The sequence below is a fragment of the Bos javanicus genome, chromosome 27 (genome assembly GCF_032452875.1).
Source record: "Bos javanicus breed banteng chromosome 27, ARS-OSU_banteng_1.0, whole genome shotgun sequence".
Classification (NCBI taxonomy): Eukaryota; Metazoa; Chordata; class Mammalia; order Artiodactyla; family Bovidae; genus Bos; species Bos javanicus.
In genome coordinates, this window is record NC_083894.1 from 13,861,467 (window position 1) to 13,933,555 (window position 72,089).

Below are 72,089 nucleotides of genomic sequence, written 5' to 3' on the forward strand. Positions count from 1 at the left end.
TATCTTATTTTACGCACTAAAAAATATTGCTCTGAAAAGGGACCCATAGATGGCCAAAGGGGTCCTTGGCCCCCAAAAGTTTAAGAATCCCTTCATTAAAACTTCCCACATGTTTCTGGTGACAGCACGTTGCAGTGGCCACACTGGAGAAATGGAACAGGGTCAGGCTGAGGACACCCCCAGACTTGCTGACCAGCCTCTGGGCCTTAGTGAAGGAGCAGCCTCCAGCAGTTACAGAACAGACCAGCCTCAAAGCTGGCGACTAAGCCACAGCCCCACCATGTTCCAACACAGGCTGGGGTCCTGGAATCCCAGCCCCCCACATTTCTCATGAAAATCTCAACCACACAGAACTACACTGTGTTCTAACCCAGCCAGTCCCATTCCACAGCCTCGCTTCAGCTTTGGCCGGGTTCAACCTCTGAGATAATCAGGAACAACGCACACACACTTCAGTCTTCACTTGCGCCAGAAAATAAACCATAAATAAGAGCCTCCGGAAGTCAGAAAGCCTGGACCTATCAAAATCATTCTGTACAGCCAGCAGCATGAATTACCTATGAACACAGAGTAATTTTATTCCCACTATTTCCCCCCAGAGGAAACAAGGGAAGCTCATTTTTCTTGGACAAGGGGGAGCAGGGGAAGTCGTTTTTCTCTGAAGGTCATGGGAAGTGATGGAAAGACCATGAACTTGAAGGTCAGGGCTGGGTTTGAATTCCGGCCCAGGGAGAGTTAATAAACCTTTCCACACCCCATTCTCCCTGTCTATAAAATGCTGCTGACCCACCAGAGGTAGCAGGATGGAAAAGTTCACCATGGAAAAGTGCTCTTCCGTTCCTTCATGATAAAATAGAGGAATCCTTCCCCAGGAAAGCAGCAGGAGGTGTTGTCTCAAGAGAACAGACCACAGAACTAATAAAATCAGATGCTTATTAGCGTGGGCTTCCCTGGGGACTAAGATGGTAAAGACCCTGCCTGCAATGTGGGAGACCCAGGTTCTATCCCTGGGTCAGGAAGATGCCCTGGAGAAGGAACTGGTAACCCACTCCAGTCTTCTTGCCTGGGAAATCCCATGGATGGGAGGAGCCTAGTGGGCTGCAGTCCATAGGGTCGCAAAGAGTTGGACATGCCTAAGCAACTAACACATGACATACACATGCTTGTTAGCAGCAAAGTCCATTTTGTATTTCAACAAACTTGAAATTCCCTGTCAGTGCTACATGCCTCTTTGTTCTATCAGAAACCTTCCAGGTTTTTGGTCCAGAATCAGTCACACACACCTTGGTGAGCACCTAAGACTTGCTCACACCACCAAGCAGAACGTCTGTTCCATAGGGGGTCTGCGCTGGGCTTCAGAGTCCAGGGTCCCCCAGGACTGCCCAGGATTTGCAGCAGGGAGTATAGAGGATCTCAGAGCTCTTACAGTGGGGCTTAAGAGGTCTGAGATTCACTGACTGGGGACTAGAAGAGTCCCCCCTCGAAATTATCACAATCTTATTAGCTTTTGGTCTCTACTGGCAAATAATGGTATGTTTTAAATTAGCCATATGGAGAAGCCAGCCATTGGTTCTTCATACCTGGCATTTATTTAAGTGGTCTTCTGACGTGAAGTGAAGTGAAGTTGCTCAGTCATGTCCAACTCTTTGTGATCCCAGGGACTGGAGCCTACCAGGCTCCTCCATCCATGGGATTTTCCAGGCAAGAATACTGGAATGGGTTGTCATTTCCTTCTCCAGGAGATCTTCCCGACCCAGGGATTGAACCTGGGTCTCCTGCATTGTAGGCAGATGCTTTACCATCTGAGCCACCAGGAAAGCCACCAGGTCTTCTGAAGGGAACAGTATAACCCCCTCGCTCTTCTTTTGTTAAAAAATTATTTTTTGGCCACACGGAGAAGCATGCAGGATCTTAGTTCCCTGATCAGGGATGAAAGCTGCTTCCCCTACAGTGGAAGTACAGTCTCAACTGCTGGACCGCCAGGGAAATCCCCCCTCACTCTTCCTGATAGGACTGCCCACTTGAATGGCTTCCCACTGCCTCTGGCAACAGCGAGGACTGTTGACCCAAAGTAGACCATATTAATCCTTTTCAGAGCCTCAGACCCTGATGCTGGGGTCCTGAGCAGGTGGTTGTTGCGACCCCTGGACTGCAGCACGCCAGGCTTCTCTGTCCTTCACCATCTCCTGGAGCTTGCTCAAACTCACATCCATTGAGTCGGTGATGCCATCCAACCATGATCCTGTCTTCCCCTTCTCCTCCTGCCTTCAATCTTTCCCAGCATCAGAGTCTTTTCTAATGACTTGGTTCTTCACATCAAGTGACCAAAGTATTGTTACTTCAGCTTCAGCATCAGCACTTCTAATGAATAGTCAGGATTGATTTCCTTTAGGATGGACTGGTTGGATTTCCTTGCAGTCCAAGGGACTCTCAAGAATCTTCTCCAACACCACAGTTCAAAAGCATCAATTCTTAGGCGCTCAGCCTTCTTTATGGTCCAACTCTCACATCGACACATGACTACTGGAAAAACCATAGCTTTGACTATACTGACCTTTGTTGGCAAAGTAACGTCTCTGCTTTTTAATACACTGTCTAGGTTGGTTATCAGAGAAGGCAATGGCACCTGACTCCAGTACTCTTGCCTGGAAAATCCCATGGACGGAGGAGCCTGGTGGGCTGCAATGGGGTCGCTAAGAGTCAGACACGACTGAGCAACTTCACTTTCCCTTTTCACTTTCATGCATTGGAGAAGGAAATGGCAACCCACTCCAGTGTTCTTGCCTGGAGAATCCCAGGGACATCGGAGCCTGGTGGGCTGCTGTCTATGGGGTCGCACAGAGTCGGACACGACTGAAGTGATGCAGCAGCAAAGGTTGGTTATAGCTTTTCTTCCAAAGAGCAAGTGTCGTTTAATTTCGTGGCTGCAGTCGCCACCTGCAGTGATTTTGGAACCCAAGAAAATCAAGTCTCTCTCTGTTTCCATTGTTTCCCCATCTATTTGCCATGAAGTGATGGGACCAGATGCCATGATCTTAGTTTTCTGAATGTTGAGTTTTAAGCCAGCTTTTCCACACCCTCCTCTTTCACTTTCATCAAGAGGCTCTTGAGTTCCTCTTTGCTTTCTGCCATAAGGTGGTGTCATCTGCATATCTGAGGTTATTGATATTTCTCCCAGCAATCTTGATTGTAGCTTGTGCTTCGTCCAGCCCAGCATTTCACATGATGTACTCTGCATAGAAGTTAAGTAACCAGGATGACAATATACAGCCTTGACATACTGCTTTCCCAATTTTGAACCAGTCCATTGTTCATGTCTGGTTCTAACTGTTGCTTCTTGACCTGCATACAGGTATAAAAGGAAGCAGGAGTAGGTTATGTCTATTCCTTTTTTTTTTACAGATTGTTTTTAATGTGGATCATTTTTTAAGTCTTTATCAAATTTGTTACAGCATTGTTTCTGTTTTATGTTTTGGCTTTTTGGCCTCGAGGCATGTGGGATCTTAGCTTCCTGACCTGAGGTCGAACTCACGTCCTCTGCAATGGAAAGCGAAGTCTTAACCACTGGACCATTAGGGAAGTCCCCTCAATTCCTGAGTGGTTCTGGGATCCCTCTACTTTGACTCTGATTTGCTCTGTATCCTCACAACAAAGCCCCGCAACAAGTCAGACTTATTTCTTATGGCATCTGCAACAGACTCCTAATGAATACCCAACGCAGAAACAGTTCTAACAGATCTTCTAACCTCTGCATTCAAGTTGTACGGCCTCTCTGTCCTGCATACATAGCTCAGATTTGTTTTCTTTCTGATTTAGCCTCGGTGGCTATAGTTCAGGTTCCTACCATTGTTTGCCTGAACTTCACTCGACCCCTTACCACCTACCTTCCAGTCCCCATGGAAACTTTTCTAAAATGCAAATGGGGTTTTAAAAAATCACAGTGCCACCATTGATGCAGTGAAATTATGCACTCACATATTGCTGGTGGGGTTATAATTTTTACAATCTTTTTGAAAGGTAATTTGGCCATATGTGTTGAGAGTCATTAAAAAAAAATACAGCCTTTGACCCAGCACTGTGACTTACAAGAATCATTTTCCTAAAGAAGCAATCAGAGATACACAGAAAGATTTATGCATGGAATGTTCTCTGAATCACTCACTCATTCACTTATTCCACGAATCTTGATGCTTACTATATGCTAGGCACCACTATTATCACTTTCTGAAAATGAAGTATTGAGGGGATAAAATAATTGTCGAGTTAGAGGGATTAATTAAGTAAATTTAGTAATGAAATTAATATGATAGGATACTATGTAGTCATTAAATACCACGGTTTTAAAAGAATGGTTAACAACATGGAGAAATCCACATTAAGGGGGAAAAGCCAGTTTCGAAGCAGTACATAAAGTATAACCCCAATTTTGCAAGGAGAAATACACACACTCCCACTAAAATGGTGACAGTGGCTGTCTCTAGGAAATGAGATTATGAGTGATTCTTGTTTTTAGCTCATGTTTGTATATATTCCCAATTTTTAACAATAAACCAGGGAAATGGTTACTTAAAAATTACTTAAATTTTTTTAAAATTACTTAAAAAGCAATAAGCAAATATGATCATGCCTCCATTCTACATAAAACCCATCAAGAGTTCTTCCTCACTCGCAGAACAAATGCTCCAGCATCAGTTCCCTCCAGCCTCTCCAAACCCTGCCCCTCCCCACATCCTGTAGCTCATCAACCACACAAAACTGCTGTTCTAGAGAACACCGTGATCTTTCATTCCCTAAGACCCCTCTCCACCAGCTGTCCCTCTTCCTGTGCTGACTCTCTCTGTCTTGGTTAATTCATCAAATACTTACGGGGCTATTCGACAAGACTTCTGTGCCAGCATGGATGCAAGAGTGAAGACTGTAGAGAAAGTCCCGGGGACTCATGGAGTTCATCTTCTAGTGGAGGAAGGCAGGTGATTAACACACACCCAGTACACCAGGTGGTGTATTAGCTTCCTATTGCTGCTGCTGCTGCTGCTGCTAAGTTGCTTCAGTCGTGTCCGACTCTGTGCAACCCCATAGACGGCAGCTTACTAGGCTCCCCCGTTCCTGGGATTCTCCAGGCAAGAACACCAGAGTGGGTTGCCATTTATTGCTGCTGTAACAAATTCCTACACAATGAGTGGCTTGAACCAACACAAATATATTCAATGTATTCTCCTACAGTTCTGCAGGTCAGAAATCCAGAATGAGATCTTCAGGACTAAAACCGAGGTGTCAACAAGACTGGCTCCTTTCGGAGGCTCCAGGAAGAATTCATGTTGTTGCCTTTTTCAGCATCTAATTGTGATTCGTGGCTTCCCACGGTCTAGAAGCTTCCTCCATCTTCAAGGTGAGGTGAGGAGTATCTTCTCTCCTCCGACCTCCTACCTTCCTCTTAGAAGGACTCGTGATTCCATCAGGTCCCACTGGATAAAGCAGGATAATCTCCCCTATCTCAGGATCTTTAACATAATCATATCTACCCTTTTGCCATGTAAGCTAAGAGATTCACAACTTCCGAGGATGAGAATGTGGGTATTTGAGGGGGACCAGTATTCAGCCTGATGGCATGTGGTGTGTTGTATGTATGGAGTGCTGTGGGAAAAGAAATAAAACAGGTCGAGGCTGCTGTGAATGAATGGGAGTGAGTTTGCTCTTAATATGGGGGAGTCAGAAAAACAATGTGGGGGAGTCAGGTGATGTTTGAGCAGAGACCTTAGATCTGCCTTGGCATTCCTGTGGCTGTCCTGGCAAAAAGATTTCTTTTTCCAAGAACGAGGTCAAGTTCTCCTCCTCTGGGAAACCTTAGAAAGTCTATCCACCACCTCCCCTGGCCAAGCGACTTTCTGTATATCTCATACCATAGGGAAAAAAAATCCTATTCAGTCTTTTTGTTTTGTTTTGTTTTTTGCTTACAGTGGGCTTTGCCTAATAGTTTATGAGCTTCTAGAGGGCAGAGGCAATGTATTGTGACCTCCCCCCAACCCTCCTCAGCACGGTCGTGGCACAAGTGTCCGGGCAATACTTGCTCACTGGGCTTGGGATCCAATGTGAACTCAAATCCCTCTCCTGCATGGCAGTTACATGACAACAGGCAAGTTTTTAAATCTCCCCACGGCTATTTTCTCATTTGTGAATGAGATGATGCTGATGATATCAGCTGCTTCCCAGGAGTAACTTGGGAATCCAAGGAGGACCAAAGTATGTAACAGCTTCTAGCAACTGGCTGAAGGGTTTTTATTAAATTATATGAAGTTGTGTTCTGATACTGAGGGTGAAGGGCAGTTAATAGAAAAACCATTTGGTTTTTCCAGTGGTCATGTATGGATGTGAGAGTTGGACTGTGAAGAAAGCTGAGCACTGAAGAATTGATGCTTTTGAACTGTGGTGTTGCAGAAGACTCTTGAGAGTCCCTTGTACTGCAGGGAGGTCCAACCAGTCCATCCTAAAGGAGATCAGCCCTGGGTGTTCTCTGGAAGGACTCATGTTAAAGCTGAAACTCCAGTACTTTGGCCACCTCATGCGAAGAGTTGACTCATTGGAAAAGACCCTGATGCTGGGAGGGATTGGGGGCAGGGGGAGAAGGGGACGACAGAGGATGAGATGGCTGGATGGCATCACTGACTCAATGCACATGAGTTTGGGTAAACTCCAGGAGTTGGTGATAGACAGGGAGGACTGGCGTGCTGAGATTCATGGGGTCGCAAAGAGTTGGACATGACTGAGCGACTGAACTGAACTGAACTGACCGAAAGGTTGAAAACTTGTCATGAGTCACAAACTTTTTAAAGAAAATTCTGCTATCATATTTTTTAAAATTTTTATTTATCAGGCTATGCCGGGTCTTAGTTATGGCACATGGGATCCTTAGTTGCGGCATGCAGGATCTAGTTCCCTGACCAGGGATGGAACCTGGGCCCCCTTCATTGGGAGCATGGAGTCTTAACCACTGGACCCCCAGACAAGACCCTAGTCACTGAAACTGAAGCCGAGGACCTGAGTTGAGTGTCTACTGGGTGTAGTCACCGCCTACCCTTGCTGAGGTTTCCAGCCTGTGAGGAGCAGGAATCTTGTCTAACAAATGTTGCATCTTTCACAGGGCCTAGAACATATATGTTTGGAGAAGGCAATGGCATCCCACTCCAGTACTTTTGCCTGGAAAATCCCATGGATGGAGGAGCCTGGTAGGCTGCAGTCCATGGGGTCGCTAAGAGTTGGACACGACTGAGCAACTTCCCTTTCGATTTTCACTTTCATGCATTGGAGAAGGAAATGGCAACCCACTCCAGTGTTCTTGCCTGAAGAGTCCCAGGGACGGGGGAGCCTGGTGGCCTGCCATCTCTGGGGTCACACAGAGTCGGACAGGACTGAAGTGACTTAGCAGCAGCAGCAGTAGCAGAACATATATGTTTAGCTCATCAAGGATGCACCGAGCATCTTCTATGTGTGAGGAACAGTGCCGGATGCCAGGGGTACACAGTTGACCAGAGAGACCCATGTTGTAGCTTCACAGAGGCCACACGAACTAAATAGAGGAGAAGTGATCAGACTCTGAGGCTAGTGAGACCCACAGGGCTGGAACAGGGCTGTGTTTCGGGTGGTTTGGGGATGTTGTTGGCCTCAGAAAATACCAAGCCCCAGACCGTCTGCCTTTCGGCTTTGGTATGATTTTGAAAGAAGACAGTCCTTTCTTAAGATACCCCTGATTTTCCATGCAGGCTTCTGTTGACAGCAACACAGCTTCTCATCCGTGAAATTCGCTAATGCACAACTCCACTCTGATGCTTTTGTAAGGCATTTGATGACATCCGTGCAGCTCTGTTAAAGAAGACGCTTACAGCTAGGAGGAAACAACAACAGCAGCCCAGGAACAGAGCCGTGTGTGCTCTCGGGAAATTTTCATTTTCTCCTCGCTTAGAATCGTTAACCATCACGCTTGGCGTTTCCCTGGCTCGAAGATGCGTTTCTGAAACGCCCTCTCTCGGCCCCGAGGTGGATGTTGACAGGGTGGCTGCCTGCTTTCTCTGCCCTGCCAGCCAGGCGGGAGGCCCCTTCTTCCGCCCTCTGGGGAAGGTGCCCGCGAGAAAGCCTCAGTGGACGCGGGTGCTCACGGAGCCCCACGTCACTGGCGCTGGTTCTCCGGCCACCGAGTGCTCCCTGCCCTTCCCTGCAGAGGTGACGGCAGCGGCTCCGCGTCCGGGTCAAGCGGCCAAAGTGACGAACGTGGACGCCAGGGGCACACGTGGACAGGTCCGCGCCCTGGCCCGTCCCTGGTCCTGCCCAGAAGGGGCTGGGGAGAGGGGGCGCTATTTCAACCTGCCTGATGCTCTTGAACTCAGATTTTCCCCCTTACTCTCCAACCTCAGGCCTCCCACGCGCTGTGTCCTCTTTCCCTAAATCAGCATCTTTTCTCCGAGTCACTGCTTAGATTTTCCTTCCTGCCCATGTGTCCTGGACACGGTAGGGGTTCAAGAACGACAGGAAAGGGCGACGTGGCCATGGGGTCCGGGAGGACCCGATTTGGCCCATTTCGAAATGTAAATTTGCTTTTAAGTCATAAAAGGGCTATAAAAACCTTACGCTAAATAAGGAAACCTATCCCATTCGGGGGCCTAATTCCGGCCCCGTTCTGCCCGGCTTGCCTCCCTCATTATGCTTGTATAATACAGGATAGTTTCTATTCAGCCTTCCCTTCCTGTTTTTACACTTATTCCTGCTTCACTGACTTTATTATCGGCAGAATTTTGCAGCGTTTTTTTTTTTTTTTTTAACACAGCCATAAATACTATTCAATTCAACAAATGCATACAAATGGTTTCCATTAGAATTTTAATCTACTCTCAGAATGAAAGAAAAGCTTAATATAAATCTTTTTAAATTACCAGAACATACACGCAGACAGGGACAGCTCAAGACGACGCACAAGGGGTCGCACCCCGCTGTCCTCACTCATAAATTAATTGAGGTCTCTCGTGGTCCATCAACAAACGGTGCATCCCAGAAAGATCATATCTGTCAAGATTTCAGATTGGTTTCCCCCAGACTTTGTAAAAGTCACAGCTTACAATACCTTCATTATGCCGATGAGAATGGCTGTCTCCCCAACTGGAAAGAAATAAGTGTTTTTGTTCTGTTGGACCAAGATTTACAGAAAGCAATTTCCCTCCATGCAGGAGATATGACAAACCTGCTGGAGAAAAAAAAATGTCATTTCACAACTTCTTTCATTTCATCACCTTTTTAAAAAAAAAAAAAACGGCGAGATGTAGATTCTGTCCCCGGTGCGAATGGGCTGCCATGACATTTAATGGCAGAGTGAGAGGAAGTCACCGCTGAGTGGAGGTGCTGACGGACAACCTCCGAGAGGTGGTCTGGAAATGCCCCAGTGTCTGCCGGCCCCAGGGAGCGAAAACCTGGGCCCCCGAAGCCCTGGGACCAACTTGACTTGAGAACTCCCTCAAGCCCTGACAGCCTTCGGCCGACTGCTGAGCTGGCCTGTGTCCCTCCTGCCAGCGGAGCCCTGGCACAGCCGCTCTGTCCTTGGGCAACGGCTGGGCGGGCTCAGGAGGACGACTGAAGGGCAGAGTGTGGGCTTAGGTTGCTTTTTTTTTTTTTTTCCATCTCCTCATGTCACAACCTAAAGCCGTTCTAGCAGAGCTTCTGCATATTAAATTGCCTTTTAGCAACTGGGAAGAGGGTGGCCGTGATCTGCGGAGAAGCGACTCCTCATGTCAATGGACGCCGGGGCTGACACTCCTCCCTGGAGGAGAAAGGGCAAGACGATCCCGGAGACCAGGGGTCAGCACACCCCGGGAAACGTCACTCCGTACAGCCACTTCCCTCTCCTGGGGTCAAGAGCCACCGTTCGGGGCTCCTCGCCACGGGACCCCCATCCCAGGCCTGTCACTGCCTGTTCTCTGGGCCGCGGGGGCAACAGGGCTGAGGGACCCCGGGGAAGGGCACACGCAAGGGCTCTGGGCCTGGGGCTTCTCTGAGCTTTGGGTACCAGACAGAGAGCAAGTGACGGAAAGCCGCTCGGTTGTGCCCTTCTCTTTGCTGGCCTCCATGGAATTCTCCAGGCCAGAATACTGGGCAGCCTTTCCCTTCCCCAGGGGATCTCCCCAACCCAGGGATCAAACCCAGGTCTCCCGCACTGCAGGCAGATTCTTTACCAGCTGAGCCACAAGGGAAGCCCTTTGGCTTGGGTACCAGACAAAGAGCAAAGACAAAATTAAATCTCTCCTCTTCCCAGGAGGCACTCCTGGCCCCGGGCAGCCAGCCGCCCTGGAGACGAGGGCTTCCCACCTGGGCGGCCACTCAGCTGCTCCTGGCGGGCAGGGCAGGGCCGCTGGACTGCCTAGTGCGGCTTCGTGTCTCTGGGGTGGTGAGGGGTTTTGCAAATCTTGCTACAAATGACGATTTCTATCCACATAAAGTGCCATAATAGCCTCTTCGCTTATACTGAGTGGCACTGGCTGTTCAAGTGCTTATTTCTTGATTCTTAGCCCATTTGCTTTCCATTAGCAGTAATCCCGAGCCTACGAAACTCCAATTACTGAGTGATAATAGAAATTCGGCTCTGCCTCGAATTCTTGAGAACACGTGGTCCAGAGCAAGCCCAGGTTCCCCCACACAGTTGTGTTAAAATTGCATTTATGTCACAAGGGCTAGAAGTCTGCCCAAGCCTGGGGTGAAAGGGTCGTTCCCGGGGATGGTGCTCTGCATTTCAGGGTCCTAGGGAGCTGGGTGAAGCGGGATCGTCCTCCTGAGAGAGTCTGAGACCCTCAGGCGGAGAAATCCAGACATAAAACGGGAAGCTGAGTATGTGCTTCCTTGGATTCTTGAGTTGAGAGTAAGGATGGCTGGGCACCAAGTGCCTGCTGAGAGATGCAAGGTGGTGCTGGTGGTGGGGGAGGGGGGGCAGCTCAGAAGTTCACCCCAAACAATGAGCACATTCACGATGTGGCCCTGGTGAGCACTCTGGGGGTGTGGCAGCTGTTTTGCTTTTATTTTTCATCATGGTAAAACACAAGTACCATAAAACTGACCATCTTGATCTGGCTAAGTGCACAGTTCAGTAGGGTGAAGTATGTTCACACGGGTATGCAGCCAGCGTGCTCCAGAACTTTTTCATCTTGCAAAACCCAGACTCTGTGTCCACTGAACAACCTCCCCACACTCTGGGCCCTCAGCCCCTGAGTATATATGCGCTTAGTCACTCAGTCGTGTACCAACTCAGTCATGTCCCATGGACTGCAGCCCACCAGGTAGGTTCCTCTGTCCATGGGGATTCTCCAGGCAAGAATACTGGAGTGGGTTGCCATGGCCTCCTCCAGGGGAATCTTCCCAACCCAGGGATCGAACCCAGGTCTCGCACATTGCAGACAGATTCTTTACCATCTGAGCCTCCAACCACCATTCTATTTTCTGTCTCTATTTTAACTACCCTGCATAGTTAAATTCTCTCCCCCTACAACATACACACACATACACAACTCAGCTATTATCGTGCATTAGTGTGACATTCGCTATAAATGATAATCCAATATTGATAAATGATTATGAATTAATGTCTACAGTTTTTACATTTGGGAAGCCTGCATTCTCATCCAGAGAAGGCAATGGCAACCCACTCCAGTACTCTTGCCTGGAAAATCCCATGGACGGAGGAGCCTGGTAGGCTGCAGTCCATGGGGTCCCTGGGAGTCAGACACGACTGAGCGACTTCACTTTCACGCATTGGAGACGGAAATGGCAACCCACTCCAGTGTTCTTGCCTGGAGAATCCCAGGGAAGGGGGAGCCTGGTGGACTGCCGTCTATGGGGTCGCACAGAGTCGGACACGACTGAAGCGACTTAGCAGCAGCAGCAGCAGCAGCAGCAGCAGCAGCAGCAGCAGCATTCTCATCCCCGGTGTCTACCTCTAAAGCTGCAGAAGCCCGGGTAGGTGGACGGCTGGAGAACAGATGACTGTAAACACTCACTGATGTTCTTTAGCAACAACTATGGGAGGCTGCTCACCCACAGGAGGCGGATTCACAGGGCGCTCTGGGGATCCAAGCACACGGGCAGTGCGCTGGCGTTTCAAGAGTCTGAGCTCTTCCCTTGGAAAGCCTCTGCGGCTCCTGCGAGAGTGGAAGGGTGCCAACCGCAGCCCGAGGACACTTAACAACTCACTTGGCTCGTGAGCAATGTCGCGGCCGTGTCCAAGAGAGGACAGGCTGGACGAGAGAGCGGGAGCAGGCAGGGCGCCCGCTCCCAGACAATGAGGCTCGCAAGGGTTCCTGACTGAGCGGGAGTCTAAATTGAAACATCATCCCGGCTCAGCGGTGTGATCGCGCGGAAGCAAGTTGGAAAAGCACCAGACGGCGCGGACCAGGGCTGCCTGCGCACGAGGCTCCGGCTGGCGTCCTAATTGGGCCAAAGCACGTCCACTATTCAGAAGCACCAAGTTTACGCGCATCACCGCGGGAGACTGAGTCAACCAATCCTTGACTCAACTAAAGTAGGTTCCCCAGGCAGCATGGAGGGGTCGGGGACTGACTGTCCTGATACAGCGTCCAGGCTACAGAGACCGGAGCTCACGCCCCGGCCTCCACGTCTGCGGCTCCTCCCCGCCTACGACCCAACAGACCAAAACCCAAAGGTTTCTTGGTGGGAGAGACGCACCCGGTGGAACCCTAATCGTGCCAGGCACCTATTACTCAGTGAGAACACACGGTGATGCTTTTAAATCAGGGTGCTGTTGCTGTTGGGTGAAGAGCTCCCTGGGTTTTTGGGGGGTGTGGTAGGGGGGCAGGCACATGTCACAGTGCTGCTCTACACCTCTGAATTTCACAAGCTGGACCTGCATTGTGGAACTTTCCCTCCAGATAGCTGCTTAATCTAAGCATGCAGTAAAGACTGACGCTCATATTTGGCAGGGAAGCGCTGGATTTATTTACAGGTGCTGATTTTTCTTTTTAATTGGAGAATAATTGCTTTACAAGGTTGTGTCTCTTGTTGTTTAGTCCCTCAGTCGTGTCTGACTCTTTTGCAACCCCACAGACTGTAGCCCGCTGGGCTCGGCTGTCCATGGAATTCCCCTGGCAAGAGTACTGGAATGGGTAGCCATTTCCTTCTCCAGGGGATCTTCCCGACCCAGGGATCAAACACGCCTCCTGCATTTGCAGGCTGATGCTTTATCACTGAGCCACCCGGCGAGCCCTGTGTTAATTTATGGGTGCATTTTTGTCGAGCATGTTTCTGAAGCCAGTTTGCACCTTCCTCCTGTTTGTCCTTGGTGTGATGTGGGGTCAGCCTGAGCATCACCCCGGATACAGTGGAAAAGAGAGGTGAGAGGACACAGCAAGCTTCCATGGCATTAGTCCGTGATATTTGTGAGCCACATGAAAACTGTCCTTTCGCCCCACCAGGCTTCAATCTTAGAAGCCAACTGGTAGAGGTACTGCAATCGGCTTCATCTTCCCCTCCATTTCTGGCTCACAAAACAAATCCAGGTCACAACACACGCAGAGAGCCTGCTCACAGTATGGAGTGTCTCCTAAACAATACTTTCCTGATTCATTTTATTAAGAAAATTAAATCGCTGATCCATATGAACTCTCATTAATAGATATTAAATGCTGCTTATTATCAGAATGCTAATAAATCATCGGGTTTTTAAAAAATTAACCACCCAATGGCTAACAAATTAAATGTAAATAATTAAGTCTGATATTCCTAGAGAGGGATCACAGGGGGTGGTACATTAGAGACCCTGCTTTTATTTTGCTTGGTTTTAAACAAAAGGAGCCCTTGCTGGCTGCTGGCTGGCGCCTCCCTGGCCCCGATCCAAAAGGCGGGGAGCATCTGCAAGGCAGCTGACCAGCCGAGGGGGGCAGTTTGGAGGTGGCCCGGCTACCTGGGCCTCAGGACCGAGTCCATGACCTTGGCCTCATTAGTCCTGGCTCTAACCAGCCATGACTGTCAGTGCCGGCCAACATGTGCTATTCAAGAGGTGATGCCCTGTCACTGATCCCCTCCTCAAGGGCTGCTGCAGGTAATTAAAAGCACCAGCTCCACCAAGAAGATGGCCAGCCAGCCTGATCAGGGGTTAGACAGAACCACGTGTCCTCACTCAGTGAAAAGGAAGTGAGAATCAAGCTTCCAGAAGGTGGTTCCGGTCGTCCCTAGAACTCAGGGCATCAAGGAAAATGAAAAGATAAAAGTTTCAGCCGAAGAACTGATGCTTTTGAACTGTGATGCTGGAGAAGCCTCTTGAGAGTCCCTTGGACGGCAAGAAGATCCATCCAGTCCATCCTAAAGGAGATCAACCCTGAATATTCATTGGAAGGACTGACGCTGAAGCTGAAGCTCCAATACTTTGGCCACCTTATTCAAAGAAGCGACTCGTTAGAAAAGACCCTGATGCTGGGAAAGATTGAAGGCGGGAGGAGAAGGGGACAACAGAGGACGAGATGGTTGGATGGCATCACCAGCTCGATGCACATGAGTTTGAGCAAACTCCAGGAGTTGGGGAAGGACAGAGAAGCCTGGCATGCTGCAGTCCATGGGGTCACAAAGAGTTGGACATGACTGAGCTACTGAACACAACAAAAACTTGTTATCTGGCACTGTGAGTCTGACAACTTCCCAATACTTAGAGGATCTTTCTCATGAGATCAGTTGTAATATTTACAAAGTTGATTCTGGATACTGTATCATAGAGACAACACATGGAAGATCTTCATAACTCAGTGAACCAGCATTTTCCCAGTGACCAAGGCATGTTATAACAGCACACATGAGTAAAACATCAATTCAAAGCACCAGACAGACCCATGGATTTCAATGTAAGATGACAGGAAATGTTCAGTTATGATTTCATATTTTACACAGAAGCTATGCTTTAAGAAACTATCACTCATCAAGTTACAGTGTGGTATCAAAGAAGAGTATTGGTAGTTTTTTTAAAAAGGCAACTAAAAGAGTCTTCCTTTTTCTTTTTTTAATTAAAAAAAAAAAATTTGGCCTCACTGTGCAACGGGATCTTTGTTCCCTAACCAGGGATCAAACCCATGCTCCCTGCTTTGGAAGTGCAGTCTTAAGCCCTGGACCACCAGGGAAGTCTGCCTGCCCTTTTCTAACTAACTACCTGCAGGTAGCCTGATTTCCTGCATACATTTCCACCAAAGTAAAGTATCACAGCAAATAAAGAGCACTCACAGAACTGACAATCCATTTCCTATTAAGCCAGATATTTAAAAGAGTTGCAAAAATATATTTTTTAAAAGAGTTGCAAAAATGTAAGACCATGTTAAGTCTTTTCACAAAATACTTTTTGTTGTTCTGGAAAAGAGTTATTTTCACAAAAGTATGTTATTTATGTTAGCATGTAAAGAGATCGTTGTTATTTTAAATGAATTAAAACATTCTTAAAATTTGTTTTAATTTCTGATGTGGTATCATTATATTTCTAAAGGATCAACGGTAATAACAAAACAGGAGTGGAAAGACCCAGACAGACTCCCTTTATTTTAAATGAATTAAAACATTTAAAAAATTTGTTTTAATTTTTAATGTGGTATCATTATATTTCTAAAGGATCAATGGCAATAACAAAACAGGAATGGAAGTACCCAGACAGCCTCCCTTGGTGCTAAGGGAGCCCTGAGTCATACTTGTGGCCGGTGAGACAGAAGGGAGTATCTGCTGGGAGCTTCAGGGGAAGTTTCTGCTTTCCTGATAAAAAGGACAGGCAAGAGGGGAGAAGTCTCTTGTTCACTCCCCCTCCCATATTCTCATTTTGTACTTAATGGGGATGCTTGGAGCTTGACGAAACAAGGTTTAGGACATAATGCTAAAGTTAGCCAAGTAAAAAATAAAGAAGAAAGCCCAGATCTTTGAGCAGCTGAATCCACTCCAGCAGATACAGTTATAACGTGAGAAAAATAAATTTGTTTAAGCCATTGAGAGTCGGGTGTCTGTCCCTTATAGCTTCGTATATTACTGATGCCTGCTTATTCAGGAAAAATGAGAGAAAGCCAGGAGAATAAACACAAAAGGCTGCATGCCATGCATCAGTGTGCAGAGGAAGCCATTCAATACCAAAACACCCATCTCAAACCTGAACCGAATGGCATTTTTAACAATACCAAAGATGTAACAGTCTTCATCAACAAAAGGTAAAATAAAGCATCCCTCAACAGTAAGGATCCTATAGTGATTTAAGACCCAATAAGGTCAAGGCATCCTCTAATCAGATGGGTTTACATGGAAACATCATCTCTGAGGTCCTGCCAAAAGCATACATTACTGCCAGCTTCCTAATCCAAAACCATATATAAGAACGCTTTAACTGAAACACAGAAGTTAAAAATAAGACATTTAAATTGTTATCTCCCTTCTCTCTCAAAGACAAATGTGCCCATTAACCCTGGACGCTAACAGGAAGATTTCTTTCTCTTGCATTCTGTGTGATCATATTTTTTCAAGATGTTCACGAGGAAATCAGCGTGGCAAAACTAATTTAGGAAGTCGGCTTCTGATCAGCTTCTTCACTGAATTAAAGTGCAACCAGTGTCGTAACTTTTAAATGGAAATGTTAAACATGTATTAAATACATGTGTCAGGTAGGATGCAACAATGTAGATGGGCCTCGAGGCAGTGGACACAAAGAAACAAGACATGCTCTGGTGGAGTTAATCATCTAGTTAGAACAGGAAGAGATCACTGTGAAAAGTTAAATGAAATGTCTCAATAACAGTTCCAGACAGTAGAAGAGATGTCATAAAACAGTGCACCATTCACTGCCAAAAAGATTGTTGCTGACAATAAGTGCTGTAGGATTGCAAAGAAGACACAGATCGCTCCCAGCTGGGGAAAGCCAGGTGAGACTTTACAGACAGCGCAGGATTCCTGTGCATCTTGAAAGAGACATAGAAAGTTGTGTGTGGGCAGAGGATGCACAATAAGAGCCTCTTAGAAAGGCTGGTTTAGGGTGGTCCGGTGGTTAAGACAGAAAAGGCAGAGGAACCAGAGATCAAATTGCCAACATCTGCTGGATCATCAAAAAAGCAAGAGAGTTCCAGAAAAACATCTATTTCTGCTTTACTGACTATGCCAAAGCCTTTGACACAATAAACTTTATTTATTAAAAAACAGCATATTGTGGATCACAATAAACTGGGAAATTCTGAAAGAGATGGAAATACCAGACCACCTGACCTGCCTCTTGAGAAACCTATATGTAGATCAGGAAGCAACAGTTAGAACTGGACATGGAACAACAGACTGGTTCCAAATAGGAAAAGGAGTATGTCAAGGCTGTATATTGTCACCCTGTTTATTTAACTTACATGCAGAGTACATGATGAGAAACGCTGGACTGGAAGAAGCACAAGCTGGAATCAAGATTGCTGGGAGAAATATCGATAACCTCAGATATGCAGATGACACCACCCTTATGGCAGAAAGTGAAGAGGAACTAAAAAGCCTCTTGATGAAAGTGAAAGAGAAGAGTGAAAAAGTTGGCTTAAAGCTCAACATTCAGAGAACTAAGATCATGGCATCCGGTCCCATCACTTCATGGGAAATAGGTGGAGAAACAGTGGAAACAGTGTCAGACTTTATTTTCTGGGGCTCCAAAATCACTGCAGATGGTGACTGCAGCCCTGAAATTAAAAGACACTTACTCCTTGGAAGGAAAGTTATGACCAACCTAGATAGCATATTCAAAAGCAGAGACATTACTTTGCCAACAAAGGTCTGTCTAGTCAAGGCTATGGTTTTTCCAGTGGTCATATATGGATGTGAGAGTTGGACTGTGAAGAAAGCTGAGCCCCGAAGAATTGATGCCTTTGAACTGTGGTATTGGAGAAGGCTCTTGAGAGTCCCTTGGACTGCAAGAAGATCCAACCAGTCCATCCTAAAGGAGATCAGTCCTGGATGTTCATTGGAAGGACTGATGCTGAGGCTGAAACTCTAGTACTTTGGCCACCTCATGCGAAGAGTTGACTCACTGGAAAAGACTCTGATGCTGGGAGGGATTGGGGGCAGGAGGAGAAGGGGATGACAGAGAATGAGATGACTGGATGGCATCACCGACTCGATGAACATGAGTTTGGGTGGACTCCAGGAGTTGGTAATCGACAGGGAGGCCTGGCGTGCTGTGATTCATGGGGTCGCAAAGAGTCAGACACGACTGAGCGACTGAACTGAACTGTGGTTAAAACTTAGAGCTTCCCCTGCGGAGAGCCTTGGGTTCGATCCCTGGTCACAGAATTAAGATCCAGCATGCCTCACAATGTGGCCAAAAAAAAGCTGGCCTATAGAAAAAAAAAAAATATATATATATATATAAGGAATATTCCAGGACATCTGGGCGACCTGTGTAGGAAGGGAGGCAGTCCAGGACCCATGTGGACAATGCCAGGTTGTAGAGGAACATTAGACGTTCAAAAGAAGATGGCAGAAAAGGTAGGAACAATCTAAGAGTCCATCAACAGACCCAGAGAAACACAGTGTGGTGTGCGATGGAGATATTATTCAGCTTTCAAGAGGAAGGGAGTTCTGACACATTCTGCAGTATGGATAAACCTTGGATACTACGCTCGGTGAAATAAGCCAGTCACGAGGAAGAAATTCTGTATGATCCCACTTCTAGGAGGTTACCTGGTTGCCACAGGCTGAGGGGAGAGGGGAATGGGGAGTTAGTATTCAGTGGACACGGGAGTTTCAGATTTTTTTATTACCTGTATTTTATTTGGCTGCACCGGGTCTTAGCTGCAGCACCAGGGATCTTCCATCTTCTCTGCAGTGTGTGGGATCTAGTTCCTTGACCAGGGATCGATCCCAGGTCCCGTGCATTGGGAGTGCAGAGTCTCAGCCCCTGGACCACCAGGGAAGTCCCGAGTTTCTGTTTTGTAAATAAAAAGGCTTCTGGGGCTGGATGGTGGTGACGGGCGCTTAAAAAATGTGAATGTTTTTAGTTATCACTGAACTGTATGCTTGAAAATGGTTAAGATGGTCAATTTTATGTTACGTATATTTTACATTGTAAAATGTATTTAAAAACGGAAAAGAGTAGCAGCTGGCAAGTAATGATATAGCCTGGGCTTCAGGAGGGAGTACAGGGTAGGTAGGAAGAATTTACTTGGCTGCTGGCCTCCAAAAATAAGAGCAGCATCTTTTTCAGGGTCCAGGCCTGGAGCTGTGGTTTCCACCTAGTAATCCCCTTGCTGAGAGGGAGCAGGTGGTGTACAGAACTCTGCTCCAATTTTCTTTGGAAATACTGAACGCAATTTAAATTAATGAAGGACCTTAAAACTCTTTTAAAATATCTGACTTTGGAAGTGCAGTTAGAGCCAGGAACCTGCAGACACTTGTGACCCCGGCCGTCTCCCCACTGGCCTTACTCACATGGATGTGGACACTTCAGACAGTTTTATCCCGAAAAAATAAACTGCAGGTCACGTTCACATGGCTCTGGCAGGTGGAGAGTGTTCTTTAGCCTGAGCTCGGCAGAGCTGGGCTTTCTCTAACAAGTCTATACCTTCTCTGACTCTAAAGGAGGAAGCACTGGAGAACCCACTGAGTACTTGGTTGCCTGCTCAGTTACATCAACTCTTTTGAGACCCCGTGGACTGCAGCCCGCCAGTCTCCTCTGCCCATGGGATTTCCCAGGCAAGAATACTGGAATGGGTAGCCATGCCCTTCTCCAGGGGATCTTCCTGACCCAGGGATTGAACCTGAGTCTCCTGCATTGAGGAGTCTCCTGCATTCTTTACAATTGAGCGACCTGGTAAGCCCTGATATTTGGTTAGGCACTCAATAACGATTTGGAGATTGATCTAGTCTCACAAATCAATGGCTTTTAGCCCCCTCCAAAAATTCTGCAGATCGTGATTGCATGAAATTAAAATTAAATGAATTTCATTGCCATGAAATTAAAAGATGCTTACTCCTTGGAAGGAAAGTTATGACCAACCTAGATAGCATATTAAAAAGCAGAGACATTACTTTGCCAACAAAGGTCCGTCTAGTCAAGGCTATGGTTTTTCCAGTGGTCACGTATGGATGTGAGAGTTGGACTGTGAAGAAAGCTGAGTGTCTAAGAATTGATGTTTTTGAACTGTGGCGTTGAAGACTCTTGAGAGTCCCTTGGACTGCAAGAAGATCCAACCAGTCCATCCTAAAGGAGATCAGTCCTGGGTGTTCATTGGAAGGACTGATGCTGAAGCTGAAATTCCAATGCTTTGGCCACCTGATGTGAAGAGCTGACTCATTGGAAAGGACCCTGATGCTGGGTAAGATTGAGGGCAGGAGGAGAAGGGGACGACAGAGGATGAGATGGTTGGATGGCATCACCAACTCGATGGACATGGGTTTGGGTGGATTCCAGGAGTTGGTGATGGACAGGAAGGCCTGGCGTGCTGAGGTTCATGGGGTCACAAAGAGTCGGACATGACTGAGTGACTGAACTGAACAATTCTGAAAAATGGAACCAGCTCCAAGTCTTTCCAGAACTCTTGGGCACCCTTCATGGGATAAATGTGATCCCAACTCCAAAAGACTGTGGCCCAGAGTTGCTTTGCCAGCTTCTGCCAATGCTAAGCTCTCATCACCATGGTTCCCAGAACTGAGCAGAGCACAGACCTTCTCATTGAGAGCCTGGTCCTCCCACAGAGCTTAAAGGCCACTCTCCTGACCGATGACTCGCAGAATCTACCACTTTCAGAGTAACCTTAGTTTAAAACAACAACAAGTGAACTATGAGTGTGAAAACGTCTCACCAGCATCACCAAGAGGAAAACTACCTGCCTGCACTCTCGGGCGCTCCTATTACAAGTCAATTCTCCAATCTAAATATTTTTAATCCTCAGGTGGATATGGATATTAGACCAAAAGTTCTCCTCGGGACTTCCCTGGTGGTCCAGTGGTTAAGACTCCCTGCTTCCACTGTAAAAGGTGCAGGTTTGATTCCTGGTCGGGGAACTAAGATCCTGCATGCTGCATGGCTTGGCAAAAAAAAAAAAAAAAAATTAAATGCAAGAAATAAGCATATTCAAAACCCCACACAAAAACCCCCCAAACCCCTGCTTCCTCTAGAGGCACATAGGAAATGTAGATACTGGTCATACAAGCCTACATTTTTATTCAAGCTCTTCTCAATCTTTCTTTTTATGCTTGTTTCCTTATTTTGCTTCATTTTTAATTAAGGAGGAAATGGCTAATATCTCTGATCACTTCCATTGCTGGATCTTGTTGGGCTTCATAAGTCTCTAAGGACAGACTCTTTGAAAAAGGAAGAGAGAGCACAAAATGTGTCAGGGAAATGGAGTTCCTATCATTTCACTGAGAAATTTTGCCTTTTAAATGGAGTTCTCCTACCAACGGTTCCGTGAAAGATGGTTTCCCTATTGTCATTTATTACCCATGACAGGCAGCAACACTGCCTCCGAATCAGCCTCCATTCACAATTATCCAGCCTAGCCTGCAAGGCAAGAGAAGGCTCGAAACGCCTTCCTTCTGGAGCGCCGTTCCCAAAGGCAACAGTTCAAAGCAAACCTCTATTACCTGGAACACTGATATCTACCAAGTTCTCTGGACAGAAGATTCCACTGCTCCTACAGTGATATGGGAAACTAACACAGGAATTATGTGCACTCCAGTCACCAGGAAGTTCAGCAACGTGGCTATACATGGACACTTTATATCCCCACCCATGGGCGATCACCACCACAAACACAACCCAGCAGACTATCAAAAAACGTGCTTCCTTTCTAGCAAGGATCCTCCCTGTTAACCTCCTCCCAGGAAGGCAATGAAAAAAAAATTATTTTCACTAAAAATAAAATGGGACAAAATATGACAATATCAAAATTAAGTAAATTAAATGCACTACAGTCATTCCTTGGTATCCTAGGGGATTGGTCCCAGGACCCCCGTGGATACCCAAATCCATAGGTGCTCAAGTCCCTTAAATAAAATGGCACAGTATTTGCATATAACCCATGAATATCCTCTGCATAGTTTAAGTCCTCTCTAGATCACTTATCATACCTAAGTAAATAGTTGTAAATACAATATAAACCTACATCTAGGCAAGACCTCAGGGGTATTTAGGGTTTGTCCCACACCACTGCAATAAAGCAAGTATCACAATAAATCAAGTCATGTGCATTTTTTGGTTTCCAAAAGTCATGTTTACACTACACTACAGTCTATTAAGTGTGCAACAGCATTATGCCAAAAAATGCATATACCTTAATCAAAAAATACTTAACTGCTAAAAATGCTAACCATCATCAGAATCTTCAGTGTTATATTCTTTTTGCAACAGTAACCTCAAAGATCACAGATCCCCATAATAAACATTAATAAAGAAGCTTAATATATTGTGAGAATTATCAAAACGTGACACAGAAATATGAAGTGAGCAGATGCCATTGAAAAAATGCTGCTGATAGACTTGCTCCAACAAGGGTTGCCACAAACCTTCCATATGTAAGAAACGCAGTATCTGCAGAACACGGTAAATAGACATCTGCCTGGAAATAAATGGACATGGTAAATTCAAGTTTTGCTTTTAAGAACTTTCTGGGGTTTTTTTTTCTCGAACATTTTTGATCTGAGGTTGGTTAAACCTGCATATGTGGAATCCAGGATCACCGAGGGCTGACTGGACAGGATACTAACCCCTAGGCGTATTCGCAGATGTGATGTAACAATGACAAGTGCGAACATGCTGTTGCTTCACTCGTGCCTGACTCTCTGACTCTATGGACTGTAGCCCGCCAGGCTCCTCTGTCCATGAGATTCTCCAGGCAAGAATACTGGAGTGGGTTGCCCTGCCCTCCTCCAGGGGATCCTCCCAACCCAGGGATCGAACCCACATCTCTTACATCTCCTTGCATTGACAGGCGGGTTCTTTACCACTGGCACCATCCCTGCCAGAATGGCTCACAACTCATTTACAGCAACATAAAAATATTAACCTATATTGTCCATCTTTATCTATACTGATTTTTTTTGTCTACCTACTTTTTGTTCTGTGCATTTTACAGCAGAGGGTGGGGGGTTTGAAGGAGATAATAGAGAAAAAAAACTGAGGAGAGTAAAGGATGTTTAGAGAAAGAATGCGATAGGAGAACAGCAGGAAAAGCCAGACTGGAGACTGGAGGATTCTGGGAGGGAGGAGGGCCTGGGACCAGTCAGGTTGCTGAGATGACCTGTCGGACAGCCACACCTGAGATGGGAGCAGGGCGTGCTGGGGAGACAGAGGGGGAAGACAGCCTTCCTGCATATCTCGTTTCTAGTCCATGGAGACGTATCACCCATCAGCCCCGGGGAAGGCACACAGCATCGGTGCCTCAATCTGTTCTCTGAGCATTAAAATACATGCAGTGTCTCTGAAAAAGGAAATGGCAACCCACTCCAGTATTCTTGCCTGGAGAATCCCAGGGACAGAGAAGCAGGCTCCTCTGTCCATGGGGTAGCAAGAGTTGGACATGACTTAGAGACTAAACCACCACCACCACCTCCTGTGGGAGTTTTCTCCCAAGAGTTTCCTGGGGTTCAGATAATGCATTATGGTCAGGTTTTTATGTTGTCTGCCAGGTTATGCTAGATGGAAAAAAATAAAATAAAATACATGCAGTGTGCTTCAGAGACAACCCGGAGATGACAGAAACAGAGTCGATCACATCATTATAATATAAAAATGAACATACCTCAGCGTGGCGGATTCTAATACGATTTTAATAATGTTGGCAAGGAGCCAAATTACAAATGCCCCAGAATCTGGAGTGCAGAACCTCAGAGACAAAATAAAAACTCATAAAAAGAGGAGAGTCTTTTTAAACGGTCATAATCTTTAGGATAAAGAAACCATTTTCTCAACGAAGGTACTGAGCGCATTTAATAAGAATTAAATGAGATTAAAGACAAGGTGTGCTGTGACCCATTCCCCAAACGGCGGTGATTAGGAAGGTGAGATTCATGTCGATGATGAAGGCAGGGCGCCAGGCGCACATGGGAGCTCGCATCACCAACAGACCTGGACGAAACGGAAACCTGCTCCCATTTCACTGATAGGCAAGAAGAGGGCAGCCTTGGAAATGGTCCCTGGTGGCACGTGGGGCGGCAGGTGCATGCCCACCCTTCCACCCATACAACCCACCACCCAGCAGGGTGTGGACCTGGGGCGAGGCAGGGAGACAGGCTGCCTCCTCCGGGAGCAACTCGTTACTCAGAGATGCTAAGGTAAGAGCTCCGCATCCCCCACAAACCAAGAGTGAGAAGCTGGAACAACAGGGGTCCCCAGCCCCTAGAAGGACAGGGCGCCACCACCCCAGGGGTGGCAGGACCGCAGAAGTGGAAAAAGAACCCCCTGCCTCAGCGACACTCATCACCCGTCAGGATGAAGGTGCACCCTCTGCAGGATTTCTGGGTGGGTGGGGGCGTCCCCTCAACTCTCCAGAGCAAATGCCTAAATGCTACTGTCCTATGGGTCTCTCTCTTCTCCCCGAGGCCAGATGTTCAGTGCAGGGTGTCTGCTCATCCTGGAAGGAACACAACCACAATTATGTTTGTTGCCAACACACGTGGTGTTGAAGAGTGGCTGTGAAACAGTGGATGACACACGGCTGACCCCCTTCTGCAGAGCCACCGGTGAACCAGGAGACTGGAGACCGGAGGAGACCGGAGACCGGAGACCGGAGGGGGCGACGCCTTTACTTTAAACCCTAAATCAAGAGTTTCAACAGATGCAGATTCCATGAGACTGGAGAGGGAGTCGGGAAGACTTGAGGTTTTATACTCTTTAGATGTCGACTTTGGCCATCCCGGCTATTAAAAAGTTATGTGTAACTTCAAGATGAGACACATTAGCAGCTTCTTAGAAGAGGATAATCCCAGTCTTCGGGAGATTTAATGAGATGGCGCTCACTGCGGCTTCTGACTTGGTCTGCTGTTAATTGAATCAAAGTCAATGACAATCTGGCTGCACTTTGGTGTGAATTTCCTAAAGTTAAGAAACAAAACATAGAAAGACATTATCCAGTGAGGAGTTAGAGCCATTTGTTTACTTTGGCTTAACCTACATTTTCTGCAGGGAGGGAAAAAAAAAATTCCCTGGGATTCACTTGATATTTTGTCTCTATAGGAGCCAATTAGAGTGCACCATACTGAGAGAAACAGGGACAGGAAAAGACTAAAGACAAAAAAAGAGGCATGGGGTGGCTTGGTTTGAGTGTTCGTCAGCTGGCTGAGTTCATGAATTACTGGGGAATCAGAGGATTTCTAACAACTTAGCTGCACGGCATGACATCCGATGACTAGTTTCCCCACCAGATTTATCTTATTGCTTAGGAAATTTCTGCAGCCAACCTGCAATTGCTCTAAAGCAAAAAAAAAAAAAAAAAAAGTACATTTTCTTTTGCTCTTGTGCATAGCCAAAGTCAGCCAGCTCTAATGAAGAGTCATTTTAAAAATCATGTTCTATAAATGCAGAAGTAAAATAAACTCAAGATTTTTTTTTTTTACTCATTAATGTATCTTCTCAAAAAGGTAAAAAGAACATACTTGAGGACTAAACATATTCTTTAAAAAATCAGTAAACAGTAAATATCTAATTATTGTTGTTTAGTCACTAAGTCGTATCTGATTCTTTTGCAATCCCATGGACTATAGCCGGCCAGGCTCCTCTGTCCAAGGAATTCTCCAGGCAAGAATACTGAAGAGGGTTGCCATTTACTTCTCCAGGGGATGTTCTCAACCCAGGGATCAAACCTGTGTCTCCCACATTGGCAGGCAGATTCTTTGCTGCTGCTGCTGCTTATTTAGGTGCTTCAGCCATGTCCTACCATGCGACCCCATGGACTATAGCCCGCCAGGTTCCTCTGTCCATGGCATTCTCCAGGCAAGATACTGGAGTGGGCTGCCATGCCCTCCTCCAGGGGATCTTCCCAACCCAGACAGACTCTTTACGACTTGTAAATAATTTGTTTCTCATAAGGCACAATAGTCCAAGAGATTCATTACATAACCTACATCCCTAAAAAATCCAAAAAGTTAGCCATGTTACCAATTGTAAGGACCCCAGCTGTGGACCACAGATACTCTAAAGGAACATCTTCAGGAGTTTTCAGTCTAAAAGAAGTTTCTACCAGAAACCAAAGGTGGTTGGACTGACTTGCCAGTAACATGTACCTCCCGATATGTGCATAGCAAAGAAAAGCACACAAATCTCAACAACTTTAAATCCCAACTTAAACTATTCCTGTAAAAAGAAGTCCCAGCGTTCCAACCTAGCAGGTTACTTGCACCTTAAATTTTTTTTATGCCAGAGTTGTTATGTTACATCTGCAAAATTTAGAAAGGTTTAATGTTAATATAATAAAATGTGTGAATTTTAAAATTTGTCACTACCAGAATAATTAGTTCAAGCCCTGGGAAGCCATTAATATTAAAGTGTAATCATTACACCGTCTTCCAATACTTCTGTCACCACCCATTAAAATCAACCCTGAGGATAATCTTTAGAGCCGAAACTCATCATATTTAGAAAGGTGCTTCCTGTATCCAGACAAAACTCTAACCCCCAAAAGATACACATACCCCTATGTTCACAGCAGGACTATTCACAGCAGGCAGCACATGGAAGCAGCCTAAATGTGCATCGACAGGTGAATGAATAGAGAAGATGGGGTAGACATACACAGTGGAGTACTACTCGGCCATAGAAAAGAATGAAATGATGCCACATGGATGTAACCAGAGATGATCAAACTGTGTGCAGCAAGTCAGAAAAGAGAAAGACAAATACCACATGGTATCCCTTCTATGTGCAACCTAAAATATGACACAGGTATCTATGAAAGAGAAACAGATTCACAAACATATAGAACAGTCTTGTGGTTGCCAAGGGTGATGGCACTGGGGGAGAGATGGAGTGGGAGGCTGGGGTTCGCAGATGTAAGCTTTCATGAATGGAATGGATAAACAACAAGGTCCTACTGTGTAGCACAGAGAACCATAGTGAGTATCCTATGATAAACCATAAAGGAATATTAAAAAAAAAATGTGTGTGTGTGTGTGTATATATATATATATATATATATATATGTATAACTGAATCACTTGGCTGTACAGCAGAAATTAGCACAGCATTGTAAGTCAACTACGCTTCAATTAAAAAAAAATAAAAGAGGCTCCCAAGTGTGGCAGTCAGGCCTCCCAGGCAGAAATCAAAGAGCAGACAAGGTCAAACGTGCAGTCTTCATCAGGCTTTTCCCAAGGCCTTCTCCCCCAGTGGTTCCCACTCACCTGAAGGAGACCCCGGCCATTTCAAACAGGAGCCTCGCAGCTGTTGTCTCATTGCTGTCGTGGTATTTATCAGACATGAAGATAACTTCTTTTATACCTTAAAAGGCAACGATGGAAGAAATCTCATTATGGGCACGCAGAGACACTGCAACAGGCATGCAGACAGGAGCCCCGGGCGAGTCTGACGGGTCACGCTTCCTGAGTGCACCAGCACACGCCGTCCAGTTACTGACACCTGTGTCTGCTGCTGTCAGATACAGCAGTGGACGGATGATATGTCATCTGCCCTCCAGTCTTTATGGATTTTTTTTTTAATAAATGCAAAGTGAAAACATGTCAAATAGTCAAGCCTTGATCCGATTAACAAATTTTCTTTACTGCAGGCAATCGAATATTCTTTTTTTCACAAGGCAATGACTCCTTAACTCAAGAAGCTAGTGGGGGTGGTACAGAAGGCTGGCACCATCAAAGATGTGGACCAGCGTACTGCCAAGTAAAGACTCTGCAGACCAGTTCAAGCCAGCAGACCAGTCCAAGACAAAGGGCCCATCTGGTTTCCTTCCCTGTCTCACTGGGCGGTTCGAGCATGAGGGCCAAGAGTCTGGAGGGCATGTGACATGTCACCCACTCCTCCACCAGCCTTGGAAGCTGCTCTTCCACGCACCCGCCGTCACCTCTGTGCTTGAGGATGGCAAGGAAAACTCGCAGAGGATGGTGTGCCGCCAATGAGGAAGCCCACAATGTTCCTTAATGGAGACTCTCGATCCTGAACCCCCCAGATCCCTTCTGCTCAGAGATCCATGGGCTTGTGATAAACAGCCCCGTTAAAGCACACATCTGGCTAACATGATAAGTCTTTAAATCTCAAGCCGAGAGCTTTATGGAGATAAAGTGTAACTGAATCTGAGATGTGACAGTTTGAAAAAGGTGAAATATTCAGCACACAATGGTGCAGATTTATGGTAACCGTAATGTGAGAAAAACCTGAAGTCGGACCATTTGAGCCTTAACGACGTTTATATGTAGAAAGATGTTTACATCCCAAGTATCTACCATATATTAGAGACAAATTAAAATTTCATATAGAGACTCCCAGCTGACCTTATTTCTGACAGAAGTTCACTTCTCTCCCTCCCCCCTAATCTATGCACAATATGTCAGAAAATGGTAACTTGACAGTAATTATACGCAACGCCTGTGTTGTTTTTTTGGCAGCTTGCAGTTTAAGAAGTTGCAAACTAAATTAAAAACATGCTAAGAATCACAGAGGATGCAATTAGTCTTAGAATACCTGGCACTGTTCAAAAATAAAACACAGGAAATACCTTGCAAAGTTGATAGTGCAATTAATTTAGATCTAAACAATAGCGATTTAAGATCAAACACATCTGCATTGAGCAGGCAGAGATGCAGACGCGACAAATGGGACGGCCCGGGTCCTACCTGCCTGGATGATGAGCTTAGCACATTCATTACACGGGAACAAGGCGACGTACATGGTACAGCCTTTCACGTCTGCTGAGTTTTTGTTCATAATGGCATTCAGCTCGGCGTGGCACACTGCAGATTTGAAAGAGAAAGAAAACCTTAAGACTGCAAGCTCGTGAAGAATTTGCTGATAGTGTTGAGGCATTCCGCTTGCCCCTCTGAAATCACACAGACGATAGACTCGATTTTTCAAAAATTGATTAGAGATGGAAACTACTGAAAAACAAGCGCTGCCTGGACTGACGGGTTGGCGATGAGCAGCGAAACTGTTGACCGCAGCAGCCCTGGGCCTGTCGGCACCTAGAGCAGCCAGGAGGGGCTGAGGTCAAGTGTCTTCGCCCACCCCACGCAGAGCAAGAGTTCACGGCTCCACGAGACCCTGGGGATGGAACTGCCGCACCATTTGTGTGTTGATAAGCACACGCGGGGATATTTGCCCGAGCCATTAAAAGGGCAAAGAGCAATTTTAAGAGCAAGAGAATCAGGAAGTGAAGCTAAGCATTTCTGTCCCCAGGGATCTGCTGCACCATACGGTTCTCCGTTCACACACCCCCAAGAAAAAGATCAGCGGATAACCAGCAGTTTGTCACCAGAAAGAAAAACATCCAACCACTTAATGACCATGGAAAGTCGAGTTCTTGCTATACAGGTCAGTGACCCCAGTCGGTGATCTAAAGGCATCCCCAGGCTTGACTGAGTCCAGGGTTAAGGAGGCCCCCTCCTCTCCTGTCCTGCACCTGTTGCAGCCCACCCATCTTCCCAGCTACTTGGCGAGCTGTTCCCATCACCTAACCCACAGGGCACTCCTGGGAAGAAGCTAGAATCCTTCCCCACTGGGCTCTACGCCAGAGTCCTAGACCTGCTTTGTCAGGCTGCTGTATTGCTTTCTAATAACATCACTTAAGTTTCTGGCTGCATTATCTAAAATTGTTCCTGTGGTTGTGATTTGCAGACTTGTCTGCCCCGTTGGACTCCCCCAGGGAGGACGCACCCACATCTGTGTCCCACACCTGGACACTGTGATGGTCTGGGGAATGGTCAGGGCTTTGGAATTTTTGAGATTCTCTTTGCAGACACATTGAGGAAACACTGCCTTATAGAATCCTCTCGTATCTGCAGGGGGGCCTAACACATTCCAGGCACACCAGTGCTAGATAAATGTTTATTGAATGAATTACCATCTGGCCCTGGTCCAAATCATACAAAAGTCCTAATTCTTAATATAGGGCCTTCCAAGATCTCCCCCTCCATTTCCAACTCATCCACCTTCTACCCTGAGCACCTTCCTCCAGGAGCATTGAGGCTGTAAAACTTGCTGCTTACCAACCGGTTCTACAAGATCAGGTCAGCAGCCACTGCAGTCACTGACCTGCCGTGCACCCTGAAAGGAATTCAGGACACAGCACAGACACAGGCACTCTGGGCTCTGGGAAAGCAGGCAGAACAGGCCCTTAGACAGTTAGTGACATCTTTCAGGAAAAAATCAGGTACCGATTCCAAGAAAATATTTTGATGATCCCAGATTCATGAATCTTCCCATACTTCAGTTCAGTTCAGTTCAGTCACTCAGTCATGTCCGTCTCTTTGCAACCCCATGGACTGCAGCACAGCCAGGCCTCCCTGTCCATCACCAACTCCTGGAGTTTAACTCAAACTCATGTCCATTGAGTTGGTGATGCCATCCAACCGTCTCATCCTCTGTCATCCCCTTCTCCCCCTACCTTCAATCTTTCCCAGCATCAGGGTCTTTTCCAGTGAGTCAGTTCTTCGTATCAGTGGCCAAAGTATTGGAGCTCCAGCTTCAGCATCAGTCCTTCCAATAAATATTCAGGACTTAGGAAAGCACTAAACTCATTAACTGAGATACCTGTTTCTCGCGACTGGCTTATACTGATGGCACAAACTCCTTAGCCAAATCATGTATACACAGACTTCCCTAGCTATCTCTTCTGAGCTGCTCCTCTGACCGACCTGAGAGGCTGAATCCTGGCTACAGTCCTCAGTAAGACCCTGAATAAGCTCTGAATAAGAGCTCTTATGATCTCTGTTTTTCTCTCAGTCTACAAGGCCTTAAAACAAGAGAGGCCTGAACTCATGGCTCTCATGTATTCAAGCCAGGGCATGCTCGCTTGGTCAATGCACTTTTTTTTTTTTTTAATCAATGCACTTTTACTCTGGCTCAGACAAGACACAGACCCCGCTCCACTTCCTCCCCAGGTCTCCAGTTTTCGGGGGACGTGCTAAGTGTCCCTGCAAACCCTGCAGCAGCTCTGCAATGCTGCAGGCAGAAAGCTGACCAAGGGCCTCTCGAGATGTTGAGGGGCCCTCATTTTAGCCTATGAATAACCACGATTTAGCCGCATGTGGAAATGAACATCTCTGGCATTGTTAAGAAATTCTAAAGGGGAAAAAAAAAAGCTGTGTTTCATCAGATCACAGCCAGGCAGAGAACAATCCTCGCTGACTGCAGAGGGACCGGAGCCTGGCTCCCCGAGGCTCTGTGCTGTAAACCCCGGGATGGGGGGACGCTCAGGGCTCTCAGGGCACTGGCCTGGGAGGGGCCCCGTTAGCCTCATTTCCCTCCTGGGTGACCAAGATGTTCCCTAGCTGGTATTAACACTGCTCAGTGTTAAAAACAATTAGATGTAATTGTTTCTTTTACTTCCCCCTTGAGGGCAGAGCCCAGCCTTTCAGGTTCTCCGTAACTCCCCCAGAGCCCAGTGTTATGCCATGAACATAATGGGTGTTAAATATTTACTGAATGAATAAAGGAGGGAATTCAGATTCCAATTATTGATGGGGACATTGGGGAAAATACAGAAGGTCCTCTTAAATTCAAATAGTAAAAATATGCTTTCCCCTCTAATGACTGTTTTTTGATGGTGCTGGTATTAATATTCAGAACTGCAGTTTCTGAATCTGTTAGGAAACACTAGGATATGGTCTTCTTTTGCCTCTCTTAAAAACAGTCACATTGAAACTACCTTCCTCTAATTCATTGGAGGCAGTTTGGGGCAAAATTTAACATTATGTCTGCACTCATTAATGAAAATTATCACATGAAACAGATTCTCTTGGGTGGCATCCGACATCCCTGTATCAAGGGTAATTTATAGAAGTAATACACAGGACTATAAAACAGACTTCCTGTCTCTTAACTACAAACATCACAGAATGGAGAATACAGAGCTTCTTGTTAGAGAAACAAGAGGTCTCCCAGGCATTTAAGCGGCTGAGTGCTGGGCACACGTGAGTAAAGGAACAAGTCACAATCCACCATCCTGCATGTTCAAAACCAGACAAGACAAAAGCGAAACCCAGGCGTCCCACCCACGCTTCGCTGCCCTTGCTAACCCATGCACCCCTCCAATTGCAGATGCATCCAACACCTGCCCCAGCCACCGAACTCTAACACCTGCGTCTCAAGCCTGCCTCTGAGGGTTGAGGGGAGAAGCCCCCCATCCCCACCCCTGGAAGCACCTGACACTCAGGGGCCCCCCTGTGCTGTCAGCCTGGGTCCCCGGGTCTGAAAGTCTCCCTGGCCTGGCTGACCTCTTAGCTCCGCTGCCTCCAGTCTCAGTGGCCCTGACCCTTGCTTCCCCTCCAAAACTGCCCTGGCAAAGTTAAGTAAGTTCCTAAAAACTGTCCTGGGTATAACCTTTATTTGCTGGATCGCCATGTAAAAAGTTTAAGAAATACTAGTTCATGGAAACCTGGTGACCTCTGTAACATGCCACAGCATGTATACAGTTGAGTTCAGTTGCTCAGTTGTGTCCAACTCTTTGCAGCCCATGGACTGCAGCACGCCAGGCTTCCCTGTCCATCACCAACTCCCAGAGCTTGCTCAAACTCACGTCCATCAAGTCGTTGATGCCATCCAACCAACTCATCCTCTGTCGTCCCCTTCTCCCTGCTGCCTTCAATCTTTCCCAGCATCAGGGTCTTTTCAAATGAGTCAGTTCTTCGCATCAGGTGGCCAAAGTGATTGGAGTTTCAGCTTCAGCGTCAGTCCTTCCAAAGAATATTCAGGACTGATTTCCTTTAGGATTGACTGGTTTGATCTCTTTGCAGTCCAAGGGACATGTATATAACCAACTATTTAAAAAAAAAAAAGCTAAGCCCTAGGGTTATATACATGTCCCTTGGACTGCAAAGCTGAAACTCCAATCTGCCAATTTCTGTGGTAGAAATACTCCCTGGGGGCCAATTCCAAGCTCCCAAAGTGATTATCATTGCGGAGAGATGCATAGAAGAGGCTGCGCCCACACCCCACCAGGCAGCCTCCTCCTTACCTGAATCCAGTCCCTTTCTGGCTTCAATCTCTGGGTTCCCTGCTCTCCTGGCCCCTGATTCTCGACCCCTCTCCCCCCAGCAGCCCTCTCAGCATCACCAGACCCTATCTCTGTGCGTCTCTGCCCTGCTCTCAGGTTTCTGGGCAATTCCCAAGGTGCAATCCTGCTCTTTGGTTTTCTTCCCACAATGGTCAACTTTGAGAATTCATCCATTCATAGATTCTCATAGAGCAGATCTATTTGTAAAACCCTGAAATCTACATTTCTAACCCCAATTTCCCATATTCTCCGCAGCCTTCTTCTTTGGGGGTGGGGGGCAGAGTCCACTATGATAAACACTCCGCAGATATCGGATGACACCAAGTTAAAGAGTGCCTTTATCTTTTTGAGTGTTAGCGTTCTTATGATGGAGCTTAGGAAGAGCTTCAGCTGGAACTACAAACAGGCCTAAGCACAAAAACCAAGCAAGGAGGATGGTTCTGTTACTGATCTCAAGAGGAGCCTGGTTTCCACATTCAGTGTAGGAATCAGGACCAAGTATTCCCAAGAGACACAGTATCTAGGAAGTATTCAGAAGACAGTTAAATTGTTACACACAAGAAGACTCATTTTCTGTTTACCCAGAATTACTCACCTATGGCTGAGCAATAAGCAAAAGAAGTCTCCAAATACTATATGTATATTTGTTAAGCACAAACAGTGACACAGAAACCTTCACTGATTCTCAACATTGTTAAAAAGGAAAAGAATCAAATGCTGAAAATATCAGATTGATGCTTCCAAAAGTTCTTGATTGCTAGAAGGAGAACCTCTGTTTCAGGTAATTATAAGACAATTCATATGCTTTGGTCTTTTTTCTTTTATATTACTGACTGTCAGAATTCAGAACGCATTAACCTTGGCCCACTGAGAAGAGACTGTATAATTAGAAAACTGTATTTTTCAAATTCCCTCTTACTAGGGCTTGATTAATCTTTACTGTCTCATGTAGGCGTTTCTCTGGAAGTTTGACAAATTAACAGGATATATTCCATCCTTCATTAGATTTAAGAGACTCAACATTTTATAGATTTAACTTTCATCTCATTTGATGTAAGACTAATACAATATCTATTTTAGACAGTAGCATTATTAAGGTTTACTTAAATAGTTTTTTTTTTTTTTAAAAGAAGCCTCAGAATAAAGGCTAAACAACTGCTAATTGCTGCACAAATAATTTAATAATGTGATTCTAGCCCAAACTTATCATCACGTGGCTGCTAGGACGTGAGGGGAGCTACCAGGGCCTGATATAATTTGGGGTCAGGAAAATGAAGTTTCTATTCTGGTTAAACTCTCCAGGTTATTTAAGATTCCTTCTCGTTAGTAGTACAGGATTTTACTTGAAGAAAATGACTTTCGAGGGCCTGAGGGCTATTCTGCTGAGGCTGACCTAGAAAGCGGGACAGGCTGGTGAGCAGGCAGTGTCCGGGTGAGTGAACAGTCCAGACGCAGGGCACCTGTTGAACTCAGCCTGGCCCGCACTGCCTTCTACCAGCGCTCCCCAGGCTGCATTGGACAGGCCTCGGCGTCTCTGGGGACACTCCTGGGCCCCTGACTGATGGCCATGACATTTCTTGCGGCGGTGAGGCCAACCAGGATCAAAGTAGGGACAGTCTGTCTCACTGCTGAGATAGAGGGTCAGGACTCGGAGCCAAGAAGGGTGCGCTCGGGGCTGGAAATAGGTGGGAAGCTTCACCCTGCAATTAATAACTGACACAAAACAGGGTGCCGGAGTTCAAGGTTGATCCGTGTATTAAAAAAAAAAAAAAAAACTCAGTGTTAATTCTTTCAAGATACTCCACTTCTCTTCTGATGGCAGAGCTTTTTTGGCATTCCTTCTGGAAAGCAGGGTCTGTGTTTTTACTGCTGGAGTCATAGAGGGAAGCGAGGGGTTCACCCGGGTCCATCTCTTGGAGCAGAAGCACCCACTGACCCCCTCGGACACCTGATGGGGGGCTTCCGCTGAGGGGTTGGCGTGTGTCCGCTCCTCCAACAGATCCATGCAGGGGCCGCTTCCCTGCTTCAGGAGTTAAGACGGAATTTCCACTACCTGTTTCTTAATTATTGAAGGATATCCTGACAGGGCTTCATCCATCACCACCAGCCTCCAAAGGACCCGTCCTTCAAGTCAGTAATTGAACAGCAGGGGAGCCTGCAAGGTGAAGCCCTCCCTTGGACAGGTTTACACTGCTGTATTTAAAACCGAGCGCCAAGAAGGACCTACTAGACAGCACAGGGAACTCTGCTCAATGAGATGTGCCAGCCTGGATGGGAGGGGAGTTTAGAGGAGAATGGATATGTGTGTATGCATGGCTGAGGTCCTTTGCAGTCCACCTGAGACCGTCACAACATTGTTAATCGGCTATACTCCAATACAAAAGAAAAAGTAAAAACAAAAACAGAAAGTGAATCCCTCCCTGCCTGACCACCCCCGGCACCCCCACGAAGGTTATAAACTGTCCGTTATCCCCCAAATCCACAGCAAACATAGCCACAATTTGGCTCTCAACATCACTCCTCATCACTCTTGTGTCTCACCTCCCATCCGTGAAGTTCCCACATCTGCAAAGTAGCGACTGGATTCGTTATCAGAGTTTCAATGGACTGGAGGTTAAGGTGGATAGGGGAAAGGGAGAACCAACTTAGAAACCCGCAGTTATATCGCTTCTTTAAAAGAAAGTGTTGATCGCTCAGTTGTGTCTGACTCTACGATCTCATGAAATATAGGAGCCCCCAGGCTCCTCTATCCACGGAACTCTCCAGGCAAGAATATTGGAGTGGGTTGCCATTCCCTCCTCCAGGGGGATCTTCCCGATCCAGGGATCGAACCCAGGTCTCCTGCACTGCAGGCGGATTCTTTACCGTCTAAGCCCCCTTCTCAGGGACTCTTCCCCCCACCAGAACCTGCGAGTTCTATGACCCTCTGCATCCTGTGAAGCTCAGCCTCCTGGCCTATGAAACTGAAAGAAAGGGACCTGCCTCTGAGACCCGCCATGCATGCTATGTGTGCAGCCCCAAAGGTGAACTTGGTAAACGTCGGCTCCTGCTGACCCCTCCCGAGACCCGTCGCTGCCCACCTGAGACCCTGAGGCCCCCAGCTGCTCAGGGGGGTGAGCAGGAGGGGAGACATCTCTTCCCCCTCCGTCCCCTGCCCTGGTCCCCGTCCCCTGCCCCCTTCCTCTTGCTGAGGCTGCTGGCGAGCAGCTCAGGCACCCAGGGGAGCCATTTAGCCCCAATGGTAGTAGTGCTTAGGGCTAAAGAGACTTCTGACTGTGGTGTTTCCATTACTGATAACACAGCCCCCGGAACTCTAATTACGCTGCCTCCCTGTGTGCTAAGGGCACACAATCAGGTCAGAGGGAGGAGGAGCTGGAAACGCTGCACTTTACCGCGGGGTGAGCCGTGCCCTTCTCACTGTGCATGTGCGACAAGACTCGTCTGATGCTGAAAGGGGGAGGCACACCACCATTGGACAGCGTCCTGATGCGAACAGTCAAGCTCCCCTGCTCCCCTCCAGGGTTAACAGCTTTTAAGGGTGAACTGGGACTGACCAATGGGCACTGGACGGGGAGTCAGGACGTGGGTTCTACCTGACCCCAGCTCCATCAGGCATGCCTCCTCGGGCGACATGCTGATCCCGACTCGGCCAGAGGAAAGGGGGCTGAACTGATAATTCGAGATTCCCGGGTAAGACCCAAGCTCCTGTCCCTGCCCCACACTTCCCGGGCAGCTCTCAGCCCCTCCCGACACAACCACGCCTCTTCCTCCTCCCCAGTGCCCATGCCACTCCTGCGCCTCCTCCCTCCCCTTTCTGCGGCGACCTCCCCCATCCTTCACCGAAATAGGCAAGTGATCACATTGCTGTTGTTCAGTCGCTCAGTCGCATCCGACTCTTTGTGACCCCATGGACTGCAGCACACCAGACTTCCCTGTCCTTCACTATCTCCTGGAGCTTGCTCAAACTCATGGTCACTGAATCAGTGATGCCATCCAACCATCTCATCCTCTTCCTTCCCCTTCTCCTCCCGCCTTCAGTCTTTCCCAGAATTGGGGTCTTTTCCAGTGACTCAGCTCTTCACATCAAAGGTGGCCAGAGGATTGGAGCTTCAGCTTCAACATCAGTCCTTCCAGTGAATATTCAGGATTGATTTCCTTTAGGATGGACTGGTTTGATCTCCTTGCAGTCCAAGGGACTCTCAAGAGTCTTCTCCAACACCACAATTCAAAAGCATCAATTTTTCAGCACTCAGCCCTCTTTATAGTCCAACTCTCACATCCATACATGGCTGCTGGAAAAACAATATAGCGTGGACTATATAGACCTTTGTTGGCAGAGTGATGTCTCTAACACTGTCTAGGTTAGTCATAGGTTTTCTTCCAAAGAGCAAGCATCTTTTAATTTCATGGCTGCAGTGATTTTGGAGCCCAAGAAAATCACGTCCCCACCTGTAACTCCAGGAACCAAAGGTCGGCTGCCATGGGCTCTGTCCCCACACAACGTCCTCCCCCATCACTAAGCGATGAGCTTGGGGACCAGCCCTCTCACATCCCTCATATATCTCTCTCTCTCTCTTCTGGAGTATTCCCATCTGCAAGCAACTATGTGCTGCAAAAACAGACACCAGACCCTCCCCTTGGTCAGACAACATAAACTTCTCCCTTGCCGCACCCCAGTTCTGCAGCTGGCCGTCAATCTGCTCTCTTCCCAGACATCTCAAAACCAGATCTCCATCCGCTCTGCCCACTGCCTCACCTGCTGTGCGCCCTCCACCTGCCTCCAGTGTACCTTCAACCCTCCCTGCTGCCTGGAGCTGCTCTCTGCAGTGGGGGCATGACCCTGTGGTGCTGAACCGCATGGGCATTTTCCCACCTCCCTGGACCTCTCAGCAGCCTTTGGTGTGGCCACCCCTTGCTACTTCTGGAAACACTGTTCCGCGTGCTCCCTAACGTCATAGTCCTTCCCTGCAGCCCCTTCTGCTTCCATCAGCCTCTGCACCCATGGTGCTCAGGGATGCGGCCAGGGCCCAGCCTCTGCGTGCTCTCCCTGAGTCACCTCACCCATCCCCATGAAGTCACCCCAGGCCAACAGGCCACGCAGACATCACCCTCTGCTCTCATACCCAGCCTACAGACCTCACACCCTCCGTGGGAGCTCCCACAGATGCCTCCAACCTCACAGCTCCAGATTTCCCTGGCTCTGACCCCAGACCTAGGTCATGGGACCAGAGCTCTTCCCATCCCCCAGCACCCGCCCATCCTTACCTGATGGGGCCTAATGAATCCTTCAGATCTCCAGGTAACGCTCACTTCCTCAAAAAGAACATTCAGCAACATCTGTTTATCCCAGTCCCAGCCACCTGCTCTACTACTAGTCTATAAGCTCCTTGAATACAGAGGCCATGGTCATTATTTACTGCTGTTGAGTGCCTAGCATAGAATATGTATCATAGATCTCCCGTAAGTATTTGCTGAGTAAATGAACAGCTACAGGTGAACATACCCGGGAAGACATCATGTATTATAAAATACAGTTACAATTTTTAAAAAAGGAAGCAAGAAGCCTCAAGAACTCAGCAACAGACCACTCAAAGTGATACAAGAATACAGGGCTCATTAGTATTTACTTCACCTTCTAAAAAGTTATAATTCACTTGCAGAAGGAAAAAGGACACGGAGGAATTCTGCTTCTCTTTCCCACCTAAACTCAAAATTAATGGCATTTTGAACAAAGTCTTTTAATTGCAGAATTTAAAAATTCATGCTCGGTTATCTTATTCAATATTTTAAAGTTACTATGGCATCTATCATTTGAAAGAAGCACAGAGATGAAATTTACACCTCCACTAACTGGCCAGGACCTGTGCATCAGATGGTTAGAGCAGGGAGAAGACGGGCACGTTCTAATCCCCAAATTCTCCATTTATCATAGGATTTCCTGAAGCCGGGCCAGCATCCGTGTTTCAATAAACACCATCAGATGGACTGACTCACAGAGGACTCGCCAGTCCTTTCTTTCTGTTTGGTCTTAGAATCACCAAGCATGATTCTTGGTCTTGACTAAGCATGTCTCCTCTCTTCATATATTTCCTTGTACTTACAGATGGGCTGGAGGAGGAAATGGCAACCCACTCCAGTGTTCGGGCCTTGAGAATTCCATGGACAGAGGAGCCTGGCGGGCTACTGTCCATGGGGTCACAAAAAGCTGGACACGACTGAGCGACTCAAGCATGCTCGCCCACGTGGGGTCTTCTTCACTGCTGTCCGCCAACCTTTTTCTCATCTGTTTGTGGATGAAACACTCTTCAACTGTCCCCTCCTGCCTGGTTCATACATCTCAGAACTGAAGCAGATTTGAATCGCTGGAAGGAGGGGAAGGTATAAAGCCTGTTCTCTATTAATTTGTCCACACGCACAGATGCGTATTCCTTCTGTGTTGCTGCCATTAGCAGCCGTTTGCTGTAGCTCTCACCCCAGATGCTTCCAGAATGCCTTAAAAAAAAAACCCTAAGCAGAGAAACTGTATCCTGATTGAATACAATCAAAGCTATATTGTTTAATTTTTCTGGAGAAGTCTAGAACTGGTGGAGTCCTCAGTAATCACTTATTTCATAGAGATATTGGGATGTGAAAGTCAAGTTGTGTATCTGACAGCCCCACAATCCCTGGGGTTTACACACACCACACCCGGAGCCCAGGCTCTGGACAGTCAGTCTAGGAGGATTCTCTCGTATGAACCTGATAACTGTCATCTTAAGCACTGCGCAGCTTTTCTTAGCCAGTATGCATATTCAAGGTTTGCACAGTCCTATCCAAATATAAAACCATAGTCCCTTAAGAAGCAGAAGCCAAAAAACAATATAAATATTTGCAAAAATCTCTAGGAACCAAATTTTGGTGTGTATTTCTGGGAGAAGATATGTATCAGTGACAGCATTAACACAGCTTATGAAAGATGGACTCTTGATGGAAAAAAACTCAAAACAAAACCTTAACAATTCAGGCCAGTTTCAGAACAGATCAAACGAGATCAGCATAACTGACACAGAATAGATGGATAAAGACCCCAAGGGTCATCAGAGTCAGCGGCTCTCTGTCAGCACACTGCCTGGTACACAGAGTTTCTAAGCAAAAGCTTATCATTGTAGAGAATTAAAGAAGTTATATTTATCATTCAGATAATTAATGGGCTGACACGCTTGATACAACCTAAACGAGGCTGAATGTGGCCCTGAAGTTTTACAGAGGCCATTAATCTCTCAGCAAACCTTTTATTTAGAGACAGTACAAACTTTAGCCTGCTTCCTGGTCATCAATTTGGAAATCACTAACCTTGAGTTGTTTTAAGTTTTATTATAAACTTCCATGAAGTAAACAGACTCTTTATAAGCAAAGGCCAATAAGTGTATTTTCATGGGTAGGTTTGATCCCATAGATGAGCATTTGAGCTGTTCCTACATTGCCTCCACAGAGCCAGGTATTCGTATGCATTGTTACTACACATCCTTTCTAGATACTCATGGTGAAATAGTAATCTCCTGCTCTTTGAAAATAATTAGCCCTGAATCTATAGATTAAAATGTATAGGTAATGAGACTTTCCTGGCAGTCCTGTGGTTTAGACTTAGCCTTTCACTGCAGGGAGCGCAGGTTCAACCCCTAGTTGAGAAGCTAAGATCTCACAAAAAACATAAAAACACAAGCACGATTGTAACAAATTGTATGCAACAAATTCAATAAAGACTTTAAAAATGGTCCACATCAAAAAACTTTTAAAACAGATAAAAGTCAAATAAATGAATAAAATCATGATTTGTTCTTTCCTAAGGACTGTTTATAAATGTTTATAAACATTTATACCTGAAAATGAAATACACTTATGTTAAGCTGGTTGAATTTCAGGGGGAGCCTCATACATAAGCCGTTGTGTTTGCCTGTTTGTCTAAGACAGTACATGGTTGAAACCCAAGTTTGCCTCTCTTTTCATAAAAACGATCCCCTTTATTTCTTTACTGTAAACTTGCTCCAAGGTTTTCCATTGATTACACTAGTTATTTTGTATAAAGTCCCTAATTAGACCCACTGTCAGGATACGAGTGCAGGATGGCCAGGGCAGGGGAGGGGGGGTTGGGGGCTGCCACCAGTGAAATTAGAATTCTGCAGGAAAAGAAACAGCAAGTCATCAAATCCATGGATCTGCCTAACAGAACCAGAGGGCATTCAGTTTCAACCAGCTGAGGGAACAAATTTGATCTTAATTACTAAGAAGCTCCTACAAGTTGTGAGGAAGCCACAGCTTAAGGAGGATCAGCCTCCTAAGTTCTTGATAAATTAGTTTCTCAAGACTAACCTTTTGGATGCCAAAGAAATATATCACATGCGTGGCAGTCAGGAAAATGTCAGTGTTCAAGGGGGTAAGGTAAACGGCTAAGGAAATCACGAAAATGACATCTATGCATGCTTAACAATATGCTAAATCTGAAAAAGAAAGATTACATTTAAATATAAAATTGAAAGAACTGCCACATACTGGCAAAACTGTTTCAAGCTGCCATGTTCAACTCTTGCCTTAATTAATTCCAGCACTTTCCTTCCCAGCATTATACCCTTTTTAGAGTTTTTCTGCAGAAATACGAACTGACTCTGGAAAAAGCCCCACATCGCCATGTTTAGCTGATGCATCAGAGAACAGGGCTACCCACCCCCTTGGGACATCAAGACTATGGTCCCTTCCATGATGAAAAGGGCAAAGCAACAGGCAAAGCAATCCTGGCTTCGTGATTGACCGGGATGGGAAGAGGAGGCCAAGCAAAGGCATGTGCTTCCCCACGAATCCCTTCTCCCGTGGGAACCAGCATGGCAGGAAAACCCAGGCAAGCTTGATGTGCATGGGGAGCTCCTTTACAAACATGAACTTTAACAACAGCTCCTGAGAAAGAAAGAAGCTGATTTCACGCCAACACTCGGTCTGTAAACCATGTCATCAAAATCGCTTATGAAAACCCACAGAAAGAGCGATCTCTGCATTACCACAAGTATTTCACCTCCATTTTATAAAATTGGTATTTTGATTAAATGTGCTTCACTCTGATGAATTCCACAAAGAGAAACGAATGGAAAATGTCAGCTGAATTCTTCATCCTGGGGTTAGCAACCACCCCCTCATGAAAATCAAAGCCTTCCAAAGGTTTTTACCTGGTAAATTAGATAAATCTGCTCCTTCCTGGGTTTTTTTTGTTTTGTTTTTTTTTCCATTGTCATTCATGTGAAAAGTTGTCACTATAATAATGCTGATTTCTTCCTGACACAGTTAACTGACATACTATCTTTTGGATTTTTCGGGAAAGAGATGAGATAAAATGCAGTTTCCTTGGCAGGGGGAATTTTCATTTTCCATATTAATACTACATTATCGTCAAATCATTTCCTGAAGTTTTGATCCTAAGCCTGGAAGAACAGAAACACCCTTTAAAAATGCCTCTCCAGAGACCTGGCCCAGAAGAAGCCCAGTCTTCCTATTCTGACACATGTATTCTGTGCTTACCTCCTGTCCACAAAGTGTCAATCAAGACTGCTGCTGCTGCTAAGTCACTTCAGTCGTGTCTGACTCTGTGCGACCCCATAGACGGCAGCCCACCAGGCTCCCCCATCCCTGGGACTCTCCAGGCAAGAACACTGGAGTGGGTTGCCATTTCCTTCTCCACTGCGTGAAAGTGAAAAGTGAAAGTGAAGTCGCTCAGTCGTGTCCAACCCTCAGCGACCCCATGGACTGCAGCCTTCCAGGCTCCTCCATCCATGGGGTTTTCCAGGCAAGAGTACTGGAGTGGGGTGCCACTGCCTTCTCCGAAATCAAGACTAGTGACTTCCAAATTTACAGCATTAATAAGGAGAATGACTAAGTTGTATAATTTACTGGTAAACTTAAACTCACACAATTCCCAAGCTCCCCTTTGCAGCAATGTGAAGGCAGGCCAGGTGTATATGGCTTCCTACCCCGTCCTAGGCACAGGCCACCAACCACCTGAGCATTCCACCTCTGGCAGGTCGTTTCATGGAAATCTCTGTTTGTTCAAGTGCATAGAGAGAAGACGAAAATGGGAGGTCCGCTGTGCCTCGATCCACCCATTTCGGCAAAGCTGAACTCCGGTGCCTCCCTGCAGGGAACACAGAGCACCAGCCCCAGCGTTAGATGATGTCACCCTCCTGTGTGGCGTTGTATTCATTACCTGACATTTCTGGGCCTGCAGATTCCTAACCATGAATGATGTGGGCAGCTAAGATCCTGTGGGCATGAACCCCAGGCACCAGTGAGGTTCTTCCAGGGCTACAGGACCACAGACTGGCAAACAGGCATCCAGCACTTACCTATACTTTTCCCAAACGTGTGCAAATGCTGTGCAGTAACGTTCAGATTACTGCAAAGTATTACTGATAAACAACTCTTTGTCATCATGGATTTTCTGACTCAAAAGATACTATGAAAAAGCATGACCTCACTTATATATGGAATCGAAAAAATAAAAACAAGGTCACAGGTACACAGATGGATGGTTGCCAGAGGTGGGAGGTGGGGCAGAGAAACAGGCAAAGGGGGGTCAAAGGTACAAACCTTCAGTTATAAAATAAGTCCTGAGGCTGTGGTGTACAGCATGGTGCCTGCAGTTAACACTACTGTACTGCACACTTGAAAGTTGCTAAGAGATCTTATAAGTCCTCATCATAAGAAAAAACAATTTTCTGTAAACATTATCAAATATCGGTATGTATGAATCATCATGTCATATGCTTGCCACTAATGTAAGTGTGTATGTCAATTACACCTCAACTTTTTTAAAAAGATACTAATAGTTTAACTAGCATTATATAGGGGTCTTGGAAGTTTTTTGGTTTTTTTTTTTTTTGACATTTAAAAGAGGGTCCCATATAATCAGTTGTTGTCCTTCAGTTGCTGAGTTGTGTCTGACTCTTTGTGACCCCGTGGACTGCAGCATGCCAGGCTCCTCTGTCCTTCACTACATAATCAGAAGAACTAGGAAATCAGTGGTCTAGAATCTAGATCATCTCTACAGCTCCTTTATAGGGATGGACACATCGTCTATCTTTCCTGAAATAGCAGTCTGTCCACCAGGTCAAGCCCACACAATTCCAGACACGGTCACTTACTTTGTCATTAATTTTTTTAAGTCATAAAATGGAAAAAAAGAATCTGTATTTTAGGAAGTAACTGAGCTTATTATGAGTAAGCTGAGCTCATGAGTAACTGAGCTCAGTAACCCATGAGGACCCCTCTACACCCATGCGACCACTGGCATCTCTTTGTGTAACCAGCCTTAGCACCAGAGACACCTCCCAAGAATCCCTCTATTGGGAATTCAGCACTGTCCCGACTCAGTGAATAAGGGCTGGGGTACTCACACCCTTCAGCGCGGACTCTGAATTCACTGACTCATTTCTGTGATCTTTATATGGGACCTTGGACCGTCCCATGAGAAATCACCTTTGCATGTGCCTACAAACAATGAAACCATTTCCCTTCTTTCTTATTGAAAGCACACAGAATCACAAGCAAGAAGACCAAAAGTTTCTAAAACACATAGACCCATCTTTCCCGCACTTCACTCCTCTCAGCTGAGGCAGAGAAGGCAGTTTTACCCTCTTTTCCCTGGGACCCTGCCCTTTCTACTCCTCCAGGGGGGACTATGAAACCCCCTGCAGCACCAAACTGTGTCTGATCCCTGAGAACCCATAGTGCTCCGTAGTTCTCCCCAGTCTCATTCCTCAATTCCTTCTCCACCTCCAGGCACATTTTTCTTCTTGCCCTGAAGCAGCTTAGACGGAAGTTATGGGGCGTATTTAACATGATTAAGGTCCAGGAACATAGTAAAAAATACGTAAATTCGGCTAAACGGAGACTTGGAGCTCTCCGTGAGGGAAAACTTTAGAGGAAAACCTCACAGGCAAGAGTCAACTTTAACAGAAAGGGCTCACATCACACCTGAACTCACTGCCTGCCTGCACTCGTTTCCCGCAAGCACATCTTTCCCATTCGGGTGGCCCCCATCTACGTGACTCCCAGCAGAGGCGGTCTGTTCATAAACACAGGTCCACGCCTTAAAAGAAATTCAGCAGCATATGAAGCCCAAGGCACCTCTTCCCAGCATTAGCTGCATATTCTCCAGGGAATTCAAGGAAGAAAAGGATGCTTGCTGGGCCCTCCCAGCTTATCTCTCTGAAGGGAGTCTCCCTGGGGCTCAGATGGGCCACAAGCATCCTTCCCTAATTTAATGATAAAAACCAGAAACGGCCAGGCCCAGGGTCGGCTCCACGCATCTGGCTTGTAGTCTGACCCCCATCCACCCTGGCAGTGCAGCGCCCCAGAGAACAGGAGGAGGTGACTGCGTCATCCCTCGCCCAACGCCCAGCTCACAGCTTGTGTCCTGCCTCCCAGAGGTGAACCTGAGCCAGAGGTCCTCGGTAGGTGGAAATACATGCTGCTCCTCATCAGAGCAAAGCCCAGGCTGGTACTCAGTTAACTGGCTCCATTCATGAGTCGCCAAGACACAAAAGGCAGGGGCCACCATGCCCACTTCACAGTCGCCACCCCCAGGGCTGCGGCACTCTGCAGATACGCCCGCCACCTGCAACGCTGCCCAGCCTAGCCACCGCCACGCCTCCACTCCTTGGCTCCCTTTGGAATTTAAGAGAAGGAGGTGGGAAGCTGGGCTAGTTCAATAGGATTTGTTTTCTTAACTGGAAAGGTAAGCCCTGGTAAGCCCTCACTGAGGCCATGCCACGAGCAGGACAGAACACACAACGTGCCCTACCGTAAGGGTACTTGGTATCCAGGATGTTCTCTGCTGTCCTCCTCCAAGGCAAGAGGTCATCACTGCACCCATTTGGCATCCCGTTGTATCCGATGCCCACGATTTTGTTTTCTGCATTCACGATGCAGGCACCGACCTGCAGGGAAACACGCCCAAAGGCTTGATGACTTCGAGGGGCCGGTCTGCCACTGCAGAGGCAGCAAATGAGACCAGAGGCCTGCAGAGCTCCAGAATGGGCAGGCAGCCTCTGGAGGGGCCGAGAGCTCTGTCTCCTTGGGGTACGAGAGACAGTAAACAGGGGTGTGTGACAATTTACTCTCTCACAGGAGAATGTGAGCAGGCAGGAATGCTGTGCAAAAGACAGTAGATTGACTCTGCTTTTCTAAGTTGGCAGGGGTCCACAGAGCCTCTTCCTTTTGTAATTTGCTCACTCGTGGGCATCTCCATGTCTGTCTGCCAGTGTCCAAACATTCTCCTGCAGAAATTGCTTACCTGGGAATTTGGATCTTTGCTCCTCTGTGCTGATAAGAAGGCCACCGCCATGAAATACTCAGGCCATTCGAGATAGTCATCACGTTTTCTGCAGGGAACTTCACTCATGCTGGGTCTAGAAGGCAAACACACAACAAAACAGCAGTCGACAAACACATTTTGGTCAATCTGCTTTCCAATTCGACCCAAGCACACGTCAGCTTTGGCTCTCCAAACTTAAAACAATTTCTATTGACATTTATCAATCAGACATCACAGCACATTAACCCTGGACATTCTGTGGTCTTAAGAAAAAAAAAATTAAGTTAACTATTTCAAAAGTTTGCCTGTGCAGCTGCACCTTCCCAAATATTATATCTATTTACTACTTTCTCATAGGATTTTTTTTTTTGGAAGTTACTGCACATGCCTGAACTACAAATCATTCTCATCTTTTACCTCTCTCCCTTATCAAATGATGTCAGCACAAGAGGGCAGGGGAAAAGAGAACATTTTTTGACCATCTAATCTACCCTGCCTGCACACTAAGTCACTCCAGTTGTGTCCAACTCTTAGTGACTATGGACTATAACCCGCCAGGCTCCTCTGTCCATGGGGATTCTCTAGGCAAGAACATTGGAGTGGGTTATCATTTCCTTCTCCAGGGGATCTTCCCAACTCAGGGATCGAACCCATGTCTCTTATCTCTCCTGCATTGGCAGGCACAATTTCTTACCAATAGGGCCACCCAGGAAGCCCAATCTACCCTAATCTATTTCAGATACTCTTAAAGGTTGTACACATCAACTCAATGAAGGCTTCTTCTGAGTTAAGGTAACTCACACCCCTCTAACAGAGACTCAAAGAGCTTATGTAACTTGCCCTAAATCAGGTGGGATTACTATCCACGCCAGAAGGATTCCACATGGCTCCGTCCTAGTTGTGATATTCCTGTGTCCCTCTCCTTTCCCTTCCCTTAGTTTCCCCAGATGGGACAGAAATCATCCACCCAGAGTAGTGACTCAAACGAAGAGAAACTATTTAGACTCTTGCTATGATTATGGCAAGATTTCAGTAACACTGGGCTACACTCAGGGGAAGGAACTGTCTCTACAACGGGGACAGAGCCCCTAAAGTGGGCTAAAACTGCCAGTAAGGGGGAGGGGCCCTTTCAAGGGAGAAGAAAACAAGAGCAAAGAAGCAGAGCAACACAGGAACCGACTTCAGTGAATCTGGAGAAAGCCTAGGCATCTGGGCTTAAGAAAGGTGAGCATTTCCGGCAGCTCGGCTTCGGGATCCAGCTGTGATGCTACAGCTAGGACCAGAGCCAGAGGGTGCCTACGACTGGGTACCATCCACTGGGAACCATCTGATTTGTTGTGTAGTCGCCAGTCACCCAGTCGCTCAGTCACCTCCGACTCTTTGCAACCTCGTGGGCTCCTGGGCTCCAGGCTCCTCTGTCCATGGGATTTCCCAGGCAAGAATACTGGAGTGGCTTGCCATTTCCTTCTCCAGGGGATCTTCCCCACCTAGGGATCGAACCCGTGTCTCCTGCATTGGCAGGCGGACTCTTTACCACTGAGCCACCGGGGACGTCCCCGAACTGGTTCATTCAAAGTTTAAGGGTTAGCACCCAAACTCGCTGCGGGGGCCCCGGGATGAGTGCTTGCCAAACAAGAAGACGAAGACGGGAAGGAGAGGGTAACTTAATACCCCGATTTGGTCTACCGTTCGCCGCCGGTGCAGAAGCACAAGAGGACCACAGGTCCGGGGAGATGCCGCTGGTCAACCGGCAGAGTCACAACCCGCCCTCCTCCCGCCCCAATCCCAGGCAGGAGCCCGCCGCCCCGCTGCACACGTGGCCGCTGGAAGTGACTTCCAGACTTCCCCGGCGCGCGCCCTCGGCTCCCACGGCAGGGAGAAGGCGTCTCGGAGGCCGCGGGGCCCGCCGCGAAAAGCACCGAGCGCCGCCGACCCCGCACGCGCTCCCCCGGCAGCAAGTGTAACCGGGAGGGGGCGTCCCCGGGGCTCCGCGCGCCCCGGCCGCGCCACGTGGCCCGCACCGCTGTCCCCGCGCCCCCTCCGGCCACGGCCGGCGACCTGCAGGCCAGCGCCCTTCCCAGCCGTCCTGCCGCCGCCGCCGCCGCCGCCGCCGCCGTCCCGCCGCGCGCCCGGGGAGGAAGTCGGCCGAGGGGGCGGGCCCGCCGCGCGGCCGGAAGGCGGTGGAGGCCCGGGCCGGCGCGCGGCCGGGGAGGCGTCCCGGGTAGGGTCGCGGGCGCCTCCGCGTCCCGGCACTTTGGGAGCCCGGCCAGCCCACCCGAAGGTCCGGCCGCGGCCTCTGGGCCCGGCGCGGGAACGACCCCTGCCGGGGACCCTGTCCCCACTTTGTTGTGGGGGGTGTGGTTTGGGGTTCGCCGTGACTTTGATCGGGTGGCTGCGACCTGCGCGGTCGCCCCACCGCCCTGGGTTCTCCCGAGGGACCGCCGGCAGCCGCTCCCCGGCCGCGGGCTCCGACTTCAAGACAACCGCTGCTTTTTTCCGGAACTCTGGATCTGAGGGTAGTTTTTGTTGTTGATGGTGCAGGTTTGGGGTGTTTCCCCACCACCACCACCGCTTGGATCTACCGTCAGCTACTTAAAGCTCTCGCTATAAAGCAATGTGATAGATAGAAACTATGAGCGTAAGAGACCCGAAAGAGTCTATAGCAATCAAACCGAGAGGGGCAGGAAGGAAGAACTGGTTTTGGCCTCTGGAGTGGGCCTCCCGTGTCGCCGTAGCAGCTTCGGTTTCTGGGAGGAAGGGTTCGTCGGAGGCAGCGCACAGAAGCTCTGCTTCGAGGCACAAATGCCTCGAAGCTGTATTTGCATAGGCGCTTTGCTTGGCCAGCTTCCAGTTCCTACTCAAATTCTGTGGAAGGGCCTGACACGTGTGCTGAACTAGCCTGCTACCCCTTCCCGGCCCCCAGGCCTGTGCACACCCCGTCCTGGTATTCCCCATGAAAGGTTTGCTGGCTATAAAATTGTGCATAATCTGTTACAATTGTTAAAAAGATCAGCAACACGCAGTACAGGTCAATAGGAAAGCCCTTGGGTGACATTTCTGAAGTCCTATGCTCCAAGGAAGTAAATCTGATTTTAACTTTGGTATTCTATTCAGACATCCAGCCCCTAAGTCTGGTGGAACACTGGTTCCACCACAGAATGACAAAAGAACCCCTTTCTGTCTCACATATGGGGCTTGAGGATACTGTCAGCACTCCATAAATAACAGCTAGTGTAGTAATCGTGAGTTCTGATCAGCACCTCCCAGATCTGAGCCTCTAATCCAAACAAAAGCGTGTTAACTATATTAATTTAGCCTCACAGAGGAAGAATGATGAGAATAAACAGTTGGTTCTATCTAATTTCTCACTACAGCAGACACATCATTCTTCATCTCCATGGTCCAGCCTGTAGATTCAATAATTAAATTATGTACTGCGTTCAGTGAATGCCGGGAAAGCGAAGGGGGAAAATACTTCATCGTTAACTATAGATTTTTTTTTTTTATAAGACTCAGGCTGGAAAGAGCTACATAGATTAAGATGATGATTTTTAATGTCAAGTTAACTTTACTCGGCTGTCTTGTTGCCACTAAAATATATTATATGCTGAGCCCCTGGTTCCCCTCCCCTCTCCCAAATCCACTGCTTGGTCCGTGTCACCCTCATCTATAGTCTTTGCATCTTCTTAGATCCATTTCTCTTCTTACCAACCTCCAACCTATACATCACCCATTGCTGCTGGTCTTTCAACCACAACATCATTAAGCTTTCTTCCTTCCTCTGCTCTGTAAAGACTGTCATACATAATTTAGTTACTTCTCATCATTCTCCATTTTGGTCAACTCTCACACTCCCCTCTGCAATAAATTCAGGATCCTGCTTGCTGCAAACACATTACCCTCAGTGTTCCTGTATTTCACTGAAAGTCTCTCATCTTATTAGATGACATCATTCATAATACAGGAAACCCTCCTGATTCATGGTTTCACAACCTGAGGTTTCAATTATTCTATACACACAGTGAACCCAGGCAGCCCAGGAGGAAAAAAATGTCTTCCTTGGTTATCTTGCTCATTAACACCCTGTAACTCCAAGTGTGACTGTAGGTGTTAAAGCTCTCCTGTTAATACCTTGCATTTTGGTTTATAATTGAAGATCTTCCTCCACCCACCCCAGACACAGGGGCTCACTATTTTCAGCCACATCAAGTGTGAGGTTTCACATGGGGTGAACACAATCAGCTGTTTGAAGGATTATGGTCACGGGCTTTGGCTTGGTGCCTCTATTTACAGGCCTGCGGGTTATCTATGTCTGATCTGTAGCACAACCTGGAATATATTTCAGTACCTTGAAGGTGGCGGATCCAGGTTAAAAGGCAGCCTCAGATGGGGCTTTGATGGCATTCATAGATGTCGGCTCTATCAAGACACTGCTCACCACTTCTCAGCTACCCAGAAAAGGAGGTGGTTCGCAACCCAGAAACAGAGGCAGGAAGTGAGGAAAGTCACCGATCTAGGGGCATTAAGTTTGTCATGGGAAAAGGGCACCTGCCTTGGTGTCTAACAAGACTGTGACCTCCAATTCCACTTCTTACCATGTGATCTTCAAAAATCTTTTGTTTCCTCATCTGTAAAATCAACAACATTCATGCATTCGATCATTTTTAAGTAATTCTCTATGCATTAGGTGAAGTGAAAGTCACTCAGTCGTGTCCGACTCTTTGCAACCCCCTGGACTATGCAGTCCATGGAATTCTCCCCAGAGTGCTGGAGTGGGTAGCTGTTCCCCTTCTCCAGGGGACTTTCCCAACCCAGGGATCAAACCCAGGTCACCCGCATTGCAGGCAGATTCTTTACCAGCTGAGCCACCAGGAAAGCCTAAGAACACTGGAGTGGGTAGCCTATCCCTTCTCTGGGGGATCTTCCCAACCCAAGAATCAAACCAGGGTCTCCTGCATTGCAGGCGGATTCTTTACCAGCTGAGACATCAGAGAAGCCCTTGCATTAAGTGCTGTGAATCTCAGTGACAAACAAGATAAACCCATTCTTGCCTTCACAGAGCTTACCCCCCTCCAAAATAAATACTAAATAAATGACCCTCATTGCTGACTCAGTTAATGCAACAAATGCTATTATTATGTAACATGCCCATCAGAATATCTTTGTTCTTTATCCAGTCATTGTCAGGACCAAAAACTTCTTTCCATACCTCAACCACAACCCAGAAGAGAAGTCAATGTAAATTACAGGAAATTAAAATTAATTATATGCTCTTGTCAATATATACATTTGTATACATGTGTTAGAGCAGGAAGTCGGTTGTTCATGGTTAATGAAAGGCAGACAGACTGCACATTGACTTCAAGATTCCTAAACAAGATGTGGGTCTATGAGTTGAGGTCCCCAATTATTTTCATCATGACAGAGCTTCAAAATGATAACAAAGATCAGTGAAGAAGTGTTAACTTGTCATGTGCACAAAGCTGGGTGCTTTGGTCTTGTGTATCACTAAATGTTTGTGGACTAAATAAAGGAATTTTGTTGTTTTGTTTAGTCACTTAGTCATGTCCGACTCTTTGCGACCCCCTGGACTGTATGCAGGCTCCTCTGTCCATGGGATCCTCCAGGCAAGAAAACTGGAGTGGGTTGCCATTTCATTCTCCACGGGATCTTCCCCACCCAGGGATCGAACCCACATCTCCTGCACTGGCAGGCAGATTCTTTGCCACTGAGCCGGAGTGGGTAGCTGTTCCTTTCTCCAGGGGATCTTCCCAACCCAGGGATCAAACCCAGGTCTCCCACATTGCAGGTGGATTCTTTACCACCTGAGCCACCAGGGAAGCCCAAAAATATGGGAGTGGGTAGCCTATCCCTTGCCTTCTCCAGCAGATCTTCCCAACCCAGGAATCGAACCAGGGTCTCCTGCTTTGCAGGCTGATTCTTTGCCAGCTGAGCTACCAGGGAAGCCCACTGAGCCACCAGGGAAGCCTAAATAAAGGAATTAATAGGCAATAATTGCTTTATGCCAAATTTTTTGCAGCATCCATCCCACGTGTCAAGAGAAGAATTCCTTGAGACTACCCTGGAGGTCCAGCGGCTAAGACTCCAAGATCTCAATGCAGGGGTCCCAAGTTCAATTGCTGGTCAGGGAACTAGATCCCACATGCCTCGAGTCAGAATTCGCATACTGCAACTAAAGATCCCACGTGTTGCAACTAAGACCCGGTGCAGCCTACGTAAATATTTTAAAAGGAAAGAAAGAAAATGACAAGGGTTTTGGTGCAACCCTGGGAGCACAGGAAGATTTAGTAGCTTAAAAAATGAAGGGGAAGTCTTCCTTTGTAAACTCTATTATATGCCTCTATCTGCTTCCTTTTTCTCCTTGTGCTTGATGGACCTGGAAAAACATTAATAAGTAAGACGCTAGAGTGAGTGGCTGAGGCGCCAAGGGGGAGTTGAGTTGTTTTCAAGACTTGTAGTATCTTAGTCTTAGAATCTGAGTCTTGGCCTGTAAGTAACCAGCCATCTCCAGGGCCAGAGCCACAGGCAGCTAGGAGGCTGGCTGTAGCATATCAGTTCTCCCCACAACTTGCTTTTCCTTCACAGAGCTGCACTTGCAGCCTCTTTCATACATAACTGGTTGAAGTTGATGGAAATTACATGTCTTATCACTTCTTAAAAGAAAAAAATATATAGAAAATGTAAATCTAAAAGAAATGGGCAATTTTCTTGTACCACTTTATATTTCTGTGTAAGTTACCAAGTGCCAATCATTCTTACTTTTTAAAATTCAAATTTGTCAAGCAGCACGCAGGCTTTCAATGTTGTACAAGAAAAGATAATGCTTCGTGGGGAACAGTCACTTATGTTAGTTCTGCAGACATGCCTGCCTACCAAAAGAGAATTTAGCAGATTGCTGGTTTGGGAGAAATGTTAATGACCTCATTAAATGATCCTCTCAGCTCTGGGGTCACCACGGAAGGGTAAGCAACAAGGTATTACAGTTCTGGATACAGAAATCTTTACTGACATCAAAGTCACCACTCATCTTGTAGTGTGTTTTTACCTGATGTAACAAGGTGAGTGCCCAAGAATCAGCATAAATGAGAAGCCCTGTTAAACTGTACTGGGAAGTTAATGGCTATCACAATCTGCTTGGAGTGTTGTGCCTTCCATCAGCTCACCAGAGCGCTCACTAGGGGTAAACGTCTAAAATGAAAAAGCAAGAATCAAATTAATGTGTTAGTACTGCAGTTCACCTGTAGTTGTTCTTCAGTCGCTAATTCATGTCTCACTTTTTGGCATCCCAAGGACTGTAGCCCACCAGGCTCCTCTGTCCATGGGATTTCCCAGGCAAGAATACTGGAGTGGGTTGCCATTTCCTTCTCCCGGGGATCTTCCTCACCCAGGGATCAAACTCGAGTCTCCCGCATTGGCAGGGGGATTGTTTACCTCTGAGCCACAAGGGCAGCCCATTGCAGCTTCCTCTGTATGTGTATAGTGAGGGTAACATCTGTGGTCTTGCTAATGACATCAACAGTCAAGGCCATGAAGTGAAAAGTCAGCTTCTACAGGCATGAACAAGCAAAATAAAGCAGGAAGCCTATCCTGTCTGAGTCGCTACTGACACTGTTCACAGTAAGAAATTCTAAGCTTGGATGCAGGAGGTGATGGAGAACAACACGGCAATGACAAGGTCAAAGTCTGTCCACACCCCTTTGGGATCAACCTCTGTCTGCTGCAGGGTGTGACTGACAGCCCAGATATGATGCCGGGTGCCAGCCATGGAGCATTCTGAGACACTCTGCTAGTCATGCTATCTTCGAATTAGCCCTGGGTTGAGTTAAATATCCACCGAAAGGAGTGGAAGCATCCTCGTGAAATCATCCTTACGAGAACAGGAGAGCTTTAATAGTTTGGTGGTTACAGTAACCACTAGCCTGCTAGAAAAATCAATATCTCCGCAGTGTTACAATCACACCAAGGGGTCCTGGAGCCGAGCCCTGTCACTGAAGAAGAAACTCGGATTCATTAGAGCAGGAAGTCAGGATGTGCAGGGAGGTCAAGCACAAATACAACCTGGGCTCTTTTGTCCGCAAATTCAAGAAGATGCTCTTCTTTCAGGATCCAAGTTTTTTTTTTTTTTGAAAAGCACAGAATTTACAAAGCTGGAAGTGACCTCAACAATCACCGAGTCCAGCCCCTTCTCTTTACAGATGAGGAAATAGTGGCCCAGAAAGATGACTTGGCTTGCTCCCATTCACCCAGCTGACCTGGTGAGATTTCCTCCAGGCGTCACAAGGCTCGTCCCCAGTGTTAGAGCCTATGAACAAAAGCACACAGCTCTTCATTTAGAGCCTCGAAGGAAGGCACTCTGCTCAGCCTTCCAGGAGCACAAAGAAAGCGGAATCAGTTTCTCCCAACTCTGCGCCTGAGAGAAGGTAAAACTACATGACAGGTAAAACCACATGACAATGTTCGATGCTTAGGTTGCAATGTTCGATGCTTAGGTTGCAATGTAAGGTGACGATAAAAAAGGTGTCCAGGGGACTTCCGCAGCTGTCCAGTGGTTACGGCTACGCATCCTAATCCAGGAGGCCCAGGTTTGATCCCTGGTCAGGGAAACTAAGATCCCACATTCCGCACAGCATGGCTAGAGGGAAAAAAAAAAACCAATTTGAATGAGCTGTCCAGAGTAGAACATGATTTGTTGTATATGTCTTCTACAGAAAAATAGCCTTTTCTGCCCACCCAGGAAGTCGTTTATAGACATAGAGTTACCCCTGCTCTCTTTGTCATCACTGCCAGTAGATACAATATTCTGTTTATAACCCAGTTCCTTTTACAGAAGAAGTGCAAAATACACAAGATGCAAAGGACGAGAGCCTGCACAAGACATAATAAGGATCACACGAATCTCAACCATCAGTACCAGAAGTTGCCCTAATTGTAGCCATTCACAACCTGGGGACAAGATCCCATCTTAGATCAGATCAGTCGCTCAGTCGTGTCCGACTCTTTTCGGACCCATGAATCGCAGCATGCCAGGCCTCCCTGTCCAACACCAACTCCCAAAGTTCACTCAGACTCACGTCCATCAAGTCAGTGATGCCATCCAGCCATCTCATCCTCTGTCGTCCCCTTCTCCTCCTGCCCCCAATCCCTCCCAGCATCAGAGTCTTTTCCAATGAGTCAACTCTTTGCATGAGGTGGCCAAAGTACTAGAGTTTCAGCTTTAGCATCATTCCTTCCAAAGAAATCCCAGGGCTGATCTCCTTCAGAATGGACTGGTTGGATCTCCTTGCAGGCCAAAGGACTCTCAAGAGTCTTCTCCAACACCACAGTTCAAAAGTGTCAATTCTTCGGCGCTCAGCCTTCTTCACAGTCCAACTCTCACATCCATACATGACCACAGGAAAAACCATAGCCTTGACTAGACGGACCTTTGTTGGCAAAGTAATGTCTCTGCTTTTCAATATGCTATCTAGGTTGGTCATAACTTTCCTTCCGAGGAGTAAGTGTCTTTTAATTTCATGGCTGCAGTCACCATCTGCAGTGATTTTGGAGCCCAGAAAAATAAAGTCTGACACTGTTTCCACTGTTTCCCCATCTATTTCCCATGAAGTGATCGGACTGGATGCCATGATCTTCGTTTTCTGAATGTTGAGCTTTAAGCCAACTTTTTCACTCTCCACTTTCACTTTCATCAAGAGGCTTTTGAGTTCCTCTTCACTTTCTGCCATAAGGGTGGTATCATCTGTATATCTGAGGTTATTGATATTTCTCCCAGCAATCTTGATTCCAGCTTGTGTTTCTTCCAGTCCAGCATTTCTCATGATGTACTCTGCATATAGGTTAAATAAACAGGGTGACAATATACAGCCTTGACATACTCCTTTTCCTATTTGGAACCAGTCTGTTGTTCCATGTCCAGTTCTAACTGTTGCTTCCTGACCTGCATACAAGTTTCTCAAGAGGCAGATCAGGTGGTCTGGTATTCCCATCTCTTGAAGAATTTTCCACAGTTTACTGTGATCCACACAGTCAAAGGCTTTGGCATAGTCAATAAAGCAGAAATAGATGTTTTTCTGGAACTCTCTTGCTTTTTCCATGATCCAGCGGATGTTGGCAATTTGATCTCTGGTTCCTCTGCCTTTTCTAAAACCAGCTTGAACATCTGAAAGTTCACGGTTCACATATTGCTGAAGCCTGGCTTGGAGAATTTTGAGCATTACTTTACTAGCGTGTGAGATGAGTGCAATTGTGCGGTAGTTTGAGCATTCTTTGGCATTGCCTTTCTTTGGGATTGGAATGAAAACTGACCTTTTCCAGTCCTTTGGCCACTGCTGAGTTTTCCAAATTTGCTGGCATATTGAGTGCAGCACTTTCACAGCATCATCTTTCAGGATTTGGAATAGCTCAACTGGAATTCCATCACCTCCACTAGCTTTGTTCGTAGTGATGCTTTCTAAGGCCCACTTGACTTCACATTCCAGGATGTCTAGGTCAGTGATCACACCATCGTGATTATCTTGGTTGTGGAGATCTTTTTTGTACAATTCTTCTGTGTATTCTTGCCATCTCTTATTAATATCTTCTGCTTCTATTAGGTCCATACCATTTCTGTCCTTTATCGAGCCCATCTTTGCATGAAATGTTCCTTTGGTATCTCTGATTTTCTTGAAGAGATCTCTAGTCTTCCCCATTCTGTTATTTTCCTCTATTTCTTTGCATTGATCACTGAAAAAGGCTTTCTTATCTCTTCTTGCTATTCTTTGGAACTCTGCATTCAGGTGTTTATATCTTTCCTTTTCTCCTTTGCTTTTCGCTTCTCTTCTTTTCACAGCTATTTGTAAGGCCTCCCCAGACAGCCATTTTGCTTTTTTGCATTTCTTTTCCATGGGGATGGTCTTGATCCCTGTCTGCTGTACAATGTCACGAACCTCATTCCATAGTTCATCAGGCACTCTATCTATCAGATCTAGGCCCTTAAATCTATTTCTCACTTCCACTGTATAATCATAAGGGATTTGATTTAGGTCATACCTGAATGGTCTAGTGGTTTTCCCTACTTTCTTCAATTTCAGTCTGAATTTGGCAATAAGGAGTTCATGGTCTGAGCCACAGTCAGCTCCTGGTCTTGTTTTTGCTGACTGTATAGAGCTTCTCCATCTTTGGCTGCAAAGAATATAATCAATCTGATTTCGGTGTTGACCTTCTGGTGATGTCCATGTATAGAGTCTCTTCTTGTGTTGTTGGAAGAGGGTGTTTGTTATGACCAGCGCATATTCTTGGCAAAACTCTATTAGTCTTTGCCCTGCTTCATTCCATATTCCAAGGCAAAATTTGCCTGTTACTCCAGGTGTTTCTCGACTTCAGGGAATTGTCTTATGTTTCTGTGTGAGTTGCTCAGTCGTGTCGGACTCTGTGTGACCCTATGGACTGTAGACAGCCAGGCTCCTCTGTCCATGGGATTCTCCAGGCAAGAATACTGGAGTGGGTTGCCACTCCCTTCTCCAGGGGATCTTCCCGACCCAGGGATCAAACCCGGCTCTCCAGCATTGCAGGCAGATTCTTTCCAGTGTGAGCCACTAGACCTGTGCTTAAGCCCAGACAAGGAAGACTGCATGCCCTCTTCTGTATTCACTGAATATTAAATGTTACTATGTCCCTAACATCTTCACAGCCCCCTCCCTCCAGAACCATGGACTTTCAGACAAATAAGTATACACACATATTCGAGGCCTTTCCGCTTTGTTCTATTTAATTCAAGCCTTGTTGAAATCTCAGGGATAACATTACTTTTTTAGATAGAGTCCCACTATCTTTGCACCTATACAAAAAGCATCGTATGAAATACATAAATAAGAGCAGGCAGGGAGCACACCCTCGCGGACTGGAGAAGATGCCTGGATCTGGCTTGGAGGCTGATAGCTTAAAAAACTAAGTCTGGCTGCTGGAAACCAACAATATCTCCACAATAGTGCAGAGACCCCCATGTAAACTCCTTATCTTTGCCTTCCACTCCTTTATGTTTTCGTATGCTTGGCTCCCTGTGAGACCCAGAGGAATTCCCTTTCTTGAAAGTCTTTGTAAATAGCCTATTCACTCCCTTGCTATTCTCATGCAACATCACAAATGCTATGTGCTGGCAAAAGGTGAGATAGCAAGTTTACGTTTTAGAGTGTAATTTCACCATGGAGCAATTCGTTTTGTTTGTAACAGCCTGCCACTGTTCCAGCCAGATGCAGTACGCTAGGCTCTGGGACAGAAGAAAGAACTTCATTTTCTAAAAATGGGGGCAAATTCTATCACTGCTTTTAGTGGCACATTAAGCCGGTTAGTACTAGCCAGAACCAACATTTCACATGCAGGCATATTCTCTACTTGAAAGCCAAGTGTCCTTCAAAAGACGGAGAAATTATTTGGGATTTTTGAAAACATCAAAGGAATCCCCCGCAAACAGTCCCCATAAACGCCTCGATCAGTTTAGCAACTGGGGCCAGAGCCGATGGCTTTGATTTCTCTTTGATGCAAACCATAATACAGGATGGAATGGCTTTGGGAAATGGTCATAAGCAGTGGCCAGGAAAGTGCATTCTTCTATGTTAACAGCCAGACCCCCGCGCTGATGTGCTGAAGCCCAGTTGATGGTTGGCATTATTCATTCACAATGCGGACTACAAAGCACTTCCCCCGCTTGCTTCACCCAAACAGAATCGCATCCTCCTGTTGTATATACAGAGATTGCAGCAGTAACCGAGACGCTTGAAGAGTTTTTTCACCGCGTCTGCCTTTAGAGGTGCACATTTGGCTCAGCAGAAGCTAAACATTTTTAAGAGCACAGTAAGAAATAGGCCAGAAAACATCAAAGCTTTATAGCTTTTGAGAAAACTTGATGGTCTTGCTGGTACAACTCCCTGTGATATGGTTCAGTTGTAATAACAATAGAAACTGTATCAGTGCAAACTGCTGATGAAACATCAGAAAATGTAGCCAAGGGTCTTTTAAACCCATTTAAGAACTGTTCTTTTGAACTGCGCCTCTTAGCCTTGGAAAAACCTCTTCGAGATTTTAAGCAGGGCTTCTGGATGAACTGCAGAGTGAGAACCCGAAATTATCTCGTGCACTGAAATCAATATCCAGCGGTATTTTCTCTTTGAGAGAAATTCAACCCGACAGAAAAGAGAAGGAGCCATGAGGAAACCGGGACCCTGGCTAAAACGCTCGCCTTAGAAAATACACTGTAAAACAGTTCAAATGAGGTGATGTCACCAGAAGCAGAAAACCATAGTGACAGAATCAAATGTGATCTGGACCTCAGAATACTTCATTATCTCTACCGCAGGTCACTAACCTTCACACGACGCATCCATCAGCCTGGATAGCCATTTGGAAGCCGCCGCTGGTAGCTAGACGGCGCAGTGACCACCCACACACCCCACGATCGCAGGCGAGCAGGGTTCAAACGGAGGCCTGGGCGCTCAGACCCAGGTTTGCTAGTCTCCAAGTGCTCTCTAGTGGCCAGAGGAACAGAAAATTACCTGACACTTGGAAAGCACTTCGGGGGATGATTGAGAACTAGGGAGAGGTCTTGGGACCGGCAGGGTAGCGATGCTGTCTAATGCAGTCTGCATCTCCTGGGTCTGGAGTGTTAGTCGCTCAGTTGCATCCGACTCTTTGCGATCCCATGGACTGTAGCTCACCAGGCTCCTCTATCCTGGGTCTGTGGGAACATTTTGTGAGCAAACTTGCCATTTCCAACGACTGTGTCACTACCTGTAAAACACTGATAAATCATTATGCTCAGCAGTGTAATTTCTATACTGTGTGCTACAGGCTTATCAAATTCATGGGGGGAAGCACTTGGAGGGGGCTCATTAGTGAAAGGTATGTCGAAACAGAATACAAAGTACATTGAGCTTGTCCATTTATCTGACTGTGCCAATGCTCTCTGCTCTGCTTCATAAACGTAAGTCATTGTGCTGTGCTTCGTAAGCATAAGTCACTGTTTTAGGGAATGTGATGAGCTTAGGCGTCAGGCTTGGCTGAAAAAAAATCATTTTTCAGCACCTGTATATTCCAAGCACAGTCCTATATTTTATCTTTGTGTGCATGTTCAGTTGCTCAGTCGTGTCTGACTCTTTGCGACCCCATGGACTGTAGCCTGCCAGGTTCCTCTGCCCATGGAATTTTCCAGGCAAGAATACTGGAGCATATTGCATTTCCTCCTCCAGGGGGTCTTCCCAACCCAAGGATCAAACCCACGTCTCCTGTGTCTCCTGCACTGGCAGGTGGATTCTTTACCACTAGTACTTTGTTTAATCCTCACGAAGAATCCTCTGATGGAGGAATCACTGTCTGGATTTTACTTTTTTCCAGAGATAAGGTGGAGGTTGACAAACTTTTCCTAGAAAGGACCAGTGAGTAAATATTTCAGGCTCTGAGGGCCACCTGGCCTCTGTCACATCCGTGTATCCACTGAACTCTGCAGTTACAGCGTGAACACGGTCAAGGATGATAGACAAACAAATGGGAGTGGCTGTATCCCAATAATACTTTATTTGTGGGCGCTGAAATGTGAATTTCATGTAACTTTCACACGTCTCCAAATATTGTTCTTCTTTTGGTTTTGTTTCAGCCATTTAACAGTGTAAAAACTGTTCCTGTCTCATGGGCCATACAAAAATAGGTAACAAAGCAGTACAAAAACAGTGGGCTGTGTTGGCCACCAGCCAGAGTTTGCTGAGTCCTGCGATAAGAAAACTGAATCTCAGTCCACAGTTCTGTAAGTGGTGGCATCAGCAGTCAAGCCAGCCTGACTGTGATCCCAGCTGAATCGTGTGTCACGAGCTGGGCCTTCATTTCTAGTACATCAGACCTCCTCCCGCTCCTGCCTTCAGCATCGGAGTAAATTTGGTTTTTGTTTGTTACGAAAGAGAAAATTCAAAAGATAACTTCTCCAGAAAGAGCCAAGACAAAGACAGGGGAAAAGAAAACAAGCATTGAAGGTAGCCAATTAAGCATTAAGAGTTACACACAGTGCCCTTCCTGGAAGACCAAGACACTGTGGAGATTTCTAAATCAGACGGAAGTCACAGTCCCTGAATTCAAAAGACTTGGTATCATAGAAGGAACATATTAGGAAATCATCAAAACACATTTTAAAACTTGCATGTGTCTATCCCATCACCTTTAGCTGGAGGGGAATACACATAACAAGAGGGGCTGCTAGGAGACAGCCTCCCGGGAGCCCAGGTCTCCTACTTTCAAAAGTGTCAGGCAGGTCTTCCCTGGTAGTCCAGGAGCTAAGCCTCTGAGCTCCCAATGCAGAAAGCCCAGGTTCGATTCCAGGTCGGGGAAATATAGCCCACAAGCCACAACTAGGAGTTCTCATGCTGCAACTAAGATCCAGAGAAGACAAAAAAAAAAAAAATAAAAGACTAGCAATTGTCTAAAAAAAGCAGTGTCAGGCATTAACTCACTTGTAGTCTGAAGAATTTCAAGTCACAATACCCAGGCACACACACACAAAAATTTCTTATCTTTTCTAGAGTTTAGATTTAACTTTTACTTTGGGCTGTAACGCTGTCTAGCAAAAGAAATGTAGACTTGGTCTTTTCAGGTTTAAAATCGTACATAAATAAGTAAGCCAATCACACTTTATCAGCACAAAGGTAGAGAAATATGTTACTGGAACAGAAAAGAGAATCCATAAACAAGCTCACTTATGAACGGAGACTTTATAAATTACCATGTTAGCAACCGCAGAGCAGTGGGGGGGAAATCCATAGTGTCAGAATAGTTGGAGGCCCATGTGGACAAAATTAAAACTTGACCACTACCAAACATGAACACAAAAATTAATTCCAGGTGGACGGCAGATCCAAAGGTAAAAAGTAAACAATAAAACTTGGAGATCAGTGCTGTCCAAGAGAACTTTCTATGATGGTAGAATGTTCTATAATTCTGCACTGCCCAATACATTAGCCACTACTTACGTGTGCTTACTGAGCCCCTGAAATGTGGCTAGTGCCACTGAGAAACTGTCCTTTAAATTAAATTAAATTTTAGTTAATTTAAGTTTGAAAGGTGAAAGTGAAAGTCACTCAGTTGTGTCTGACTCTTTGCGTCCCCATGGCTTATACAGCCCATGGAATTCTCCAGGCCAGAATACTGGAGTGGGTAGCCTTTTTATTCTCCAGGGGATCTTCCCAACCTAGGGATCAAACCCAGGTCTCCCACGTTGCAGGTGGATTCTTTACCAGCTGAGCTGTAAATGGCCAGGGGCTTCCCAGGTGGCGCTAGTGGGAAAAGAACATGCCTGCCAGTGCAGGAGACCTAAGAGATCCAGGTTAGTTCCCTGGGTGGGGAAGATCCCTTGGAGGAGGGCATGGCAACCCACTTCAGTATTCTTGCCAAGGACAGAGGAGCCTGGTGGGGTCCATAGGGGCTCAAGAGTCAGACATGACTGAAACGACCTAGCACGCACGCACGTCACATATGGCCAGTGGCTACTACTACATCAGCACAGACCTAGAGGAAAATTCAAGATAATACTTTCCTGACCATGCGTCAGGAATGGCGAACCACTTCAGTATTCTTGCCTTGAGAACCCCATGAACAGTATGAAAAGGCAAAATGATAGGATACTGAAAGAGGAACTCCCCAGCTTGGTAAGTGCCCAACATGTTACTGGAGATCAGTGGAGAAATAACTCCAGAAAGAATGAAGGGATGGAGCCAAGCAAAAACAATACCCAGTTGTGGATATGACTGGTGATAGAAGCAAGGTCCAATGCTGTAAAGAGCAATATTGCATAGGAACCTGGAATGTCAGGTCCATGAATCAAGGCAAATTGGAAGTGCTCAAACAGGAGATGGCAAGAGTGAACGTCGACATTCTGGGAATCAGCCAACTAAAATGCACTGGAATGGGTGAATTTAACTCAGATGACCATTATATCTACTACTGTGGGCAAGAATCCCTCAGAAGAAATGGAGTAGCCATCATGGTCAACAAAAGAGTCCAAAATGCAGTACTTGGATGCAATCTCAAAAACAACAGGATGATTTCTGTTCGTTTCCAAGGCAAACCATTCAATATCACAGTAATCCAAGTCTGTGCCCCAACCAGTAACACTGAAGAAGCTGAAGTTGAACGGTTCTATGAAGATCTACAAGACCTTTTAGAACTAACACCCAAAAAAGATGTCCTTTTCATTATAGGGGACTGGAATGCAAAAGTAGGAAGTCAAGAAACACCTGGAGTGACAGGCAGATTTGGCCTTGGAGTACAGAATGAAGCAGGGCAAAGGCTAATAGAGTTTTGCCAAGAGAACGCACTGGTCATAGCAAACACCCTCTTCCAACAACACAAGAGAAGACTCTACACATGGACATCACCAGATGGCCAACACCGAAATCAGATTGATTATATTCTTTGCAGCCAAACATGGAGAAGCTCTATACAGTCAGCAAAAACCAGACCAGGAGCTGACTGTGGCTCAGATCATGAACTCCTTATTGCCAAATTCAGCCTGAAATTGAAGAAAATGGGGAAAACCACTAGACCATTCAGGTATGACCTAAATCAAATCCCTTATGATTATACAGTAGAAGAGAGAAATAGATTTAAGGGCCTAGATCTGATAGATAGAGTGCCTGATGAACTATGGACGGAGGTTCGTGACATTGTACAGCAGACAGGGATCAAGAACATCCCCATGGAAAAGAAATGCAAAAAGTAAAATGGCTGTCTGGGGAGGCCTTACAAATAGCTGTGAAAAGAAGAGAAGCCAAAAGCAAAGGAGAAAAGGAAAGATATAAGCATCTGAATGCAGAGTTCCAAAGAATAGCACGGAGAGATAAGAAAGCCTTCCTCAGTGATCAATGCAAAGAAATAGAGGAAAACAACAGAATGGGAAGGACTAGAGATCTCTTCAAGAAAATCAGAGATACCAAAGGAACATTTCATGCAAAGATGGGCTCAATAAAGGACAGAAATGGTATGGACCTAACAGAAGCAGAAGATATTAAGAAGAGGTGGCAAGAATACACAGAAGAACTGTACAAAAAAGATCGTCACGACCCAGATAATCACGATGGTGTGATCACTGACCTAGAGCCAGACATCCTGGACTGTGAAGTCAAGTGGGCCTTAGAAAGCATCACTACGAACAAAGCTAGTGGAGGTGGTGGAATTCCAGTGGAGCTATTTCAAATCCTGAAAGATGATGCTGTGAAAGTGCTGCACTCAATATGCCAGCAAATTTGGGAAACTCAGCAGTGGCCACAGGACTGGAAAAGGTCAGTTTTCATTCCAATCCCAAAGAAAGGCAATGCCAAAGAATGCTCAAACTACTGCACAATTGCACTCATCTCACACGCTAGTAAAGTAATGCTCAAAATTCCCCAAGCCAGGCTTCAGCAATATGTAAACCGTGAACTTTCAGATGTTCAAGCTGGTTTTAGAAAAGGCAGAGGAACCAGAGATCAAATAGCCAACATCCACTGGATCATGGAAAAAGCAAGAGAGTTTCAGAAAAACATCTATTTCTGCTTTACTGCCTATGCCAAAGCCTTTGACTGTGTGGATCACAGTAAACTGTGGAAAATTCTTCAAGAGATGGGAATACCAGACCACCTGACCTGCCTCTTGAGAAAACTATATGCAGGTCAGGAAGCAACAGTTAGAACTGGACATGGAACAACAGACTGGTTCCAAATAGGAAAAGGAGTACGTCAAGGCTGTATATTGTTATTTAACTTATATGCAGAGTACATGATGAGAAACGCTGGACTGGAAGAAGCACAAGCTGGAATCAAGATTCCTGGGAGAAATATCAATAACCTCAGATATGCAGATGACACCACCCTTATGGCAGAAAGTGAAGAGGAACTCAAAAGCCTCTTGATGAAAGTGAAAGTGGAGAGTGAAAAAGTTGGCTTAAAGCTCAACATTCAGAAAAGGAAGATCATGGCATCCGGTCCCATCGCTTCATGGGAAATAGATGGGGAAACAGTGGAAACAGTGTCAGTTATTTTTCTGGGCTCCAAAATCACTGCAGATGGTGACTGCAGCCATGAAATTAAAAGACGCTTACTCCTTGGAAGGAAAGTTATGACCAACCTAGATAGCATATTCAAAAGCAGAGACATTACTTTGCCAACAAAGGTCTGTCTAGTCAAGGCTATGGTTTTTCCTGTGGTCATGTATGGATGTGAGAGTTGGATTGTGAAGAAAGCTGAGTGCTGAAGAATTGATGCTTTTGAGCTGTGGTGTTGGAGAAGACTCTTGAGAGTCCCTTGGACTTCAAGGAGATCCAACCAGTCCATCCTAAAGGAGATCAGCCCTGGTGTTCATTGAAAGGACTGATGCTGAAGCTGAAACTCCAATACTTTGGCCACGTCATGTGAAGAGTTGACTCACTGGAAAAGACTCTGATGCTGGGAGGGATTGGGGGCAGGAGGAGAAGGGGATAACAGAGGGTGAGATGGCTGCATGGCATCACCAACTCGATGGACATGAGTCTGAGTGAACTCTGGGGGTTGGTGATGGACAGGGAGGCCTGGCGTGCTGCAATTCATGGGGTCACAAAGAGTCAGACACAACTTAGCTACTGAACTAAACTGAAATGACCATGCGTTAGGAAAAAAATTCTTAAAAATCAGACATGGAAGAGTACTTAATAAAAATTCAGGGCTTCTGGGACATTATGCTATTTGAAATAAGCCAGTCACAAGAGATGAATACTGTACAGTTCCACTCATCTGAAACATCTGAAAGTGAAAGTGAAGTCACTCAGTCATGTCTGACTTTTGCGATCCCATGGCCCTGGGATTCTCCAGGCAGGAATACTGGAGTGGGTTACCATTTCCTTCTCCAGAGAATCTTCCCAACACAGGGATCGAACCCAGGTCTCCCGCATTGCAGGCAGACTCTTTACCATCTGAGCCACCAGGGGCTCCTTTCCATCAGTACTTCTGTCAAAAGACCTATCAAAGAAAGAGTGAGAAAGGGTCATGACTCACGTTCCTCCCTTTAATTTGGCAACAACATTTGGCTAGTAAACAGCAATTTTCAATATTTTCACTGGATTGTTCTTGGCCAGGTTCTACCTTTCAGGACTTTTGGTATTCTTAGGTCGGTGATTTTAATTTTTTTTAAAAAAAACCAATGGTTTGCTTGAAAAAAGTTGGAATAATTTTTCTTTTAATAAGGAAAGTATTATATTAATATAACCAAAGTTAATTGCTTCACACATGGAGCAGAAAAGAAAGCAAACAGATCTCACACGGCTTCAAAAGAATTTGAATTATATTTCTGAATTCAGACCTATATCATCAACTGAGATAATAACTGAAAATCGACCAGGATTCTTCTCTGACAATAGCAAATATTGCATGGAATTCATTAGTACTTGAGTTATCAAACAGAGGATGATATCTGGGGGAAAAAATGAGTTTAGTGATTATATGAAAACCAGTATGATATACACTAAGTCACATTTTTAGTATCAAGGCTTAAAGCCAGACAGAATATTAATAGATGTGTGTGTACTTTTATCATAAACTGATATCCAGTGACAGTCACTAGGCTCACCGAAGCTTCCTATATCCAAAAGAGAGTAAGCAGTCTGTCTATAACTCCAAAATAACAAGACTGACTGTTGCGGAGTCCATTACTTTATAATCAAATTGTATGACCTCTTGAAGTGGCTGACCTTTTACTGTCATTGAACAGTTTTACTTTTTTAAAAAAATGACATATTAGTTGTCACTGTACAGGTTTTATTTTATCAATACCTACACTTTTCAGAATTTTGAAGAATTTGTCCAACCAGAGGTCAGATCTACACTTTCTGGTAAGCTCTACACTTTCAGTTAACCCACTTTCTAGAAGTCATAAAATTAGTAATGCAATCGACACACTCTGGAAATACATTAAATGTTTGGAAACACGTTAAATGTTTGGAAATACCACTACCACCATCAGCAGCAGCACGTAAAACTTACTGAGCATTCATGGATAAATAGAATTATACCCATTTCCCAGATGGAATTATACCCATTTCACAGATTAGGAAACTGAGACTCCAGAAGTTGAGTAACTTACCCAATTCCACACAGATAGTAAGTAGTGAAGCTAGGAGTCAATTCCAAGCATTTTGTTTGACTCTGGAGCCTGCTGCTGTGCTATACTGTCCTGGTTTCTACATTGCGCCATCATCAAAAAGGGATGGATATCGAGTTCACAAATATAATGGAATATGAACCAAGCAGAAAGAACCTTATATTTGAAAAAAATATGTAATAGTTGATAAATGTTCATCATATCTTAAAGAAAAGAGAAAACTTTTCTCTGGAGTACTTACTGTATGCCAGACATTGCAGTTAACTTGCTATGTACACAACTGTTTCTTTTAATCCTATTAACTGCTAATATAATTCATTCTCCTATTAACTCCATTTTTAAAATGTGGAAATTAGGTCAGAGATTTAAGAATCTTGGCCGAGATCGCACAGCTACTAGATGGCAAAGCCAGCGAACATTTCAACGTTGATTTCCTTTTTTCGTATTTACCCTCCAGATGAGACTCCACAGCTTGGCCTTTAATCACCTCGCCTGTCTTTCCCTCCATCACACCTGCCTGAACAGACCCACGCCTGCCCCCAGCAGTGAACTGTGCCAGGCTCACAGAACTTGGCAAATGGGCTTCACATTGAACTTCAGTGGACTTCCCTGGTGGCTCAGACAGTAAAGAACCTGCCTGCAATGCAGAAGACGTGGGTTCAATCCCTGGGTCGGGAAGATCTCCTGCAGAAGAGAATGGCTACCCACTCCAGTATTGTTGCCTGGAGAATCCCATGGACAGAGAAGCCTGGTGGGCTACAGTCCACGGGGTCGCAAGAGTCAGACATGACTGAGCGACTAACAGCTGCACTTTTCACTGTGAACTTCACTATCCCACACCCCAGATGTGGGGTGTCATTATAACCCAGTGAGCTGATGCTTGTCTGCTGGTAAGATTACCGTCCTCATCTCCAACAGAACTGTCTCTTCTCTCCTCTCAAACCTTCTTCCTCATCTAGTGCCTTCCTCACATCTTCCATTAATGATACTTTACCTTTTACTTGATTGAGAAAAGAAGACCTTCACACCATCTGCTTTACAAATTTACCTTCGCCTGTGCCTTTGTCCATTTTCCCCTTCCTTTGGCAGCTGAGCAAACAGCTTCCTTTCCTATCAAGGGCAATCCTTCCAGTGTTTTCTGGATCTCACACTTGCTTGAGAAGTGATTCCTTCTCAAGTAGTTTGCTCCTCAGTTTTCCCTTCTTTCATCTTCAATTTTCCCTTCCCTCATTTCTTAAATGGAAAAAGAAATGGCAACCCACTCCAGTATTCTTGCCTGGAGAATCCCATGGACAAAGGAACCTGGTGGGCTACAGTCCATGGGGTTGCAGAGAGTGGACACGACTGAACGACACACACATTTCTTAAAAACAAGCAAAGACCCTGAATCTTCCATCTTTTAACCTCTTAGCATCTCAGCAAGATCGAGTTAGGGTGAGTGGTTGAACCACTTTTTAAGGGATTCAACCAGCTAGTGTCACGATTAGTCCTCTAGGCTCAGAGCAGACTCAGCCGCGTCTGCTTCAGCCTGACCTCATGCAAGGACCCCCTTCGTCCTGAAGTACTGACCTTGTTGGTCATCCAAGAGAACAGGAATGGCACCTGCATCACCTCTGCTGGAAACCAGGTGCTCTGGATGGACGATGCTTTCACGTTGAAGTAGGGTGCCCTGGCGTTGGGAACACCCTGGTGACATTGGTGATCTCTTATACACACTCTAAACCATTTGCAATAGTTGTAGGGGACTGCAGTGTCACAAAGATGACCCCACTATGGGCCAACTGTCACATATGTGTTCCTGAGATAGGTGAGAGATGGGGTAGAGGCTGTTGTCCAGGTAACGACGGGAAACTGAGTACCAGCCATGCCCCTGGGCATGCACTCTCAGTACCCCTGCAGGTAGTGACTATCGTCCGTCAGCCGTTGTGTATTACTGGGCAATGGACTAAAACACGCTGTCTGGACAGTCACTTCTCTGCAGAGGGTTTACAGAAGTAAACTATGTAGATCTTGAGGCTCTGAGTCTCTTCAAGGGTTCCAGGAATCTCTGCCAATCTCTCTGCCCTCCCACTTACCATTACAGATGGTGAAGTTCCTGGCCCCAAGCTTCGTTTGACACGTTGCCAGTCTGACTGCCCGTGAGAGGCTGATATGAAGAAGGAGACCAGGGATGAGTTTCAGAAAAGTGAGATTGATCCCAGAGTTAAACATGGCAGGCTATCAATCTCAGCAAGAGAGAGAGGGGGTCTGTCGTATAGATGCTTCAGCCAGAGGGATCTGAAATATCTAATCCTTCTAATCCAAAGTACTAGCAGCTTCCCAAGACCCTCCAAGGAAAAATCCAATTCTCCATGCCCTTGACCACTCAGAAAAGTCTGGTGGGATTAATGCCAACAGGAAGGCAGAGATGCAGAAAAGGAGAGAGAGAGAGAGAGTCAGGGCGAAGAAGTTCTTCCAGACATAGAACTCAGCTGTCCTGGATGGAACCAGTGAGAAAGGAAGGAAATAATTTACCTGCCCTCCTCACCCCCAACCCCAGCCTTAACAGAAGCACAAGCAGACAAAGGTCTGAGGGCTTTCTAGGGTCCCAGTGCCAGCCTGGCCTGCAAGCAGGGGAAGGTGGAAATTCCAGAGAACTGTGGTGCAGAAGAAGACCCTTGAGAGTCCAAGGGATGGCCAGGAGATCAAACCAGTCAATCCTAAAGGAAATCAGTGGAAGGACTGATGCTGAAGCTGAAGCTCCAATATCCTGGCCACCTGATGCTAAGAGCCAACTCATTGGAAAATACCCTGATGTTGGGAAAGAGTGAAGGCAGGAGGAGAAGGAGGCGACAGAGGATGAGATGGTTGGATGGCATCACCAACTTGATGGACACGTGTTTGAGCAAACTCTGGGAGACAGTGAGGGACAGGGAGCCCTGGTGTGCTGCATGCAGTCCATGGGGTTGAAAATAGTTGAGATATGACTTTTGGCTGAACAAAGCAACTCAGCCCCACCCCAGTGGTCCACAACCCAAGACAGGGAAGGGTTCTTTCTACACTGATTCCAAGTAGGGTTAAGCTCCATGACCACTGCTGTGGTTGGCTTGATGCCCACCCCATACAGGTTGCTTTCTTGCCCTGTCTCACTTTCCCCTCTACTACTTGTGTTTTTAGAAGAGTTTCCAAATAAAGACTTGCCTTGAATCCGGTCTCCATTTTGTTTCCACTCTCACAGATTACTTATTAATAACAAAAGAAATCTGGCAGACCACATCTTAACTAAATGGACAAACTTAGCATCCTCAATGACGGGACAAACAGATTCAATGGGAAGCGAATACAGCATCACCTATAAAGTATTCTCGACAAAAAAGCTTCAAGCTCAATTCAATCATAAGGAAACAATCACACTGTTAAGTGTCAAATTGTGTCTCCCCCGAAATTTGCTTGTGCAGGGTCTTAGATGAGGCATGCGGGATCTACTTCCCTGGCCAGGGATCGAACCCAGGCCCACTGCATTGGGAGCAGGAGTCTTAGCCACTGGACAACCAAGGAAGTGCCAACATGAATATTTTTAAAGAATCCAACTAGTTGTCCTGTAGAATATCCCACAAAACTCATATGTTGAAGGCCTTATCCCCAGTATCTCAGAATGTGACCTTATTTGGAAATAGAGTCTTTGTAGATGTAATTAATTGGTCAAAATAAGGTCAGGCTGAATTAGGGTGGACCCTAAATCCAACGAGTGGTATTTCTTATAAGATCATCATATGAAGACAAAGGTAGAGATTGGAGTTATGTTGGCCAAGGCCAAGGGAAATCAGGAGCTGGCAGAGGCAAGAAAGAATACTTTCTTGGAGCCTTTGGAGGGAGTGTGGCCCTGCCAACTCCTGGATCTTGAACCGCTAACCTCCAGAACTGTGAATCAACACATTCCTCTTGGTACAAGCCACCTATTTGTGGTACGTTGTTACGGCAGCCCTAGTAAACTGATTATACACAACACAGACTGTGGGATATTCTACAGGACAACTAGTTGGATTCTTTAAAAATATTCATGCTGAGACTTCTTTGGTTGTCCAGTGGCTAAGACTCCCACTCCCAATGCAGTGGGCCTGGGTTTGATCCCTGGCCAGGGAACTAGATCCCACATGCCTCAACTAAGACCCTGCACAGGCAAATAAATAATTTTTTAAAAGTCCATGTTATGGAGAAGGAAATGGCAACCCACTCCAGTATTCTTGCCTGGAGAATCCCAGAGATGGGGGAACCTGGTGGGCTGCCATCTATGGGGTCGCACAGAGTCGGACATGACTGAAGCGACTTAGCAGCAGCAGCATCAGCCACCTGCAATGCAGGAGACCTGGGTTTGATTCCTGGGTTGGGAAGATCCTCTGGAGATGGGAAAGGCTATCCACTCCAGTATTACGGCCTGGAGAATTCCATGGACTGTATAGTCCAAGGGGTCG

The 72,089-nt window shown here is 46.3% G+C and overlaps 1 protein-coding gene and 1 non-coding gene across 3 annotated transcripts; both read right to left on the reverse strand.

The window, feature by feature from the left end:
- Positions 1-1,744: 1,744 nt before the first annotated feature.
- TRNAC-ACA (transfer RNA cysteine (anticodon ACA)) lies at positions 1,745-1,817 on the reverse strand. The gene has a single exon. It is a non-coding gene; the product is annotated as a tRNA-Cys (tRNA).
- Positions 1,818-23,762: 21,945 nt separating this feature from the next.
- On the reverse strand, positions 23,763-60,253 carry DCTD (dCMP deaminase). Of its 2 annotated transcripts, none has more exons than XM_061404119.1 (6): positions 60,048-60,253; positions 46,483-46,597; positions 45,991-46,126; positions 28,792-28,908; positions 27,349-27,445; positions 23,763-25,045 (listed from the first exon to the last, which is right to left on the reverse strand). In XM_061404119.1, exons 2-6 carry the CDS (start codon positions 46,588-46,590, stop codon positions 24,967-24,969), a joined length of 537 nt encoding a protein of 178 aa, XP_061260103.1. In that variant the 5' UTR covers positions 46,591-46,597; positions 60,048-60,253; the 3' UTR covers positions 23,763-24,966. The 2 variants fall into 2 exon arrangements, with proteins under 2 accessions (XP_061260103.1, XP_061260104.1); XM_061404120.1 differs by lacking the exon at positions 60,048-60,253 and adding an exon at positions 48,562-48,654.
- Positions 60,254-72,089: the final 11,836 nt, after the last annotated feature.

Bases quoted from the DNA above. Each gene is read 5' to 3' on its own strand.
- DCTD (XM_061404119.1), bottom strand. From the start codon at position 46,590: ATGAGTGAAGTTCCCTGCAGAAAACGTGATGACTATCTCGAATGGCCT. The intron at 46,127-46,482 runs GTAAGCAATTTC...GTTTCCCTGCAG, and splicing joins GCAAAGATCCAAATTCCCAG to GTCGGTGCCTGCATCGTGAA. The intron at 25,046-27,348 runs GTGAGTGGGAAC...TCTTAACTTTAG, and splicing joins ATGGCCGGGGTCTCCTTCAG to GAAATTCACACCAAAGTGCA.